The sequence below is a fragment of the Phyllostomus hastatus genome, unplaced genomic scaffold, assembly GCF_019186645.2.
Source record: "Phyllostomus hastatus isolate PE091 unplaced genomic scaffold, TTU_PhHast_1.1 phas_scaffold_182, whole genome shotgun sequence".
Classification (NCBI taxonomy): Eukaryota; Metazoa; Chordata; class Mammalia; order Chiroptera; family Phyllostomidae; genus Phyllostomus; species Phyllostomus hastatus.
Genome location: NW_025334013.1, coordinates 28770221 through 28831168, shown reverse-complemented (window position 1 = coordinate 28831168; position 60948 = coordinate 28770221). Strand labels below are relative to the sequence as shown.

The following is a 60948-nucleotide window of genomic DNA, read 5'->3' as shown; positions in this document are numbered from 1 at the left end:
ATTCTGGCTGCAAGATGTCTTCTAATCTCTTGGCTGCCTTACTACCCCTGCCAGACATAAGCCTGAGACAATGCCTGAAGCCTGAAACAATGCTGGTGGTGGGTCCCATCCTGTGTTGGAAAGGGCGGGTTCTCTAGGGCAATCAAGCCTAAGAAAGAATATGTAAAATCCTGTGAAACCTGCTGTGTTTAGGATGCTCTCAATTAAATGATAAGGGCCCAAGCAAGAAGTGAGTTTATTCCTCAAAGTTTTATGGCTCTTTAGCTATCTGACCCTGACTCAAAATAGGCCCTCAGAGTTCTTTGTATGTTATCTATTGTTTGATCCTTACTGCCTGACAATGATTACTGAGCTTTACCAGTATTCCTCTGCAAAATGAACCTAATAAAAGCCCATTGAGGAAAAGGCTCTTGGCCCTTCTCCTTTGAGACATCCACCACCTTTCCTCCCTAAGTAGACCATGTCTTGGTAGACTTACTGTCATCTGTGGCAGCTGGGGGAGCCCTGTGGGCAGACCCCTCCACAGTAAATGTTTAAATGACTATTAGTATAACATTCTATCAGTCAATGGCAACTCATTAAACTCATATATAAGGTATATAATTATACAACCTACTGTACAGTCATATAGTGATAGAGTAATTATGTTGGATGTGGGATGTGAGGACATTTTAATATGTATCTTATAAAGCACGATGCCCATGGTGGCCTTTAACTGCCCAGTGGCATCTCGGGTGTCAGCCCTGGAGGGTGTGTTCTGTCTGGCACTTCAGATCACTTCATGAGAAGCTCTTCTCCAGCAGGAGAGAAGGGGCCAGGCTCCTGCTGTGTCATCTCACTCCTCAAGGACTTTAGCTCTGAGGACCAGAAAGTTAACAGGAAGAACTTGCATTCTGCCATTCTGAGACAGTGAGGCAGCAGCAGAAACTTTGCATTCCCCTCTTTTGATGTTTCTGGCCAAAGGGCAGGGAGGGCTTCAGCCCAGCCTGGAGGGCAGAAGAAACTTCAGGGTCCATCCTTTGTGAGGAGACAGTACAGCTGGCCCAGGGGGACTGGAGTTACACTTGGAACTTGTCCCAGTGTGTCCCTGCAGAACCCAAGCTGGGGTTTGGCCAAGAAGGAGAGAGCCACAGTGGGGAGAAGCCTCTGAGAGCTGAGCCCAAGAGCCTGGCTTCTGAGACAGGAGGCTGCCCCTGCTCATACTACCCCTCCTCTTGGGTACAGAAGGATGGCAGGAAGTCACAGCCAGAGTTCGGGAGCCTTACTGTACCCCACACTCCCCAGATAAAGTCCCTCCCATCTCCTTTTTACTGGCTGCTCCTGGGGCCACAGTGAGGGCTCAGTACTTTCTCCATGATGACTGGTCTCTCTCTGGGTCCCTGTCCTCCTGTCCTGATCCTGACCCAGCAGGGAGTCCCCTGCAGCACTCACTGGGCTACACAGGCCTCTTTCTTCACTAAGTGGGTGCTCAGGACTTGGTGGGGTCCAGTGCAGCTAAATGTAATGGAGGTCCCCTCTGAGGCCCTAAGAGCTGGAGGCCTTTGCCTGCCCCACAGGGAACCTCCTACCTCAAGGGTCTCCCCACAGCTCTGGAGGGCTGTTCCTTTCCCAGCCTTCCCTTGGCCCAGCCTGGAACCCACTCTCCCTGGCTACCCAGCCTGAGAACTCAGGGACTCCTGGTCTGAGATCCACCTCCCTTCTCAAGTGCCAGGGCCCAAGTCCAACAACTAGGCTCTGTAGGCAACAAGGGTTCCCACTGGTTGTACAATCATCCTCCTCATCTGCAGTGTTGACCTCGTTCCTCCCCTGCTCCAGAACCTTCATTGGTTCCTGTCTACACAGTTCAGTTGCAACTTTTCTGTCCTGCCATCAAAGCCCCCTGAGCTGACTCTGCCCATGTCTCCAGCTTCCTCTCCTGTCTCACCCCTGCACTCTCCTGCAGCCCAGCCACCTGTATATCCCCAGACAGCCCTGACTCCACATGGCCAGGATGCCCTGCAGTCTGCTGTCTGGAAGACTCCTGCTGTCCCACCCTCAGCCACTCCTCCCTGGCACACCCATGCCTGCCAGTTAGCTCCCCCTTCATGAGAGCCCTCCAGGATTGCTCCTCTGTTCCTCTCTGTCTGTGCCATGGTTTCTCTGACCACTGCTTGATTCTACAATGCTCAAAGGTGTCAATGGTGTATCAATGTCACTAATGACTGGAGACAAAAGGATGAACAAAACTTGGTCCTGCCCCTCCGAATGCCCATGCTGGTGGGGGACTGGGAGGGATGGAGATGGATGTAGTTGTGGCTAGTGCATGGGGCAGACTTCACACACAACCATGTAGCCACCTGGAGGAGGGTCCCCCTGACTCCTTCTTTTCTCTGAGTGATGTGGGAAAGAGTTCACAAAGGAGGATGTATTTGAGGTGGCTCCTAAAGAATGAGTTGTCATTTGAGGTGAAGAAAGTGGAGAAGGGTCTCCAAGATAATATATAAGAACTTTAGAATATTTTTCCATTTATTCCCACCTGATATCAATGTTATCATTTTAAATATTTTAACATATCATTCAACTCCATGAAGCATTATTCAAATTTATTTGCAGAGGCAGTGCTCCTTTGCACTTCCCAGGTGCATATTGGCTTTCCTTGCCTTTCAGACCTTCCATCTGCATTTACTTTCCTTCCTCCAAAGTCCTCACTTCAGAAGTGTCTTGTCCTGCTGGTGACAAGTTTTCATAATTTTCTTATTCTGTAAATGTCTTGATTTATCTTCGTTCTTTACAGATATTTTGCTGAGTACAGAATTACATGGAGGACTCCCACTCTGGGGCATAGTCCACAGGGGACCTCATCTGAGTGCACCTACTTCTGGAAGAAAGAGGCAGACTTCTCAGAGGTCAGTCTGTTCAACAAATGGGACCCCAGGACCTTCTGTATGGTCAGCAAAGACAGCTGCAGGGACTTCCCCAGAGGATGGCTTCATCTCCGTTTTGGGGTGTGGTGATGCCACCCCTTGTCACAATGTGTTCCCGAGGCACACAGGTAATGGGGCTAGCTGGTTGACACATGGTAATGGAACCAACACCAAAACTCAGATCCCCTTGATCATGAACTCCATAAAACTGTCTTCCAACCACGCTCGGTGTGGAAGGCTGGACGTGAGCCTCATGGTGGCTTCAGTGAGGAGGGGCAGTTGTCACAAAAACTTACATATGAACTTCTTGGTGAATTTGAGAGACAAGATGATGGCATTCACCTAGTGACATTGTGTGTGACAGAATTAAAGGACTGTGAGGGATGAAACCACTTTCAATAATTTATGGCAGTGCTGTCAACACTAAAACTGCACAGGTTTACAGAGCCTCCTTCCAAGAACCTGGTCCAGGAGTAGAGCTGCACCCTGTGCTTGTGTTAACAGGAGGACCAGTAATTAGGATTCTCTCTGCAAAAGCAGAACAAATTCGTGTAAGACTGTATCCCTGGATGCCACCTCTGACAAGGGAAGTCGGGAGTTAAAGATTTTAGCTGTAGTTATAGTTGATAAGTGTAAGTGATGAATGCATGTGGAAAGCTATTGTCCCAGGAACTCGAATACATGACCTTCACGACTCCAGGAGGTCAGCAAGCAATTCAGCCTTTGTACCCCAGGGGGCCTGCAAGTGGGTCAGGATGGTATGTGAGCCATTGTGTTCCAGGGAAGGAATGTGGTGATCCAGACAAAGAGTTGTTGACCAGCAGATAAGGAAATACTAGGAAAATTGCTGTCAGACTGCAACTCTGAACTGATGAACATTTTCCCAGCCCCCTTAACTCCCCCTTTCTTCTCCTTATAAAAAGGTCAGCTTGAGATGAAATGTTAAGTGGGTTTTTAGAGTACATATCCTAGGGTCTTCTCAGATCTCTGGCATCTGAATAAAGTGCTCATGAAGATCCAATCCTTGCTGTCATCAGTGTGGCTCAGTTGGTTGGTCCTTGTCCTTCAAAGCAAAAGGTTTGGTTTGTGATCAGGGCACATGCCTGGGTGGGTTTGGTCCCAGTTTGGAGTGTGTTTGAGAGGCAACTGATTGATGTTTCTCTTTCACATTGATATTTCTCTCCCTCCTTTCCCCTTTTGTTGAGATTTCAGGCCCCCCCACCACCACTTGTTCAACATATTTGATCTATCTTGATTTTTTTAATACTGATCTCCATCAAACACCATATTTCCTGAATATAAAGCTGTGCTCATAGAAAGAGGAAGAAGAAGAAGAAGATGACGACGACGAAGAAGAAGAAGAAGAAGAAGAAGAAGGGGAAGAAGAAGAAGGTGAAGGAGGAGGAGGAGAAGGAGGAGGAGGAGGAGGGGAAGGGGAGGAGGGAAAGGGGAAGGGGAAGAAGAAGGTGGAGAAGAAGGGAAAGAGGAGGAGGAGGAGAAAGTAGGAGAGGAGAGTGGGATGGGGAGGGAGATGGGGAGGAGAAGAAGGAGGCTGTGCAAAAAGATCTTTTCTCCAGGAAGCTAAAAATAGGAATTACGAAAGAAGTCAGCTTTTGGGCATGACAGAGACCATTGGTGGGTGTTGGACAGAATATGAATTTGAAATCTACATCCATAGAGTCTTAGTGACTTTCAAATGACTTCTAAAATAATCTTATTTTGGCAAAAAAAAATTTACATGAGTTAGCTGGGTTTTTTTAGCACCTTTCCATTGTGGCTTTCCAAACAATGCTGACTGTCATTTGCTCTTTAAAGAAAATCTAAATAAAGTGCCCGCCCATAAAGAGCCAATCCTTGCTGTGATCAGTGTGGCTTGGTTGGTCCTTGTCCTTCAAAGCAAAAGGTTTGATTTGTGATCAGGGCACATGCCTGGGTTGTGGGTTTGGTCCCAGTTTGGAGTGTGTTTGAGAGGCAGAGATCTGAGAAGACGCTAGGATATGTACTCTAAAAACCCACTTAACATTTCATCTCAAGCTGACCTTTTTATAAGGAGAAGAAAGGGGGGGGGAGTTAAGGGGGGCTGGGAAAATGTTCATCAGTTCAGAGTTGCAGTCTGACAGCAATTTTCCTAGTATTTCCTTATCTGCTGGTCAACAACTCTTTGTCTGGATCACCACATTCCTTCCCTGGAACACAATGGCTCACATACCATCCTGACCCACTTGCAGGCCCCTTTAGCCCCTCCTTTGCTACATTTAGAATAGTCTCTTTAACTATACTGTTGTGAAGATTCTCCATGGGGCATCCATCTTGGATTTCTTTTTTATTCATCCTGTTGTGTTTTGTGATTAGGAATAATCTCTTAAGATTATTGAATATAGAAAGGGTGGATATTGTCCAAAAAACATCATCTAAGACTTGCAAAAAGGCAAAAGAGATTTCTTGGTGCCCTCTTGGTATTGACTAGCAGATACTCCAAGGATTATCTGACTTTATAGGGGTGTACTCCTTTAAATGACCTTTCATGGGCTAGGATGTGTTACAGCTCTGCAGGTGTAGCTGTGAAGGTGTAGAAAACTGATAGCTATGCAAACGATTCCTGCCCACAGTAATCCACATGATTCATATTCATTACAATGCAAATGTTCAGTAGAAAACATAAATTTCTGTAAGTCAACTTCTTTCTTGAGCCAATCCTAACATCTTACTGGTTCCTTCATGAGTTAATGAGATCAGTGAAATTTTTGACATCTGTTCACTTAGGAAAAATTGTAAAGAAAACATTCATAAATCCATTTGAATTGCATTTATTACACTGTTATTCTAGTCAGTTCATCACAAGAAATTGGAGAGAATATTCTTCAGCAGTAAAACCAAATCAACATAGATACATGTCAAAATCTATTGTTGAGTTATTGAATGAAGTTACAGAAGAATACATACTGAATAATTCAATTTTAAAAATTATGAAAATTGCCCTGGCTGGCATAGCTCAGTGGATTGAGTGCAGGCTGTGAACCAGGCATTGCAGGTTCCATTCCCAGTCAGGGCACATGCCTAGGTCACAGGCCATGGCCCCCAGCGACTACACGTTGATGTTTCTCTCTCTTTCTCTCTCCCTTCCCTCTCTAAAAATAAATAAATCTTTTTAAAAATTATGAGAATAAACAATAAATTATTTAAGAAGTATATCTTCAAACATTTTAATTAAAGCAATGAAAAATTATGAAACCTGAAATATAGACACTAAAATGTTAACAGTACTTATCTCCAGGTCCACGGTAATGAATGAGTGTCATTTTCTTCTTTTTGTTTGCCTCTGACTTTTGCAGTAAAGAAAGCAAATAATAAACTAAAAAAAGATATAACCTATTCGATGTATGTAACAGACAAAGAATTAATACCCAAAATACATATAACAAACTACAAATCAAGAAAAGGCAAACAATGTCTTATATTACTGAGCACATTATTTGTTATTCACCATGATCAATGCTTTTCATTATTATCTTACTTAATCTTTCCAACAACTCTGCAGTGCATAGTATTTTCTCTCCATTACCAGATGAGAAAACTGCAACACAGAGAAATGATGTAACTTCCTCATCACCACTGAGCTAGTAAAGGGTAGGTAGAGATGGGATTACAACACAGAAGTCTGTCTAAGGATGATAAATAGTGGTGGATGGACACTTGACTATTGTGTGTTCACCAACACACAATACAGTGTACAGGTGATATATTATAGACTTGTACACACACCTGAAACCTGTATAATTTTGTTAACCAGTGTCACCCCCAATAAATTCAAGAACTGAAAAAAAAAGAGCACAGAAGTCTGACTACACTCAAATCACAATACTATCAACAATCTCATGAAAAGATGTTAAATTCACCACCAAGTAGAAAATTACTAATGAAACAAAAAGCAATGTTGCCACTTTCCATCTATGCAACAGATAAATAAGAACATTAAGATGTTTGAGATACATGAACAGCATCAAGTGTTGATGGGAATGAAAGGTGTAGAGGGTAGAACTACTTGGAGGAACAACTTAGGAGTATCTGGCAGATTTAAATACTTTCGTTTTATAATGTGCAAAGTCCACATATCCATCAATCCTGGAAAAATACTTCTATACAGAGAAATGTCCACAGACATCATTGCAGAATTATTTAAATAGTGAAGAATTGGGAATAAATGAATGCTCAATAGCAGATAAGTGAAATGTGGTATATTTAATGCCTGTCAAAGGGAACCCACTGGGCCTATAATTCTCAAGTAGGTAGATGTCAGAAATAGGATGTTGACACCATGCTAGCATTAAAACATTAAATTTATACTAGAGCAATTCTATATATTGTTCATCTGTATGATTGTGTGTGGTAAAAACTGAAAAATACACTGGATAAACTTCAGTTTAATCAGTTTTTGATTCAGGGGAGTTGAGAGTATTCAAAGAACATTTCTATTTTCTCTGTAATGATTTAATCCTTTAAAAGACTAAATACAGCAGAATATTAATAAGTGTTCATTTTGGATGGGAAAATGGAGTCTGTTATATTATTTTCTATAATCTCTATGTGTCTGTCTCTTCTGTGGAGAGAGTGATATATGCATACAGATATGTATATAATGATATACGGGTATATATATAAACACATATATTTTTATTTTATGAAATATATATTTATTTTCTCAAAATCAAAGTGAAATTTAAAATGTAAAACCAGGACATAGCCAGTTTCACAACTTGAGTCCAGACCAGATTAATTATTAGCTATACTGTTATATAGCTATTTCTAAAATTATTGTAGCTTAGACTTTAGAGCATCTAATGCAAAGGGCAATGCTAAATACTATTTGTAAGTGCATGGCTGTCTTTCTGCATAACCTACATACTCTTTATGTCATTTCCATCCCTAAATCCTTTACACTGTGGAAAAGAACAGGTACATGTCAAACATTTGGCTGTGATGACATTGCACTGACATGAACTTACAAAGGAGAAGGAAGAACTCAGGAAAAGCAATAAAGCAATGACCTTGAGCCATATAGCAGGATATAGTTTTTACAGTAAAATTCCTTTGCTTTCATTACTTAAGTGAGTCATTGGGTGGTAGCAGCTGAGAATTCTCCAACCAATGGGGAGACCTTCAGTTTAGGGGTGGCCACACCCTCTCTCACTGGCTCACAACCCCAGGAAGACTCAGGTTGATGCAAACTGATGTGTTTTTATGAAACCACATGAGACCCGTCAAGTCTGTTCAAGACTCATGACAACTCTGAAACATCCTAGGTCACTGAGCTTTCCCTCTGCCACCAAATACCTTCAGAAAGACCCCCTTTACATCCTTGTTCCACAAGCTGTAGATGATGGGGTAGAGGAAGGCAGAGACAACGTTGTAGAACAGGGCTAACTTCTTGTCCCACTCTGGGTCAAACCAGGAGCCAGGCCTCATTTACATGATCATGGCCGGCCCATAGAACACGGTGACCACAGTGACATGGGGAATACAGGTGTAGAAGGACTTGGACCTCCCCTGGGATGAGCAGATCCTCAAGATGGATGCAAAGATGTGGACATAAGAGGCCAGGATGAGGGACAGTGGCACCAAAAGCAGGATGAAACTCAAGACAAAATTCAACTGGTCATTGAAGGAGGTGTCTGCACAGGCCAGCTTCAGGACAGCAGGGACCTCACAGAAGAAGTGGTTTATCTTGTAGGGACCACAATAAGGCAGACACATGGTGAAGAAAGTGTAGATAAGAGCCCCAGCTATGCTGATGAGCCAATAGACTGTGACCATCTTGATACAAATGGCACGGCTCATGAGTAGGGTATAGTGGAGGGGGAAGCAAATGGCCACATACCTGTCGTAGGCCATAATGGCATAGAGGACACACTCAGCAATACCCAGGACCAAGAAAATGAACATCTGGGCTACACAAGCTCCCCAGGAGATCATCCTCCTTGGACACATCATATTAACCAACATCTGGGGCACAGTGGTGGTGACATAGCTCATGTCCACCAAGGAGAGGATGCTGAGGAAGAAGTACATGGGTGTGTGGAGGTGTGAATCCAGGTAGATCAGGGTAATGATGAGTCCATTGCCCAAAAGGGTGAGGGCATTGATTTAGAGGAGGAGGAAGAAAGTGAACAAGGACATTCTGACCTGAGACTCACTGGAGAAGCCAAGGAGAAGGAACTCAGACACAGAGCTGTGGTTCTTGCCAAGGCTCTGCATGGTGATCTGCTTATTGAAGACAAACAGGACTTCCTTGATCTGTCCTTGGCCTTGTGGGAGAGAGGACACAATTGACAGAAGCTGAGTCACACACACAGCACCTTGCACAGAAAGTTGCAAAGATGTGGACAAACCTTTGTTGAGTTGAATGAATATGGAAGGAAGCTAGGGCAGCTCTGGCACTGGGGAGTAAGTCAGGAGATCTGGAGTGACACCTGTAATAGAATATAGGCTATCTGATGGCCCACAGGCCCTTTTCTGGACACTATTCTCACCCAGAGAAGGCAAGGCATCTGGTAGCCATGTTTGTAACAGGGCACCCAGCCAACCCCAGGCCCCTGTCAAATTGTACCAAGATTGTACACTTATCCCAAACACACTCCTGCTGAGGATTTAAAATGGTGACACTGAAAGCCTGTGTGAGTGGGCTGTGGGTTCTTGAGATGTCTCAAGCCAGAACTGGTGCAGTGATAACTCAAAATCCCAGGGGAGCTGAAGCTGTAGAGAAAAAAGGGGAAGGCATTGCATCAATGACAGAGGAGCAGACAGGCTGGGAAGTAGAGAAGAGACCTCACAACCCTGAGCAGCAGAGAGGGTGAATGCTCCCCAACTTACTACCTGCAGCTCTTCCTGAATGTCCCACAGTTGTCACACACCCGGCTATGTGACCTTGGGCAAGTCCCTTCACCACCATTGCCTTCAGTCTCCGGATCCATTACATTGAGGTGAAACATCTGTGGCACAGAGTAATAGTGAGGAGCATATGACATACAGTTTGTCAAGACATTTATATATATATATAATATATTATATATTATATATATTTATATAATATATTATATATTATATATATATTTATATATATATTTATATATATATATAAAGGGGGAAAGTATAAGTGGAATAAGTCTGGAAATCAGAAGAGCAGGGCTCTGGTTCCGACCCTGCCCTGACTTTGCTGTGCACCTTGGGTAACTCTATGGGTAACCCTCTGTGAACTTGACAGCTCCATTTTGAACTGAAGCTGTTGGACTTGACCACTCCAAATGACCCTCCTGCCTCTGCTATTCTTTGATGCCAAGCTGGACTCCTATGATCACACCAGTTGCCATGGGCACCTGGGGAGCTGAGCTATCTGCTGATCAGGATTGTGTTGGTGGGAGACTTGTTTTGGAGATGGAGATGTGAGACCAGAGCATAGGAAAATACAGAGAGTGCAGATTTAGGTCAACACACCTGAGTCTTCCAGCCTTTTTACCTACTCCCCAGTCACTTAGCCTCTCAGAGTCTGGTGTTTGCCATCTGTAATACCTCCTCCATAGTGGAGAGTGTATAAAAAACTGGTGGTTTATGAAAAGTCCTCAGTAGTGGTAGCAATTTGGGCAATGGAAGGATGAGTGGAAGGAAGAGTGGAAGAAAGGGAGAGGAACTATTGTGGCATTTTCTGAGGTTCCAAAGGACACGGTTAAATACATGACTTTGGGGAGTGGTTGCCTCAGGATGATGGCATAGGTCTAGAACATGGAAAAGTTTTCTGAGACTGTATGGACAAAAGAAGGTAGTGTGATATTTTTGTGCTGAGCATTAGAGAACATCAATAGTTGGATGAAGGAGAAAAATGCCCCAGAACAGAAATGCTTGTGAAGGGAAGAGGAGAACTAGGGATGCTCACATTCCTAGACATTAAGAGGAGAGACTTTGAAAAAATCAGTGCTGGTCAGCAGTGCAAATGGCAAACCCTGGCCAGATGATAAGGGCTGCTCATAGCCTCCCATCCACCAGTTCACACCCCCAACCTGCACATTTTCAGTGGCCTCCCTCCCTGGTGCACCCATCAGCAGGTACTGTTTCATCTCTCATGCCCTTCCCATGCCTCCTTAGACTGGAATTGAAGGCATTTCTAACAACTTTTCAAGTCTGTGGGACTCCCCAGGACCTCTGAGACTGTTGAGCCATGATGCTAACAGCACAATCACAGAAAGATCCCAGTCTGGGTATCGGGGCTGGCCTCCCCTCTGAGTGGAAGACCTTCTAAGCTGCCTGACTCTCTCAGTATCTGCCACTCAGTATCTCCACCTCCCTTCTTTTAAGGATTTATCTGCTCAAACACCTTCCATAATTCCTCCACTTCTGCACATCCCAGTGTCTTCAAGGCGTGCAGCTTGGGGTTCCCTCCTTACCCACCTGCCCATTCTTGTAGATGTTATGTGTTACTATCCCAGCCATGTGGTAGGCAGAGGCTGTCTGGTTTAGATCTCTCCATAGGATCTAGTAAAGATCTGCAGATTGCTTGTGGAGCTATGGTCCAGGGCTAGTTTTCTCTGCTGTAGACACCCTTGAAAAAACATTTAAGTCAAAATCTCGCACCAGGAAAATGCCATATTTATACACCCACCCTCCTCTCTCCACCTGCCCTGACCTCACTCTCCCTTCTCAGCCTCTCTAATTCTAGTAGAGAAGAAGGGAGCAGATGCCTCAACAGGGGGCCCTGCAGGTGTGGGAGGCGCTCCTGAGAAATGTATGTGCAATTATGGAAAAGGTGCTGGAGATCCCACTCCTGTTCAGTGACGGCAGATGCACCCTTCTCCCCTCTCCCAGTGAGTGAGAGAGACTAGGGTGGGGGTCCTTTGTCCATTCTTGGGGAGGCCAGGTAAGAAAATTCCCCCAGCCCTTCCCTCAGTTCCACCTACAAATGACCAGCACCCTGTTTTCCTTGAGTCACTTCCTTTACTCCTACGGCAGCATCAGCCTGGTTTCTGGTGGTCTTGGACAATGCAGTGGAAAGCAGCACACCCCTGCTCCTTAGCACAGTGGCCCTGCAGGGGAGATGTGTTCCTCTCCTAAGAGTGGCCCTGGAAGAAGGGTTTTCCAGCGGGCAGACCAGGTATCCTCTTCTGTCAGAATGGGGTTGGAGAGTGGATTTCTAATCCCTAAAAAGCCCTGAGGATTCCCTGTCCATGCTGCTAAATGCAGCACAGTGCCTCTGGGAAGATGAAAGGCATAGCCATGAAATTAATGTCCCCAAGATATTTCAGGCATGGCCCTTAGAGCAAATGAGCTGGGCATCCTTGTGAAGTTTTCATTTGGGGAATGAAGTTTCTTCCCACTGTGACTAGAGGAAGGAGGAGTCCTATGTCTGAGCTGCCATCTCTGTGTGACATAGTGATAATACTAAGATGTACTTCGTTTCCTTTCAAAGCACTTGTGTGTGTATTTGTGTCCTTAAGTATTTTATCCAAAGCTGTACACTGAGTCCGTAAAACTAAGGCCTGACTCTAGATGATATAAATGCTACCAGCACTTACTAGTGGCCTCAGAACTACCATTTATGGAAACCTATTATCCAAGGTCACACACCTCATTGTGGTACAAACGCTGCCAAACCTATCACTACAGCAGTAACTACCTACTATTGAGCAATTACTCATATCAGATGCTATGCCAGGCACTACTCATAATGTAATTAACTTCACAACAAGGTCAGTAAAGAATCTGATGGATCAGGAGGCACAGAGTGTTTCAGAGAATTAAGTGGCTCTTTCATACCACTTAACAATGGATTGTGTCATCTGAATTTGAACCTAGATCTGTTAGGTCACAAATCACTCTACTGTAGCATATCTGTGGCCAAGGTGTAGTATGGTTTATAGGGTGGGGACAATCAGTATAAGGAATGTCTATAAGGCTGGGTGTAGGAGCCATGTGGACAAATGGACAGGTGGGCAGATGTACAGGTATCCTCTGACCCATTTGGAGGACATTCTCCTCAACAAAGTATTACCTTGAGTTCTTCTGGAATTCGAAGAGAGAAAGGCAGGAGACTGGCTCAGCCTCATTAACTCCTGCTGGGCAGAGCTCACAGGGTAGAGCCTGCCTCATGGGTGGGAGGCACTGGCCCACTGAGAGAGACAGTCCAGTCCAGTAAGGAAGAATTTAATCTCTGAAGGTGTGGTCACAAAGGTCAAATTCAGGGTAAGGTGAAGTTCACTGGGAGATTTAAGGCCCATGGGAGAAGTGTTTACCTTGGTAGAGGTCAGTGATAAGAAATCTAGGTCAAGTGATACTTATGGGTCAAAGGGTGTCTGTGTGCAGGAATAGAGCTTGGACCACTAGATGGGCCCTGAGGGGAAGAACTGGATGAGTGCTAGTAACTGAGACAGGTCTTGGAAACAGGAAGTCATCTTAAAGGACAGGTGCTCAAGGCAAAGTCCAAAGAAGTCCTGTTAGTGTAGCAGGAGTATGAAGTTGAATGAGCCAGCAGCAGAGCAGGACTGGGTGCTGTTCCAGAGCATGACACTGTGACTGCTCAGGTCCCTGGAGATGTAGCACATTCACTCAGACAACTCAGATTTTCAGGTGTGACAAGTATAAGCCACAGTGTAGACCCACCTGTGGGGAGACAGTGGGACAGCCAAGAATGGAATTGGCTAGGGTGATCTCATATCCTACTTCTCATGGAACTGTTCTGCTTTGTTCCTGTTGCAGATTAATTAACTCCTGTAATTATTTTAAACACTCCCCTTCACTCTCAAAATGTATCTGAGTTTGAACATTATATGGTCTTCTGGTAATGGGGGCTGTGAGCTGGGTTACTACCTGACCAGGACAGCCCTACCCAGGGCACAGGAAGTAGATGTTGCACAGTCTAATCATGGACTTTGATGTGTTTTCTCTCTTGACCCTCTGTTGGTTCTCTGCATCTTTCCTTTCCCCAGGCTTAGGTTCTGAAACCCTCAAGACACAGAGCCAGTGCTGGTTTGGTAATGCAGAAAAGAAAAACAAGAGGCCAGACAGACTGGTGGTTGAATGCTCATTCTAACTACCTCCTCTCTCTATGACCTCAGCAAATGACTTTCCCTCTCTGAGCCTAATTTTCATACTTAGAACAGAAAACAATGCTTTGAAGGTGAAGAAGGTGTATGTGAGGTGCTTAGCACAGGTCCTGCTGTCTATGGTGGAAGGCGGCTCAATCAATGGTAGGCTCTATACTGACAGGAATAAGTGAGCAGTGTTTAGGGTCAGTCTAGTTCTCCTCTGGGATGGGGAGGGAGAGAGAACACTGTATAGCAGAGACTGGAGTCCCGATGCCTGGATCCACAGTGGAGGGCTCCTTCCCAGCCACACATGTCTCAGGCAAGTGAGAGGGAACATCCTAAAAAAGGTTGGCCCTCTGAATGTGGCATCCTTGGGATCTGAAGCAGAAATTTCATGTTCAGGAGGAAACTGCACATCTATAAATAAATAAAGAGGGTAAGAGAGTGTACTAGGGTTCCCTTTTTCACACATCCTCTCCAACACTTGTGTGTTGATTTGTTTATGATGGCCATTTTGACCCGTGTGAGGTGGTATCTCATTGTGGTTTTAATTTGCATGTCTCTAATGGCTAGTGATGCTGAGCATCTTTTCATATATCTATGGGTCCTCTGTATGTCCTCCTTGGAGAAGTGTCTGTTCAAGTCTTTTGCCCATTTTTTTAATTCAGTGGTTTGTCTTCCTGGAGTGTAGTCATCTGAGTTCTTTACATATTATGGAGATCAAACCCTTGTGCGAGGTATCATTGACAAATATGTTTTTCGGTATAGTTGGTTCTCTTTTCATTTTAATGCTGTTTTCTTTAGCCATGCAGAAGCCTTTTAATTTGATGAGGTCCCATGTGTTGATTATTTCCTTTATGTCCCTTGCCTTAGGGGACATATCAGTGAAGATGTTGCTGGGTGAAATGTCTGAGACTTTCCTGCTGATGTTTTCCTCTAGGATTTCTATGGTATCACAATTTATATTTAAGTCTTTTATCCACCTTAAGTTGGTTTTTGTGTATGGTGTAAGTTGGTGATCCAGGTTCATTTATTTTTTTGCATGTAGCTGTCCATATCTCCCAACACCATTTGTTGAAGGCGCTATTTTTACTCCATTTTATGCTTCTTCTTTCTTTGTCAAATATTAGTTGACTATAGGGACTTGGGTTTTTTTTCTGGGCTCTCCATTCTGTTCCATTGGTCTATGTGTCTCTTTTTATGCCAGTACCAGGCTGTTTTGATTACAGTGGCCTTGTAATACAGTTTGATATCACTTATTGTGATCCCTCCTGCTTTGTTCTTCTTTCTCAAAATTGCTGCAGCTCTTCAGGGTTGTTTATGGCTCCATATAAATTTCTGAAATGTTTCTTTTATATCAGTGCAATATGTCATTGGTACTTTAATAGGGATTGCATTAAATCTATGAATCACTTTGTGTAGTATGGCCATTTTGATGATGTTAATTCTTGCAATCCATGAGCATGATACATGCTTCTATTTGTTTGTGGCTTTTTAAATTTCTTTCTTCAGTGTTGTATAGTTTTCTGAGTACAGGTCTTTTACCTCTTTGGCTAGGTTTATTCCTAGCTACTTTATTTTCCTTGTTGCTATAGCAAATGGGAATTTTTTCCCTGATTTCTGTTTCTGATATTTCATTGTTGGTGTACAAAAATGCTTTTGATTTCTGAGTATTGACTTTGTATCCAGCTGTTTTGCCAAATTCACTTATTAGGTTGAGTAGTTTTTTGGTGGAGCCTATAGGATTTTCTATGTACACTATCACGTCATCTTCAAACAATGACAATTTTACTTCCTTCTTTGCAATTTGGATGCCTTTTATTTCTTTTTCTTGTCCAATGGCTGTGGCTAGGACTTCCAGTACTATGTTGAATAGCAGTGATGAAAACAGGCATCTTTGTCTTGTTCCTGATCTTAGTGGGAAAGCTTTAAGTTTTTTCCCATTGAGTATGATGTTGACTGTAGGTCTCTTGTATACGGCCTTTATTATGCTGAGGAATGCTCCCTCTATTCCCACTTTGCTGAGTGTTTTTATCATAAACATATGCTGTACCTTATCAAATGATTTTCCACATCTATTGATATGATCATGTGATTTTTTCTTTCATTTTGTTTATATGGTGTATTATGTTTATTGATTTGTGAATATTGTTCCATCCTTGCATCCTTGGGAAGAATCCCACTTGACCATGGTGTATGATATTTTTAACATATTGCTGGATGCAGTTTGCCAATATTTTGTTGAGGATTTTAGCATCTATGTTCACTAGCAATATTGGCCTGAAGTTTTCTTTCTTTGTTTTGTCTTTATCTGGTTTTGGGATTAGAATGATGCTGGCTTCATAAAAAGAGTTTGGGAGTCTTCCATCTTCTTGAATTTTTTGGAATCATCTGTGAAGGATGGGGGTTAGCTCTCCCTTCAATGCTTTGTAGAATTCTACTGTGAAACCATATGGTCCAGGGCTTTTGTGTGTCAAGAGCTTTTTGATTACAGCTTCAATTTCATCAGCTGTTATTGGTCTGTTCAGGATTTCTGCTTCTTCTTCATTGAGTTTTGGAAGATTACATTTTTCTAGAAATTTTTGCATTTCACCTAGGGTTTCAAATTTCTTGGCATATAGTTCTTTGTAGTAATTTCTTACAATCCTTTGCATTTATGTGGTATCAGTTGTAATTTCTCCTCTTTCATTTCTGATTGTGTTTATCTGGGTCCTCTCTCTTTTCTTCTTGATGAACCTACTTAAAGGCTTGTTGATTTTGTTTATCTTTTCAAAGAATCAGGTCCTGGATTCATTGATCTTTATAATTGTGCTTTTAGTCTCTATGTCACTGAATTCTGCTCAGATCTTGGTAATTTCCTTCCTTCTACTTGCTCTGGTCTGTCATTGTTGTTGTTCCTTGAGTTCTTGTAGGCATAGAGTTAGGTTGTTTATTTGAAATGTTTCTGTCTTTCTTAGGTAGGCCTGTATTGCTGTGAATTTCCCTCTCAGAACTGACTTCACTGTGTCCCGTAAGTTTAGGGTTGTTGTGAGTTCATTTTCATTTGCTTCCAGAAACTTTTTGATTTCTTCCCTAATCTCATTCTTGACCCATTTATTGGTTAATAGCATGCTATTCAATCTCCATGAGTTTGAGTGTTTTGGGTTTTTTTCCTTGAGGTTGGTTTCTAGTTTCAGTCCCTTGTGGTCAGAGAAAATGCTTGATATGATTTCAATTTTCTTGAATTTGTTGAGGTTTGTTTTGTGTCCTATCATGTGGTCTATCTTTGCAAATGTTCCATGTGCATTTGAAAAGAATGTGTATTTAGCTTCTTTGGGATGAAAGGCTCCACATATGTCAGTTAAGTCCACTTTATCTAGGGCATTGTCCAATGCCACAATACCTTAGTTGATATTTTGTTTGGATATCTTTCCATTTTTCACAGTGTTTTGATAGTAGGTGTTAAAATCCCATACTATAATTGAGTTGCTGTCAATATCTTTCTTGAAGTCCTCTAAGATTTTCTTCATGTGTTTGGGTGCTCCTATGTTAGGTGCATATCTATTTACAATGTTTATGTCTTCTTGATGGATTCTTCCCTTGAGTATTATGAAGTGACCTTCTGGGTCTCTTTTTATGGCTCTATTTTTGAAGTCTATTTTGTGTGATGTCAGTACTGCTACCCTGGCTTTTTTTCCCTGTTCACTAGCTTGGAATATTTGTTTCCAGCCCTTCACTTTCTGTATCTGTAGGTCTTTTGTTTTGAGGTGACTCTCTCATAGGCAGCATATGTGTGGGTTATGTTTTGTTATCCACTCAGCTATTCTGTGTCTTTTGATTGGGGCATTTAATCTTTTTATGTTTAAGGTTATTATTGATAGGTACTTACTCATTGCCATTTTTTCAAACCTCTGTTCCTCTCTCTTTCACTGGTTTTCTTCCTGTTCTTAAAGGAAACCCTTTATCATCTCTTGCAGAGCTGATTTGGAGGAGATATATTCTTTGAGGCTTCTTTTGTCTTAGAAGCTCCTTATTTGGCCTTTCACATTAATTGAGAGCCTTGCTGGATAAAGTAGTCTTGGTTGCAGGCCTCTGGTTCTCATTACTTGAAATACTTCTTGCCATTCCCTTCTGGCTTAGAGTGTTTTCATTGAGAAGTCAACTGCTGGTCTTATCAGGGCTCCCTTGTATGTTACATCCTGTTTCTCCCTTGCTGCCTGTAAGATTCTCTCCTTGTCTTGAACTTTTGCCATTTTAATTTATGATTTGTCTTGCAGTGGGCCTCCTTGGGTTCCTCTTGAATGGGACTCTCTGTGTTTCCTGGATTTGTGTGACTTTTTCTCTCATCAAATTAGGGAAGTTTTCCACCATTACTTTTTCAAACAGGTTTTCCATCCTATGCTCTTCTTTTCTCCTAGTATCCCTATTAAATGGATATTATTACATTTTATGTTGTCCTGCATTTCCCTTAACCTCTCTTCATTCTTTCTGAGCCTCTATTCCTTTTTTGCTCATTCTGGGTGTTTTTCTCTACCTTGTTCTCCAGCTCACTGATCCAATCCTCTGTTTCATCTAGGCTGTTTTTGATTCCTTCTATTGTGTTCTTCACTTCAGAAATTGTATTCTTCATTTCTGCTTGGCTCTTGTTGGCAGTTTCTATTTCCTGTTTCATGTTGATGTAGTTTTCAGTGAGTTCATGTAGTTTCCCTGTAGTTTTTGGTAATTCTCTGTGAGCTCATTGAGCTTCTTTATAACCATTGCTTTGAACTCAATATCTTATAGTTGAATTGCCTCTATTTCATTTAGCATTCTTTCTGAGGCTTCCTCCTTTCCTTTCACGTGGGGACTGTTTCTTTGTGTTCCATTGTTTGCAAGACTCTTCTTGTCAGCCTCTGCTTCTGAAATTGATCTGTTCTGACTCCCTGGGTTCATGGTAAGAACTTCTATGGTAGAAGACCTGCGAGATTCAGTGATGCAGTCTTTTTGATCTCCTGAGGTCGCTGGTCTTGGGCTGTCATTTATGTTGGTTCTCTGTATATCTTAGGGTTTTGATTGTTGTTGGGTCTTTCTTTGGTGGGTCCCTCCCTCCAGCTGGTTTAGTGATGGTCACTCCACCCACCACCTCTTGTATTCTGTTCTGCAGGTGTGGGAAGGTTGTGTTGAAACTGGTTGTTTCCTCTGTACAAGGTTTTGAGGATTCTCTCTTGCTCTTGTTCAGTTGTTTGTTCTGAGGAATTTCTCCATCATTTAGTTGTATTTCCAGATAGGTTCTAGGTTGAGTTAGTGTGGCTTCCACTCCTTTCTTCACCTTCTTTTGTTTTTATCTGTTGGTGGTTCCATTGTTGTTGGGTTTCCTCTTCCAACAGGTATCCTGGTGTTCACAGCTTCCACCTACTCATCTGATTTTTAATATCCTCTACAAATTTTGGTCTCCAATCTTCACATATGCTGGGGCACTGCTCTCTGTTCACTCTGTTCCTCAGAAGATCAGCTAGGTGTTTCCCCTGTGTGCAGGTGGAAGTGGACTTCACTCCCACCTATCTCACTGCCATCTGTCACTTGTATGAGGTGCCATGAGAGGGCAAGATGTCCCAGTGTCCATTTCATGGCATGGTGTAGGGCTCTGGGAGCGCTGGCACCTCGCTCAGATGGCCAGCCATTCTCCCTCAGTTTCTTAAACTGTAAAATTTGGACAATACTGGGAACTTCACATAATTGTTCTGAGGATTAAGGGAGGTGAAGTATTTAAACACATGACACCATGGACATAGCATGTGTTCAAGAAGTAGGAAAAGTCATCACCTTGATCATTATCATCACCACCCTCTGAGGTTAAACAGCTGGGAAGTGGTCCAGGTGTGACTGGAGCCCAGACTGTGTCCCTCTGAAGCCTGTTTTCATCCCAACAGGCTTCTCTGCTTCTCAGCTCAGTTTATGTTCACCTAAGAGTTGCACCTGCTATATTAACCTTTCATATATAGAATTGGATTCAGTTTTTAATTTTTTTTTGAGAACTTTTGCATTTGAGTGCATGAGGGACATGGGTCTACAGTTTCCTTTGCTCGTAATATCTGCATTTTATATGTCAGAGGGGTGCAGGCCTCCCTGAATGAGCTGGGATGTATTCCCTCTGCCTACATTTTTAGGGAAGTTAGTACAGACTTGCAAAGCAGTTCTTCTTCATAGGATTGCTGGAATTCACAAGTCAGTCCATCTAGATCTGGAGGTTTCTCTTTTCAAATATTTTAGTTTTATTATCTTACAGCTGTTCCAATTTTCCCCCTTTGCTCTCCTTTACCCAGCCCACCCCCTAGAGTTTTCTTTGTGAAAAGGTTCTAATTCCACATTCAGTTTGAAAATAAATATATGACTAATCAAATAACCTCTTTCTTTTAAAGCAATGTCTGTTAATGCATTTGAATGTTTTATCTAGTTATCTGATTTTTTGGAATAAAGTTATTTATAAAATCCCTCTATTATCCTTCTGAGAGCCCCACCACCCCCATCATCTGGTGGTTTCCTCACACACATGCACCACCAATCTGTACTCAGTGTGGACCTGAGCAGACCTTCTCCAATGGAACTGAGCAGCCCCCTGAGAGGCCTGGAGAGGGCTCTCTCACTCTGTGAAGTTCTTCTCTCCAGTGTTTTGCTCTGTGCATGTCAGCCCTTTTGGCCTCTGTCAACATGGGCTGCTGAAACAGAATACCATAGACTGGGTGGTTTAAACAACAACCTTTTATTTCACACAGTTTTGGAGGTTGGAAGACTGAGATGAGCATAAAAAGCTTATCAGAATATCAAGTTTTTGAAAAGACAGAAGACTTAATCCATTAGGATTGTCCTGTCTAAAACAGAAAGCCCAACTAACAGTGGTTTAGATATGCAGACATTAATGTTTTTCACATCACAAGTACTCTTGACACAAGCAGCTACTTGGGTCAACTCACAGCTGGATTATTTTGGTAAGAGAACCCCTGTGCTCTCTGCACTGTTCTCCTCACAGTCTCAAAATGGCTTGCTCAATTCCAGCCATGACATCTGTATTCATGCTGAGAGAAAGGGGACTTGGGAAAAGAGGTTGTATCACAGTCACTCTCTCCCTTTGTTAAGAAAATAAATATTTTCATAAAAACTCTTCAGCTGAGGTTTCATTTTGTCTCATGGAACAGGCCCAGATTCCACAACTTGCTTAGCTGGAAGGTATTCTGGGTAAGAGAGACATGGAAGTGTCATTTGGACTCAGATGGTTCAGTATCACTGGCCCCCAAACAAAAGTTGTTGGCAAGAACAGGGTCTTATCATCAAAAAAGTGGGAAGTAAATAGTCACTCAACTAGTATGTGTCACATTAAAATTGTATGTAAAGTATAACATCAGTGAGGTGAGGGAATGCATGACTTTCATTTAGGTATAGAAAAAATTAGAGAGAAATGGAACAAAGTTTGCTTTGTTGTATGGAAGGAACTACAGAGTAACTACATTCTTCTTCCTTCCTTCCTATCTTTACAAATTTTCTCTGATGAACATGGATTACTTCACTTAGACAACATGGCAGGTTCTATCAGGAATTGCCCTGTGTATCAAAGAACCCACAGTAGAATGGCCTCCAGGCTGCAAGTCAGGGTGCTCTGTGTCTCTCAGACTCTACCACCCTGAACTTGAGGTAGAGGCCTCACGAACAACTAGACTCCCAGAAAGGCTGCAGTCCAACTTGAGGGGATCAGAAAAGTTGAGGGGGGCCCATCCCCAGGCTACAGACTTGGGTGGTGCTAGCTTTTCACCACCCCCACCACAAACAGAGTGTGTTGGAGGCACTTTACAGCCAGGCAGATCTAGACTGAAATCTCAGCTGCCTCAGGAGCTGTGTGACCTTGAACAAGTCTTTTTAATCTCTGCACATCAGTCTCACATATAAAGTGGAAATAATGTGGTTCTTCCACAGAGTAGTTGGAGAATTAAATGACTTGATGCCTGTGCTGGGCACATAGAAGGTGCACAATAAATGTTGGTCCCTATTCCCATTTCCTATCTTATCCCTGGAAGAATGTGTATTTAACCAAAGCCCCAGAAGAGCCCACTGCCCTCAAAAGTTATGCTCTTGGGTCTAAATGTGTAAGCCACCACCTCTCCCTCCACAGCAGCTCTATTCTTCCTGCCTGAGAGGCTGACCACCTCTGTTCTGTCCTGTGCTTGATTGTGTACTAGGTTCAGCACTGGTCAGAAGCATAGGCTGTGTGGTCAGGCAAAAGCGTGTTCAGGATCCTAGCTCTGCACAGCCTGCTTAAGGCTCCAAGCTTCCATTTCTATATCTATAAAATAGGGATAAATAACCCAAGTCTCTATGGTCAATTAATATTTGACAAAGTGGGGAGAAGCATAAAATGGATTAAAAATAGCCTCTTCAACAAATGGTGTTGGGAGATCTAGATAGCTACTTGCAGCAAAATGAAACTCGACTACCAACTTACACCATGCACAAGAACCAACTTAAGGTGGATAAAAGACTTAAATATAAGTCATGATACCATAAAAGTCCTAGAGGAAAACATCAGCAGGAAAATCTCAGACATTCCACACAGCAATATCTTCAGTGATATGTCCCCTAAAGCAAGGGACATAAAGGAAATAATCAACACATTGGACCTCATCAAATTAAAAGGTTTCTGCATGGCTAAAGAAAACAACATTAAAATGAAAAAAGCAACCGCTATATGGGAAAACATATTTGCCAATGATACCTTGTACAAGGGTTTGATCTCCATAATATATAAAGAACTCACATGATCCACTACAGGAAGACAAACAACCCACTTAAAAAATGGGCAAAAGACTTGAACAGACACTTCTCCAAGGAGGACATACAGAGGGCCCAGAGACATATGAAAAGGTGCTCAGCATGACTAGCCATCAGAGAGATGCAGTTTAAAACCACAAAAAGACACCAGGTCATACCAGTGAGAATGGTCATCATAAACAAATCAACACACAAGAGTTAGAGACTATGTGGAGAAAATAGAACCCTAGTGCACTGTTGGTGGGAATGCAGACTGGTGCAACCACTGTGGAAACAGTATGGAATTTCCTCAGAAAACTAAAAATAGAACTACCTTTTGACTTGGCAATTGTACTACTGGGACTATATCCTAAGGACCCTGAAACACCAATCCAAAAGAACCTATTCACCCCAATGTTTATAGCAGCACGATTTATGATAGCCAAGTGCTGGAAGCAACCTAATTGCTCATCAGTAAATAAATGGATCAAAAATCTACAGGGCATTTTATGCAATGGAAATCTATGCAGCAGAGAGAAAGAAGGAGCGCCTATCCTTTGTGACAGTGTGGATGGAACTGGAGAGCATGATGCTAAGTGAAATAAGCCAGGCGGTAAAGGACAAATACCATATGATCTCACCTTTAATTGGAACCTAATCAACAAAAGAAAAAAGCAAGCAGAATATAACCAGAGACATTGAAATTAAGGACAATCTGGCAGTAATCAGAGAGGAGGTGGGAGGGGATAATGGTGGGAAGAGAGGAAGGGTTTTCAGGAACATCTATAAAGGACACATGATCAAAACCAAGAGGGATGGAAGCAAAAGAGGGAAGTGGGTTTAGCTGGGATGGCGGGTGGAGTGGTGGGGAGGGAGTAAACGTGGACAACTGTAATTGAACAATAGAATAATTATTAAACAATAAAATGAAATAGGGATAATAATGCTATAAGGATTTAGTATAAATATTTGGTCTATAATGATTATTCAAAATAAAACAAACAAGTCCAATAGTAAGTATTGTTATGACATGGGGAAACCAGCCCCATTTTATAGTGAGGAAGCTGAGGCTCTGGGAAGCTGTGACTTCACCAGGTTGCAGTGACTGTGTGTCTGTCTTATGACACGTGGCTGGGTCCCCTGTGCACAGTTGCTTCCCCAGAGGTTGCTCTTGCTGAACAAAGGGTGGGGCTTTCCCTCTGCTGCTAGGAGGAGGTGCCTGCTGGGGCTGCAGCCTGGCATTAAAGATACTGGATGAGGGGGGTCCAGCCTGGGCAAGATGGATGGGAGCAGGGCATGAGGGCTTATCAGGAAGAGACTCGGCGACTCAGATAACCCCACATACTCTCATGAGGAAAAGTAGGCAGGTGATGGCTAGTGCTTTGTAACACAGCCTGGGGATTCTGGGGGAGAGAAGAGAGTGTGGTTAGAGATGGAAGGGTAAAGACGCAGATATGGGGCAGAAGATTGCTTGAGGGTATACCATTAGTATCAGAAGAGATCTGTACTTGCTTTTGTTAGCTTAGTACAAGAAATGCTGGAAAGGGAAGACCAGGTTTGAGTGCAGGGCTGGGGCAGGTTCCTAGTCTGAAGCAGCCTCTGTCTACAGGGCTTAGAGAGCTTGTACTTTCAGGCATCCATGTAAAGTGTGCTCTGGTAGGAGTGGGTGAGTAAAGGTGGCAGCTTCCCAGCCCACCCACCAGGTGCCTCTGAGGGCTAACAGCTGCTCAGTGGAGGTCAGCTCCAGGCTCCTCTCGGACCCGAGGATTCTGTCTTCAGTTTCCAGCCCTTTCCAGGCTAGTGGCACTCTTTCCTGCCTCTCTGGTCCTCTGTGTCTCCTTGTCTGCCCATCTGTGTATGTTGATTCTTCCTGCTGTGACTCTGTGTCTCTATTCTGCCCAGTCTGTGTCTCTGGTCTCTGTTCTAGTGCATCTTTGCTGCTCATAGATGGGGATCTGCCACTTCAGACTCTGGTTACACATGCTCTGTCTTTCTCTCAGGATCTCCAGATCCTCTGGATTTTTGTGGCTCACCTCATCAACCCCCAGCCCGGCAGTCCTCAGGGCCTCAGAGGAGGGTAGCCCTGGATACCCTCATGCCCAGAGCCAGAGCTCTCTCCTCTTCATGGGCAGCACTGAGGGTTCCAGGGGCTGTGGGACAAGGCAGAGGGGGACATGGGGAAGAGCTAGCTCTGGCAGCACCTGCCTGGTCTTTGACCCTCCCCTCATGCAGCTTGCTGGGAAGAAGAAGGCCATAGTGCAGAGGGCAGGGGGAACATGAGGCTTCAGGGAAGGTAAGCATATGCCAGTGTCTCTCTGAATAGAATGGGCACCAGCAGACTGGCATCACTGTCCCCTTGCACCTGCTTGATCAAGTTGCCTGCCCCGGCTCCATTCACATTGGATTTTGGCCATGATTTCAGATTCTCCTTCTCCTGCTCTTTCATTTCAGATTATACCCTGGAGGAGGCAGGAAATGAGAGAGAAAGTGAGCAAGTAAGTGGTGGGGGAAGAAGGAGGACCTGTTTTCAGGCAGGCCAGTCCAACCACATTCTTTTCATGGATGCTCAGTGTCACCTGGTGGTTATGAGCACAGGCTCTGCAGTTGGCTGTGGGTGTGTCCCTGGGCAGGTTGTGTCACTGCTTTCCTTATCTGTAAAATGGGCACAGCAGTAATGCCCACCTCATGGTGGCTCTGTGCAGGGTGCATGTTCAGCCTGCAGGCATTCTTGTACAGCTTCCCCTGTCTCCTCTGACAGGTGTCTGTTCTGATTGGAAGGTGCCCACAATTATTGTTCAGTCTTTCAACTATCACCCCAGTTATGGGAATCAAATAAAATAATGCATATAAAGCACATGTCATTGTGCTTGGCCAGAGTAAGCTGTTACAGCAATATAATATGTTAAATTATTAAAGTAATTATATTATTAGATAGAATTATATAATATTATTATGGAATTGATGAATTTCTGTATTATTGAAAATAATATTTTCTATTATTACTTATCAGCTTGGATAGGAGTAGAAAGAAATGCTAGAGAGACTCACTGTACTTGGTGCCAACTCTCTGAATCCTCTTCCCTCAACCAGCTTGTGCCCTGATTTCTCCAGGGGCCTCCAGATCTCCAGACACATGTAATTTTCTCCAGATATTTGAGGAACAGGAAGCAAAATTGCAGGGAGACAGACAATGTCTATACTCCTTTCTTTCTCCTTTCTCCTGGCCTGTAGCTCATTGAGTAAGCATTTGTTGGGTCTTACTGTGTGCCAGGCTCTATATAAAGTAATGGGAAATAATAAAATTGTGTATGCTGAAACCATGCTACTCGGGGGGAATGTGTTGGACCTGTGTCCAACATTAACAATCCAAGTTAATGTGGGCCTGCTGTCTTGAGCTAAGACAAAGTCCAAGGAGCTGACCAGCTGGTAGCCTAGAGTCTGGGTCCCAGTCTCAACTCTGCGATGAACTCCCATGGTGACCCAGGATCCATCTTCTTCCTACATCTCCTCTCTGTATGTGGCCCCTTGGGTCAGTATAATGCTTTCTGTATCAGCCCTTGCATTAGCCAAAGATTTCTCTAAAGTGTCTGACCTGCCCTGGAGTCTGATGACCAAAACTGGGTCTGGCTTTAAGGAGCTAAGTCAGGGTATTGTTCTAACTCTCTTAGACTTTTCCCTTTAGGTAAAAGAGATGTTACAGGATTGCAGTGGCCCCATCCAATTTTTGTTTTAGAAAGTGTGCTCAGCAAACCAGTGCATAAAATGGGCAGAGCAAGGATCCAGCTGGAAGACTGACATGAAATCCAAATGAGGGAGAGATATCAGTGTCTGACTAAACAGTGGCAGTGGAATTGGAAGGGGATGGAGAAGGGTGTGAGAGGCACTGTGGGGGTGGTGGCAATGGAACCTGGGGACAGATAGGAAGTAGGGAAATGAGAAAAGAGATGAGGAAATTTTCCCAAGTTTCTGACTGGCATGACTGCCTGATCTTAGAGATGCCATCAATTTCTGCCAACCCAAGATTTTTTGCTCTCATGATTTCCCTTTCCCTTTTGAGAATCAAGGCTAGAAAACATTTAGGTAAATTGTGGATTCAGATTGGTTGAGTTCTGGTTAGATATGGTTTTGCTGTTCATGGGAAACCTTACTGCAGCTGCAGAATGAGTGAGATTCAATTTCTTCCACATATTTCCTGAGCCTCAGCTTCTCCATCCATGAGATGGAGACAATGTCCACCCTGTACTTCTCACAGAGCCCTCACAAGACTCAGTGAGAGAATGAATGTCAAGGTACCTTGTAGAGTACTGGCCAAAAGTTGATTTCCATATTTTTTAGGCCAAATGGAGACACAGAGGCCAGGCTCACCATGGTGGGTAATGAGGTTGCCCATTGTTTTCCTTCACATGTGGTCTCTCTGGTTTCTAGCCCTGAGAGTCAGGAAATTTCTTCCTAGTAAAGAATGTTTTACTCTCAGAAGTGTTGGGGGAAGGATGATAGGGACCCAGGAGTTCAGGGAGCCCAAGTTTCTCACTAGAGGTCCTGGTTGCAGAACAGCATCCTTGGACACATGTTGCTGCTTTATAGAGAGTTTGTTCCACTTGCCCTCAGCCTTCACATGTGGTTCATTCAGGTTACATATCCATTAACACCAGACTCGTAAAGAGCAAGCCCATCCATTGGCTGTATGTAAAAAAATGAAAAGTTACAAGTGGCAGCATGTTTTCTGATCCTTGACCCCCAGGTAGGAGACTCTCACATCTTTGAAATTATTCTTCTCAAGAAGAATGTGACTTGCAAGGTAGGTGATTGTATTTCTGTTCTATGGGTGAGGAATCTGAGGTCTGAAAAGTGTGCTAATAGCACAAGGTGATATAGCAGGTGAAACCAGAGCCAGGACTCCAGCAGAACCTACTTTCTCCAAACCCCATGCCCTTCTATGCTGCCATGTGCTTCCTCTCCCTTCAAGACCACCTGGCCCAAACACCACTTTACTTTATGCAGAAATGAAGGTCAGCCTAGGGAGACAATGCAACCTACAAAGGCCCTTTGGTGAAAAGTAGGAATTTACTAAAAACGGTTATCTGCCAGCTAGCTGAAAGTTGTGGGGTAATCTCTGAGAAGGTTCTAGACAAATACCTGGCATAGACGAGGTTCAAAGTGTGTTTAGTCCTTTGGCCAAAGTCAAGAAATCATCTGGTGTATTAAATGTAAATACATGTTTGCCTAGCCAACTGACTCACTTGGTTGGAGCATTGTCCCATGCACCAAAAGGTCCTGCATTCTCTGCCCATTAGGGCACATTCCTAGGTTGCAGGTTTGATCCCCAGTTCAGGGCATGTATGGGAGGCAACCAATCGATGTTTTTCACCAAAATGTTTCTCTGTCTCTCTCTCTCTCTCTTTCAAATCAAGAAATATACCCTCATGTGAAGGTTAAAAAATAATAAGTAAATATAGGCACGAATTCTTGTGAAGATTCATTCGTGCTGTTGCAAAGGAGAACAAGCAGACTGCAGAACAAGTAGGTTGGGTCACAAAAATTGGTGCCAGGAGGAGAAATAATACTGACAGCATCAAGATCACTGCCATTCCCTAAGTACCCATGATGCAAATGACATCTCTCCAGTAAGGCTGTCCTCTCCCTATTTTCTAGAAGAAAGAAACCTCGGGGAGCTTCATTTGAGAAAGAGCTAAAGGTCAGTAAGAGGTTAAAAGAGTAAATGAATTGCTGGGATGAGCAACAGAATGTGGGCATCTGAAAGAGTGAAAACTGTGAGCATCATATATGATGTGGTATTTCCCAGGATCTTAACTGGCATACTTTGGACCCGAATCTCAGTCCTGTGTATAGAAAACCACTCAGAAATCCAATTGACATTTATTAGGCATCTACCACATGTTAGACCTTCTGTGTCATGCTTTTCATGCCAAAACATCACCCAGTCTTTGCAGCAAACTTGTAACAAAGTGACAAATATTCTCATTTTGTATTTGAGGAAGTAGTCTCCCAGGGTTAGACAGCCAGGTAAAGGACTAGCTCTACGTCATTTACGCAGTCAATTATAAAGCCAAGACTCAGAACTCAGCATTCCTTCTAACACACCATGATGTGTGATGGGGTGGGTGGGTGGTCAGAGAGCTGTCCTGAGCTGGGTTACATTGAGAGTAAAATTAGAGTGGAAACATAAACTGATGTCTTCAACAGGAAGAAGGAGCTTCTCTCACTAAAATTTGCCAAACTTCATAGAGTATGTACACCAATATTTACCTCTAAACACTTGGTGGTTTGACTCAGAAGAGGATGCTAAGGCAAAGTGGAGATCAGCCAGTCCAGTGCTTTTATTTCACAGCTGGGGAAACTGAGGCTGAGATGGGTAATTACTTCTGGGTCAGAGGCACAAACTGGACCACATGTGAAAGCCCCTTCCTCCTCCTAAAATCCCTGGGAGTGGTGGCAGTACACAAGAGAAGGTGAAATGGGCTTTCATGTTGAGGGGGAGCATGGTGTTTCATCATAACTGGACACTGACCACCACCACAACCCCATCAGTAACCCTCACTCTGTTGCATAGTTTAGCTAGTCCTCTGTCAGAATTGGTGTCTTTCTTTCTTTTTTTTTAATTTCATTTTAATCATTGTTCAAATACAGTTTTCTCCTTTTTACTCCCAATCCAGCCCCCACTCCAACCCCTCCTTTCTTTTTCACTTAGAAGTGGAACACAATGCAAGAGCTTAACCAGTCTCATGTGACTGAATTCATCCTTCTGGGCTTCTCCTTCAGTCCCAGGACCATGCCTCTGCTCTTCTCAGCCTTCCTGATGATCTATCTGTTGACTCTTCTGGGCAACAGCACAATCAGTATCCTCATCTGCCTGGACTCGCACCTGCACACACCCATGTACTTCTTTATTGGCATCCTTTCCCTGTTGGATCTGTGCTACACCACTACAACTGTGCCCCAGATGTTGGCACATATGGCCAGCCAGAAGAAGACCATCTCTTTTGCCCACTGTGTGGCCCAAATGTACATTTTCTTGGTGCTAGGCATCACTGAGTCCTGGCTTTTTGCCATCATGTCTATAGACAGGTATGTGGCCATTTGCCACCCACTTAGGTACAAGGTCATCATGAGCCCAATGTTGTGTGGGGTAATGGTCATTTTCTGTGGACTCTGGGGTGTCATCTCTGCTCTTCTCTACACTGTGTTTGCCATGGGTCTGCCCTACTGTGGCCCCAACAAGATCAACCACTTCTTCTGTGAAGTCCCAGCAATCTTAAAACTTGCTTGTGCAGACACCTCAGTCAATGACCGAGTAGACTTCATTCTTGGCTTTATTTCTGGACTGGTTCCACTTTTCCTTATCCTTGTTGTTTATGTGAACATCTTAGTTGCCATCTTGAGGATCCGTTCAGCCCAGGGGCGATTGAAAGCCTTCTCCACATGTGCCTCCCATATCACTGTGGTCACCATGTTTTTTGTGCCAGTCTTGGTCATGTACATGAAGCCTGGCTCTGAGGCCTCCCCAGAGGAAGACAAAAAGTTGGCCCTGTTCTACAATGTCATCTCTGCTTTCCTCAACCCCATCATCTATAGCCTCCGAAATAAAGATGTGAAGGGGGCATTCCTCAAGGTGACAGGCTGGGGCAGAGCCCCAGAATGAGGCCCTGGGAGGATAGTGGGGGACAGAGAAACAAGACTCATGATGCACACTCAATGCACCAACACTCATTCACATACTCAGTAGCACCAGTACATACCTCCTTCACTCAGCTCTAATCTTGACACCATACTGGTCCTTGGGGACAGCCCATGATTTGGCTGACAGAAGAATACCATGAAATGTCTTCTAGGCACATCAGTCTTCCAGTTCCCTTTTGTTCTAGAATCTTTGTAGTTAACAAAAGAAGGGACATTTTTGTCCACTTAGTAGTTAACAAAAGAAGAGCCATTAAAATAATTTACTGAGGCACAGGGAATAGGTGTTGGGGTATGCTCTGTGTCTGAATCTTGAGAAAGGTTCATTACCATCTTATAATGGCATACATGGTATTAGCAATCACCAATGGCAAATGTTCATTGATGCTTACTGTATGGCAGGTCGAATGCTAGTTCCCGTGGATGCAGGCATGGATAACTCAAGTCCCAGTGTAGTGGGTGAGAGATGAGAACTAAGAAAAGGATGCCTAAGATACTAAGCATGCTTCTGGAAGCACACTGAAGGAGTGATGGGGTGGTTGGCCTGGCTTCACAGATGAGTCCATATTTCTGCTGGGTGTTGGAATATGAGTGTAAATTTGGTAAATGTCCTAAAACTGGAAGTATAAGGCCAAAGTATTTAAGGTTCTTAATACATAAAGCCAGATTCTTTTGCAGAAAAAAAAAGATCAATTTATGCATTCACCAGCAATGTGTGAAAGTCCATGTTTTATTGTCTTCCAGTCAACTCTGATTTCATTGTGTAAAAACTATCCAGTTTCAAAGGTGATATGTGGTATCTCACTGGTGTTCTATTTTGCATTTCTTTGGTGCCTGCTGTGGTGGGATTTCCCATATGCTTGCTGATAACTTGCATTTCTTCTGTCAACTGTTCCTATCTGTTCCCATTATTCTGGGGTGTTTGTGTTTTTCTTACCTATTCGTGACAGCTTTCTATGTTGATTATATTATTTGGATGCTTATAAGCATGTTGAAGTTATAGACCCTGTTTTATTATCTGCTTTTCACTTTGGCTCCATTATTCATACAGCACAACAGCTCCTGGACAGTGGAGTAGAATAGTGTCTTTGAGGACATTGTGCACCTGCAGCCATGGGCTCTCATGGAGGGCACAGACCTTCACATTCAATAGATCTGGCCAGCACAGCTTATTACTTTTGTGCAAGGAGTTTCACAGGCATGTGCATCAGCAAAGGACCAGGAAAGAAGAACCCGAGGGGGCTGCATGTTAGCTTATGGGAAATGTCCCAGAGTATCGTGGTGATTGCTTTGTTGGATGCTGAAGTTCCTGCAACAACAAGCAAAGGTAAAACCCAGTAAAGATGGGTGATCCAGTACCATGACCCTGAGATTGGTAAGGCCTGGAAGAACACAGTTTACATTTGTAAATGTTCTATGAGGAATAAGCACAGTTTCATGACAGGTCCCTCCAAGCTAAATTTTGCCTCTGGGGGTAATAATATGGCCACTCTCCTGTCTAATTTCCCTCACTCTTAAGTGGACAGAGTTCCTTTTCCTTGAGATCACCCAAGACAGCCTGTAGTTTTCCAAGGTGGATTTTATTAGAAACAAGAGGGAAAGGGGAAAGAAATGCAAACAAACATAAACAAGTGGTACTAAAATAGTATTTTTCCCTTTCTAAGATAATTTCAATTGAGCTCACATGCTCTAACTGGCACAGTTTGGAGATGGGTAGACACAGGAGGACTGCATGGGTTTTGGAAACAGAACTTGGAGTCTTGAAATTTTGGAGTTATACATTGTCAGATTTTTAAATATCCATGAACCTCTCTGTCAAAGACAGACATCTGAAGGAACTCAGAACCAATTAGCTCACCCCCACCTTACCCAGACACACATGGCTCCCTGTGGTTCCTCAAACTAGTGGAATTCTCCTTGAAACTTACTTTCATAACCACTAGTACAAGTATCTCATTTTATCAAAGCCCAGCGAGGGGAGGCAACTGGCTTAAGGTCACACAGCAGGAGTGTCTGATGTAGGGTGAATTCCCAAGTGACTTGAACTCCTAGTCCAGGTCCTTGCACTACCTAGTGCTGCACTTAAAGATGAACTATGAGCCAGAAGATGGGACTTAGGGACAGAGGGAACCTTGTGCTGCAAACTACATCTGTTCCCAGCTCCCGAGGTGGAAATCCTTAAACAAGGACCTGGTGTGAGAGGCTGCCCAGTCCTCATCTCCAGCTTGTGCCCCCAGGCTGAGGCAGAGGAGGCAGGGAAGATGTGAGTGGCAGGTCTCTGGCTCCAGGACTCCTTGGAGTCTGATGAGTCTGTGCTTTGTCCAGAGAGGAGCCTTGGGACTGGTTGGCATTCATGCTTTCCTTGGCCGCCTTTCTGAGTGTCTTGGGTCAGTTACTTGTCCTCTCTGAGTCTTAGGTTTCAACTCTGTCACAGTCAGGTTTGATGATGACCTGTAACCAAGGAGAAGACAGAAATGGATTGTGTGAACCCACGGTCCTGGTAGGGGTGAGCCTCTAGTCCTAAATCCAGTCAGGTTTAGGACTGGGGGTGTCAGTGTTGGTGCCCTGGCAGAATGTGTTGTAGACCAGATAACAATCATTTGCTTTTTCACTTGGACCCTTGTGTTTATCTTCTCTTCTCATTTCTACTGTCCTTCAGGCTAGGAGATGAGAGACTCAAGACACTTTTGAATTTTTCTTTTATCATTTACTGCCATGACTCTGAGCAGGAATTTTTTTCTTTTGTTTGTTTGTTTTTTTTTGTTTTTGTTTTGTGTGTGCAAAAAGCAGGTGGAGGGGTGAGGAGGCTGCTTGGAATATGTGATTGTCAGGTTCTGAAGATCATGCCTTCTCCTCCCCGTTTCTCCAGCCCTTTTTCTCTGTTTCTCAGACACACACCCCCTCCCTAGGCAGTACCTGCACAGACCTGCAGGGGCTAAGAGTGACCCAGAGAAACTGGTAAAAATAGAAAGCAACAAGGGCAGGAAGAATGAGGACAAAAGACAGGCCTGATAGGGGGGAGAGACACACACAAACACAAGCCACAGGAGGCAGAGAGAGGCAGACTCTGTGGGCACAGACAAGAAAGAGGGAAAGACAGAGGCTGGGAGCTCAACAGACATGGACAGGAGAAGCAGGGAACTCAGACAGAGGGAAAAGGTGGAATAATGTTTATTCCTCTCCTCGTGGAAGAGTAGGAAGGAGTCATGGAGTCGTGGGTGGTGAGCCAGGGCTGTGGGAGGGAAACATGGGAGGGCTGGGAAAGGTGACTGGACCAGCAATGAACTGTCAGAGACCAGACAGAGAAAGAGAGGCAGAGGCCATCAGGCAGGGAATGTGTGTGTGTGTCTTGAGGGGGGCAAGGGAGGGATGGGAGGCAAGTCCAGTGTCCTGGGCCAGCAAAGAGCTGGAAGATAGGCCAAGAGCAAAAAGACGGGTGATGGCAGACAAGGTAAGGTAGTCAGAGAGCTCTGGTGGAGGCAGAGGGAGTGGGAAGGTGAGGAGGCATAGGCAGGGAACCAGGTTCAAGGAGAGCACCAGAGAAACACAGCAAAAGGGAAAGCCTTGTGGATCAAAGAAATGGCAATGGGCTGAGGAGAGAGAAATGGGTATGGTTACACAGGAACCTGCCACAGGCAAATCCAGAGGCAAAAGGAGCAATAAATAGAAGGCAAGCGGGACAGAGGCAAAGAGTGAGCTGAGACCCACTCAGAGGAGGCAGAGACTGAAAAAGCAGGCAAGATTGGGAGAAAAACTTGGAGGCAGAGAAACAGAAGCAGAAAGGGACAAATGGAGATGAATGGAAAGCAAGACAAAAGGGAGGCAGAGACAGAGAGAGAACAGACTCAGAGGAAGAGAAAGCCATGGATGGACACAGAGAAAGAGAGGCAGAGACAGGCAGCCCTGTACACAGTCACACAGACATGGGGAAAGAGACAGAGGCAGAGAGAGATTGGGAGGAGGAAGGGAAGGAGAGAGGGAAAGAGGAGGGAGAGAGAGGGGGAGAGAGAGAGAGACTGAGAGACAGACATGCAGACCAGTAGTGGGAACTGCAAAGCCAGCAGGGCTCCACCTGCAGCTCCTGCAAGACGTACATGGAAGGCAGGCAGTAGCCTCAGTTTCTCCCCAGAATGGGGGCTGTTGGTGTCCTGAGCTTATAACCCTGCAGGGAAGGAGGTTTTGGGCAGTCTCCCACAGACTTAGGAGGCCGGTCCCAGGGCCCTAGCCAGAAGAAGCTTTTCAAGTCACCTCTGGCCCAGGGAGGAAACAGCAGGCTCCCACTGTGGCAGCTGATTCTCCAAGGATGCTCAGGCCATGCCCTTGTGAAGGCCCAGGCTGGGCTTGGCGGGAAGACTCAGCTGGGGGTGAAGTCCCAATCTTGTGGGGGAGGTGGTGCTGGGGCTATAACTGGGCCCTGAGGGCAGGTTTTTTCCTCATCTGCTCTTCATTCTCCAGGAAGACACTGAAGCACCCTGGGAGGCATAGGGTGTTGAAGGCCATGAAATTGTCCTTCCTCCTTGCCAGGTGGCATGCCCAGGGCTCTTTCAATAGTTAGAAATTCTAGGCAAAATATTTTGGGTGTTGAGCTTTCTGGGTTGACAGACATGTTGGAGACATAAAGAAAAGATTGTGGGCTCAAAAATATCAATTCCACAAATTAAAATCTAATAAATTGTTGGGAACAGCCCTGCCTGGTGTCAGAAGCTGTAACTCCCCCCCACCCCCATGGCTAAGGATGAGTGAGCGACCTTTGGACTGTAAGCCACTAAGGAGACAAGGCTTATCTCCCTGGCAGGGGTGCCACTTCTGCTCCTTTTTCTCCACCCTGCCTGGCTCCCAATGCTTAATCAGTTAGCCAATGACAGGTAAGATTCCCCAAAGGGGAAACAACCTAAGACAGGCACAATCGCATGGAAGCTCCAGGGAAGGACTTGGGGGGCTATAGCAAAAGGGGTGATGGACCCTCGCCCTTTGGCTATGACATAGCCTGAATCCTCATTCTGGCTGCAAGATGTCTTCTAATCTCTTGGCTGCCTTACTACCCCTGCCAGACATAAGCCTGAGACAATGCCTGAAGCCTGAAACAATGCTGGTGGTGGGTCCCATCCTGTGTTGGAAAGGGCGGGTTCTCTAGGGCAATCAAGCCTAAGAAAGAATATGTAAAATCCTGTGAAACCTGCTGTGTTTAGGATGCTCTCAATTAAATGATAAGGGCCCAAGCAAGAAGTGAGTTTATTCCTCAAAGTTTTATGGCTCTTTAGCTATCTGACCCTGACTCAAAATAGGCCCTCAGAGTTCTTTGTATGTTATCTATTGTTTGATCCTTACTGCCTGACAATGATTACTGAGCTTTACCAGTATTCCTCTGCAAAATGAACCTAATAAAAGCCCATTGAGGAAAAGGCTCTTGGCCCTTCTCCTTTGAGACATCCACCACCTTTCCTCCCTAAGTAGACCATGTCTTGGTAGACTTACTGTCATCTGTGGCAGCTGGGGGGAGCCCTGTGGGCAGACCCCTCCACAGTAAATGTTTAAATGACTATTACTATAACATTCTATCAGTCAATGGCAACTCATTAAACTCATATATAAGGTATATAATTATACAACCTACTGTACAGTCATATAGTGATAGAGTAATTATGTTGGATGTGGGATGTGAGGACATTTTAATATGTATCTTATAAAGCATGATGCCCATGGTGGCCTTTAACTGCCCAGTGGCATCTCGGGTGTCAGCCCTGGAGGGTGTGTTCTGTCTGGCACTTCAGATCACCTGATGAGAAGCTCTTCTCCAGCAGGAGAAAAGGGGCCAGGCTCCTGCTGTGTCATCTCACTCCCCAAGGACTTTAGCTCTGAGGACCTAAAAGTTAACAGGAAGAACTTGCATTCTGCCATTCTGAGACAGTGAGGCAGCAGCAGAAACTTTGCATTCCCCTTTCTTGATGTTTCTGGCCAAAGGGCAGGGAGGGCTTCAGCCCAGCCTGGAGGGCAGAAGAAACTTCAGGGTCCATCCTTTGTGAGGAGACAGTACAGCTGGCCCAGGGGGACTGGAGTTACACTTGGAACTTGTCCCAGTGTTTCCCTGCAGGACCAGGCTGGGGGTTGGCCAAGAAGGAGAGAGCCACAGTGGGGAGAGGCCTCTGAGAGCTGAGCCCAAGAGCCTGGCTTCTGAGACAGGAGGCCGCCCCTGCTTATACTACCCTCCTCTTGGGTACAGAAGGATGGCAGGAAGTCACAGCCAGAGTTCTGGAGCCTTACTGTACCCCACACTCCACAGATAAAGTCCCTCTCATCTCCTTTTTACTGGCTGCTCCTGTGGCCACAGTGAGGGCTCAATACTTTCTCCATGATGACTGGTCTCTGGGTCCCTGTCCTCCTGTCCTGATCCTGACCCAGCAGGGAGTCCCCTGCAGCACTCACTGGGCTACACAGGCCTCTTTCTTTACTAAGTGGGAACTCAGGACTTCATGGGGTCTACTGCAGCTACATCTGATGGAGGTCCCCTCTGAGACCCTCAAAGCTGGAGGCTTTTGCCTGCCCCACAGGGAACCTCCTACCTCAAGGGTCTCCTCACAGCTCTGGAGGGCTGTTCCTTTCCCAGCCTTCCCTTGGCCCAGCCTGGAACCCACTCTCCCTGGCTGCCCAGCCTGAAAACTCAGGGACTCCTGGTCTGAGATCCACCTCCCTTCTCAAGTGCCAGGGCCCAAGTCCAACAACTAGGCTCTGTAGGCAACAAGGGTTCCCACTGGTTGTACAATCGTCCTCCTCATCTGCAGTGCTGACCTCATTCCTCCCCTGCTCCAGAACCTTCATTGGTTCCTGTCTACACAGTTCAGTTGCAACTTTTCTGTCCTGCCATCAAAGCCCCCTGAGCTGACTCTGCCCATGTCTCCAGCTTCCTCTCCTGTCTCACCCTTGCACTCTCCTGCAGCCCAGCCACCTGTATATCCCCAGACAGCCCTGACTCCACATGGCCAGGATGCCCTGCCAGTCTGCTCTCTGGGAGACTCCTGCTGTCCCACCCTCAGCCACTCCTCCCTGGCACACCCTTGCCTGCCAGTTAGCTCCCCCCTCATAAGAGCCCTCCAGGATTGCTCCTCTGTTCCTCTCTGTCTGTGCCATGGTTTCTCTGACCTACTGCTTGATTCTACAATGCTCAAAGGTATCAATGGTGTATCAATATCACTAATGACTGGAGACAAAAGGATGAACAAAACTTGGTCCTGCCCCTCCCAATGCCCATGCTGGTGGGGGACTGGGAGGGATGGAGATGGATGTAGTTGTGGCTAGTGCATGGGGCAGGGTTCACACACAACTATGTAGCCACCTGGAGGAGGGTCCCCCTGACTCCTTCTTTTCTCTGAGGGATGTGGGAAAGGGTTCACAGAGGAGGCAATGTTTGAGGTGGCTCCTAAAGGATGAGTTGTCATTTGAGGTGAAGAAAGTGGAAAAGGGTCTCCAAGATAATATATAAGAACTTTAGAATATTTTTCCTTTTATTCCCACCTGATATCAATGTTATCATTTTAAATATTTTAACATATCATTCAACTCCATGAAACATTATTCAAATTGATTTGCAGAGGCAGTGCTCCTTTGCACTTCCCAGGTCCATATTGGCTTTCCTTGCCTTTCAGACCTTCCATCTGCATTTACTTTCCTTCCTCCAAAGTCCTCACTTCAGAAGTGTCTTGTCCTGCTGGTGACAAGTTTTCATAATTTTCTTATTCTGTAAATGTCTTGATTTATCTTCGTTCTTTACAGATATTTTGCTGAGTACAGAATTACATGGAGGACTCCCTCCCTGGGGCATAGTCCACAAGGGACCTCATCTGAGTGCACCTACTTCTGGAAGAAAGAGGCAGACTTCTCAGAGGTCAGTATGTTCAACAAATGGAGCCCCAGGACCTTCTGTATGTTCAGCACAGACAGCTGCAGCGACTTCCCCAGAGGATGGCTTCATCTCCGTTTTGGGGTGTGGTGATGCCACCCCTTGTCACATATTGTTCCCGAGGCACACAGGTAATGGGGCTAGCTGGTTGACACATGGTAATGGAACCAACACCAAAACTCAAATCCCCTTGATCATGAACTCCATAAAACTGTCTTCCAACCACGCTCGGTGTGGAAGGCTGCACGTGTGCCTCATGGTGGCTTCAGTGAGGACGGGCAGTTGTCACAAAAACTTACATATGAACTTCTTGGTGAATTTGAGAGACAAGATTATGGCATTCACCTAGTGCCATTCTGTGTGACAGAATTAAAGGACTGTGAGGGATGAAACCACTTTCAATAATTTATGGCAGTGCTGTCAACATTAAAACTGCACAGGTTTACAGAGCCTCCTTCCAAGAACCTGGCCCAGGAGAAGAGCTGCACCCTGTGCTTGTGTTAACAGGAGGACCAGTGATTAGGATTCTCTCTGCAAAAGCAGAACAAATTCGTGTAAGACTGTATCCCTGGATGCCACCTCTGACAAGGGAAGTCGGGAGTTAAAGATTTCAGCTGTAGTTATAGTTGATAAGTGTAAGTGATGAATGCATGTGGAAAGCTATTGTCCCAGGAACACGAACACATGACCTCCATGACTCCAGGAGGTCAGCAAGCAATTCAGCCTTTGTACTTCAGGGGGCCTGCAAGTGGGTCAGGATGGTATGTGAGCCATTGTGTTCCAGGGAAGGAATGTGGTGATCCAGACAAAGAGTTGTTGACCAGCAGATAAGGAAATACTAGGAAAATTGCTGTCAGACTGCAACTCTGAACTGATGAACATTTTCCCAGCCCCCTTAACTCCCCCTTTCTTCTCCTTATAAAAAGGTCAGCTTGAGATGAAATGTTAAGTAGGTTTTTAGAGTACATATCCTAGGATCTTCTCAGATCTCTGGCATCTGAATAAAGTGCCCATAAAGATCCAATCCTTGCTGTGATCAGTGTGGCTTGGTTGGTCCTTGTCCTTCAAAGCAAAAGGTTTGATTTGTGATCAGGGCACATGCCTGGGTTGTGGGTTTGGTCCCCGTTTGGAGTGTGTTTGAGAGGCAACTGATTGATGTTTCTCTTTCACATTGATATTTCTCTCCCTCCTTTCCCCTTTTGTTGAGATTTCAGGCCCCCCCACCACCACGTGTTCAACATATTTGATCTATCTTGATTTTTCAAATACTGATCTCCTTCAAACACCATATTTCCTGAATATAAAGCTGTGCTCATAGAAAGAGGAAGAAAGAAGAAGAAGAAGAAGAAGAAGAAGAAGAAGAAGAAGAAGAAGAAGAAGAAGAGGAAGAAGAAGAAGAAGAAGAAGAAGAAGAAGAAGAAGAAGAAGAAGAGGAAGAGGAAGAAGGAGGAGGAGGAGGAGAAGGAGGAGAGGGAGGAGGAGGGGGAGGAGGAGGGGGAGGAGGAGGGGGAGGAGGAGGGGGAGGAGGAGGAGGAAGAGAAGAAGGAGGAGAAGGGGAAGAAGGAGGAGAAGGGGAAGAAGAAGGTGGAGAAGAAGGGAAAGAGGAGGAGGAGGAGAAAGTAGGAGAGGAGAGTGGGATGGGGAGGGAGATGGGGAGGAGAAGGAGGCTATGCAAAAAGATCTTTTCTCCAGGAAGCTAAAAATAGGTATTACGAAAGAAGTCAGCTTTTGGGCATGACAGAGACCATTCGTGGGTGTTGGACAGAATATGAATTTGAAATCTACATCCATAGGGTCTTAATGACTTTCAAATGACTTCTAAAATAATCTTATTTTGGCAAAAAAAAATTTACATGAGTTAGCTGGGTTTTTTTAGCACCTTTCCATTGTGGCTTTCCAAACAATGCTGACTATCATTAGCTCTTTAAAGAAAATCTAAATAAAGTGCCCATAAAGAGCCAATCCTTGTTGTGATCAGTGTGACTTGGTTGGTCTTTGTCCTTCAAAGCAAAAGGTTTGATTTGTGATCAGGGCACATGCCTGGGTTGTGGGTTTGGTCCCAGTTTGGAGTGTGTTTGAGAGGCAGAGATCTGAGAAGACGCTAGGATATGTACTCTAAAAACCCACTTAACATTTCATCTCAAGCTGACCTTTTTATAAGGAGAAGAAAGGGGGAGTTAAGGGGGCTGGGAAAATGTTCATCAGTTCAGAGTTGCAGTCTGACAGCAATTTTCCTAGTATTTCCTTATCTGCTGGTCAACAACTCTTTGTCTGGATCACCACATTCCTTCCCTGGAACACAATGGCTCACATACCATCCTGACCCACTTGCAGGCCCCTTTAGCCCCTCCTTTGCTACATTTAGAATAGTCTCTTTAACTATACTGTTGTGAAGATTCTCCATGGGGCAAACATCTGTGGATTTCTTTTTTATTCATCCTGTTGTGTTTTGTGATTAGGAATAATCTCTTAAGATTATTGAATATATAAAGGGTGGATGTTGTCCAAAAAACATCATCTAAGACTTGCAAAAAGGCAAAAGAGATTTCTTGGTGCCCTCTTGGTATTGACTAGCAGATGCTCCAAGGATTATCTGACTTTATAGGGGTGTACTCCTTTAAATGACCTTTCATGGACTAGGATGTGTTACAGCTCTGCAGGTGTAGCTGTGAAGGTGTAGAAAATTGATAGCTATGCAAACGATTCCTGCCCACAGTAATGCACATGATTACTATTCATTACAATGCAAATGTTCAGTAGAAAACATAAATTTCTGTAAGTCAAATTCTTTCTTGAGCCAATCCTAACATCTTACTGGTTCCTTCATGAGTTAATGAGATCAGTGAAATTTTTGACATCTGTTCACTTAGGAGAAATTGTAAAGAAAAAATTCATAAATTCATTTGAATTGCATTTATTATACTGTTATTCTAGTCAGTTCATCACAAGAAATTGGAGAGAATATTCTTCAGCAGTAAAACCAAATCAACATAGATACATGTCAAAATCTATTGTTGAGTTATTGAATGAAGTTACAGAAGAATACATACTGAATAATTCAATTTTAAAAATTATGAAAATTGCCCTGGCTGGCATAGCTCAGTGAATTGAGCGCAGGCTGTGAACCAAGCATCGCAGGTTCCATTCCCGGTCAGGGCACATGCCTAGGTCACAGGCCATGGCCCCCAGTGACTACACATTGATGTTTCTCTCTCTCTCTCTCTTTCTCTCTCCCTTCCCTCTCTAAAAATAAATAAATCTTTTTAAAAATTATGAGAATAAACAATAAATTATTTAAGAAGTATATCTTCAAACATTTTAATTAAAGCAATGAAAAAATTATGAAACCTAAAATATAGACACTAAAATGTTAACAGTACTTATCTCCAGGTCCACGGTAATGAATGAGTGTCATTTTCTTCTTTTTGTTTGCCTCTGACTTTTGCAGTAAAGAAAGCAAATAATAAACTAAAAAAAGATATAACATATTCGATGTATGTAACAGACAAAGAATTAATACCCAAAATACATATAACAAACTACAAATCAAGAAAAGGCAAACAATGTCTTATATTACTGAGCACATTATTTGTTATTCACCATGATCAATGCTTTTCATTATTATCTTACTTAATCTTTCCAACAACTCTGCAGTGCATAGTATTTTCTCTCCATTACCAGATGAGAAAACGGCAACACAGAGAAATGATGCAACTTGCTCATCACCACTGAGCTAGTAAAGGGTAGGTAGAGATGGGATTACAACACAGAAGTCTGTCTAAGGATGATAAATAGTGGTGGATGGACACTTGACTATTGTATGTTCACCAACACACAATACAGTGTACAGGTGATATATTATAGACTTGTACACACACCTGAAACCTGTACAATTTTGTTAACCAGTGTCACCCCCAATAAATTCAAGAACTGAAAAAAAAGAGCACAGAAGTCTGACTACACTCAAATCACAATACTATCAACAATCTCATGAAAAGATGTTAAATTCACCACCAAGTAGGAAATTACTAATAAAACAAAAAGCAATGTTGCCACTTTCCATCTATGCAACAGATAAATAACATTAAGATGTTTGAGATACATGAACAACATCAAGTTTTGATGGGAATGAAAGGTGTAGAGGGTAGAACTACTTGGAGGAACAACTTAGGAGTATCTGGCAGATTTAAATACTGTGGTTTTATAATATGCAAAGTCCACATATCCATAAATCCTGGAAAATACTTCTATACAGAGAAATGTCCAAAGACGTCATTGCAGAATTATTTAAATAGCGAAGAATTGGGAATAAATGAATGCTCAATAGCAGATAAGTGAAATGTGGTGTATTTAATGCCTGTCAAAGGGAACCCACTGGGCCTATAATTCTCAAGTAGGTAGATGTCAGAAATAGGATGTTGACACCATGCTAGCATTAAAACATTAAATTTATACTAGAGCAATTCGATATATTGTTCATCTGTATGATTGTGTGTAGTAAAAACTGAAAAATACACTGAATAAACTTCAGTTTAATCAGTGATTGATTCAGGGGAGTAGAGAATATTCAAAGAACATTTCAATTTTCTCTGTAATGATTTAATCCTTTAAAAAGACTAAATACAGCAGAATATTACTAAGTGTTCATTTTGGATGGGAAAATGGAGTCTTTGTTATATTATTTTCTATAATCTCTATGTGTCTGTCTCTTCTGTGGAGAGAGTGATATATGCATACAGATAAATATACAATGATATATGGGTATATATATAAACACATATATTTTTATTTTATGAAATATATATTTATTTTCTCAAAATCAAAGTGAAATTTAAAATGTAAAACCAGGACATAGCCAGTTTCACTTGAGTCCAGACCAGATTAATTATTAGCTATACTGTTATATAGCTATTTCTAAAATTATTGTAGCTTAGACTTTAGAGCATCTAATGCAAAGGGCAATGCTAAATACTATTTGTAAGTGCATGGCTGTCTTTCTGCATGACCTAGATACTCTTTATGTGATTTGCATCCCTAAATCCTTTACACTGTGGAAAAGAACAGGTACATGTCAAACATTTGGCTGTGATGATATTGCACTGACATGAACTTACAAAGGAGAAGGAAGAACCCAGGAAAAGCAATAAAGCAATGACCTTGAGCCATATAGCAGGATATAGTTTTTACAGTAAAATTCCTTTGCTTTCATTACTTAAGTGAGTCATTGGGTGGTAGCAGCTGACAATTCTCCAACCAATGGGGAGACCTTCAGTTTAGGGGTGGCCACACCCTCTCTTACTGGCTCACAACCCCAGGAAGACTCAGGTTGATGCGAACTGATGTGTTTTTATGAAACCACATGAGACCCGTCAAGTCTGTTCAGGACTCAGGACAACTCTGAAACATCCTGGGTCACTGAGCTTTCCCTCTCTCACCAAATACCTTCAGAAAGGCCCCCTTTACATCCTTGTTCCAGAGGATATGGATGATGGGGTTGAGGAAGGCAGAGACAACGTTGTAGAACAGGGCTAACTTCTTGTCCCGCTCTGGGTCAAACCAGGAGCCAGGCCTCATGTACATGATCATGCATGGTCCATAGAACATGGTGACCACAGTGACATGGGAAATACAGGTGGGGAAAGGCTAGAACCTCCCCTGGGATGAGCGGATCCTCAAGATGGAGGCAAAGATGCGGACATAAGAGGCCAGGATGAGGGACAGTGGCACCAAAAGAAGGATGAAACCCAAGATGAAATCCAACTGGTCATTGAAGGAGGTGTCTGCACAGGCCAGCTTCAGGACAGCAGGGACCTCACAGAAGAAGTGGTTTATCTTGTAGGGAGCACAATAAGGCAGACGCGTGGTGAAGACAGTGTAGATAAGAGCCCCAGCTATGCTGATGAGCCAACAGACTGTGACCATCTTGATACAAATGGCATGGCTCATGAGTAGGGTATAGTGGAGGGGGAAGCAAATGGCCACATACCTGTCGTAGGCCATAATGGCATAGAGGACACACTCAGCAATGCCCAGGACCAAGAAAATGAACATCTGGGCTACACAAGCTCCCCAGGAGATCATCCTCCTTGGACACACCATATTAACCAACACCTGGGGCACAGTGGTGGTGACATAGCTCATGTACACCAAGGAGAGGATGCTGAGGAAGAAGTACATGGGTGTGTGGAGGTGTGAATCCAGGTAGATCAGGGTAATGATGAGTCCATTGCCCAAAAGGGTGAGGGCATTGATTTAGAGGAGGAGGAAGAAAGTGAACAAGGACATTCTGACCTGAGACTCACTGGAGAAGCCAAGGAGAAGGAACTCAGACACAGAGCTGTGGTTCTCCTTGCCAAGGCTCTGCATGGTGATCTGCTTATTGAAGACAAACAGGACTTCCTTGATCTGTCCTTGGCCTTGTGGGAGAGAGGACACAATTGACAGAAGCTGAGTCACACACACAGCACCTTGCACAGAAAGTTGCAAAGATGTGGACAAACCTTTGTTGAGTTGAATGAATATGGAAGGAAGCTAGGGCAGCTCTGGCACTGGGGAGTAAGTCAGGAGATCTGGAGTGACACCTGTAATAGAATATAGGCTATCTGACGGCCCACAGGCCCTTCTCTGGATGCTACCCTCACCCAGAGAAGGCAAGGCATCTGGTAGCCATGTTTGTAACAGGGCACCCAGCCAACCCCAGGCCCTTGTCAAATTGTACCAAGATTGTACACTTATCCCAAACACATTCCTGCTGAGGATTTAAAATGGTGACACTGAAAGCCTGTGTCAGTGGGCTGTGGGTTCTTGAGATGTCTCAAGCCAGAACTGGTGCAGTGATAACTCAAAATCCCAGGGGAGCTGAAGCTGTAGAGAAAAAAGGGGAAGGCATTGCATCAATGACAGAGGAGCAGACAGGCTGGGAAGCAGAAAAGAGACCTCACAACCCTGAGCAGCAGAGAGGGTGAATGCTCCCCAACTTACTACCTGCAGCTCTTCCTGAATGTCCCACAGTTGTCACTTACCCGGCTATGTGACCTTGGGCAAGTCCCTTCACCTCCATTGCCTTCAGTCTCCCGATCCATTACATTGAGGTGAAACATCTGTGGCACAGAGTAATATTGAGGAGCATATGACATACTGTTTGTCAAGACATATATATAGATATATAAAGGGGGAAAGTATAAGTGGAATAAGTCTGGAAATCAGAAGAGCAGGGCTCTGGTTCTGACCCTGCCCTGACTTTGCTGTGCATCTTGGGTAACTCTATGGGTAACCCTCTGTGAACTTGACAGCTCCATTTTGAAGTGAAGCTGTTGGACTTGACCACTCCAAATGACCCTCCTGCCTCTGCTATTCTTTGATGCCAAGCTGGACTCCTATGATCACACCAGTTGCCATGGGCACCTGGGGAGCTGAGCTGCCTGCTGAACAGGATTGTGTTGGTGGGAGACTTGTTTTGGAGATGGAGACGTGAGACCAGAGCATAGGAAAATACAGAGAGTGCAGATTTAGGTCAACACACCTGAGTCTTCCAGCCTTTTACCTACTCCCCAGTCACTTAGCCTCTCAGAGTCTGGTGTTTGCCATCTGTAATACCTCTTCCATAGTGGAGAGTGCATGAAAAACAGGTGGTTTATCAAAAGTCCTCAGTAAGTGGTAGCAATTTGGGTAATGGAAGGATGAGTGGAAGGAAGAATGAAAGAAAGGGAGATGGGTATCGTGGCATTTTCTGAGGTTCCAGAGGACACGGTTAAATACATGACTTTGGGGAGTTTTTGCTTCAGGATGATGGCAAAGGTCTAGAACATGGAAAAGTTGCCTGAGGTTTTATGGACAAAAGAGGGCAGTGTGATCTTTCTGAGCTGAGCTTCAGAGAACATCAATAATTGGATGAAGGAGAAAAATGTCCCAGATCAGAAATGCTTGTGAAGGGAAGAAGAGAACTAGGGATGCTCAGATTCTTAGACATTGAGAGGAGAGACTCTGAAAAAATCAGTGCTGGTAAGCAGTGCAAATGGCAAACCCTGACCAGGATGATAAGGGCTGCTCACAGCCTCCCATCCACCAGTTCACATCCCCAATCTGCACTTTTTCAGTGGCCTCCCTCCCTGGTGCACCCATCAGCTGGTACTGTTTCATCTCTCATGCCCTTCCCATGCCTCCTTAGACTGGAATTGAAGGCATTTCTAACAACTTTGCAAGTCTGTGGGACTCCCCAGGACCTCTGATATTGCTGAGCCATGATGCTAACAGCACAATCACAGAAAGATCCCAGTCTGGGTATCGGGGCTGGTCCTCCCCTCTGAGTGGAAGACCTTCTAAGCTGCCTGACTCTCTCAGTATCTGCCACTCAGTATCTCCACCTCCCTTCCCTTAAGGATTTATCTGCTCAAACACCTTCCATAATCCCTCTGCTTCTGCACATCCCAGTGTCTTCAAGGTGTGCAGCTTGGGGTTCCCTCCTTATCCACCTGCCCAGTCTTGTAGATGTTATGTGTTACTATCCCAGCCATGTGGTAGGCAGAGGCTGTCTGGTTTAGATCTTTCTATAGGATCTAGTAAAGATCTGCAGATTGCTTGTGGAGCTATGGTCCAGGGCTAGTTTTCTCTGCTTTAGACACCCTTGAAAAAACATTTAAGTCAAAACCTTGCACCAGGAAAATGCCATATTCATACATCCACCCTCCTCTCTCCACCTGCCCTGACCTCACTCTCCCTTCTCAGCCTCTCTAATTCTAGTAGAGAAGAAGGGAGCAGATGCCTCAACAGGGGCCCTGCAGGGGTGGGTGGGCGCTCCTGAGAAGGGTGTGTACAAGTCTGGAAAGGGTGCTGGAGATCCAAGTTTTGTTCAGTGAGGGCAGATGCACCCTTCTCCCTTCTCCAGTGAGTGGGAGAGAGTAATGTGGGGGTTCTTCGTCCATTCTTGGGGAGGCCAGGGAAGAAAACTCCCCCAGCCCTTCCCTCAGTTCCACCTACAAATGACCAGCACCCTGCTCTCCTTGACTCACCTCCTTTAGTTCTGCAGCAGCATCAGCCTGGTTTCTGGTGGTCTTGGACAATGCAGTGGAAAGCAGCATACCCCTGCTCCTTAGCACAGTGGCCCTGCAGGGGAGATGTGTTCCTCTCCTAAGAGTGGCCCTGGAAGAAGGCCCTCCAAGAAGCAACATCTTCAGTGATATGTCCCCTAAAGCAAGGGACATAAAGGAAATAATCAACACATGGGACCTCATCAAATTAAAAGGCTTCTGCATGGCTAAAGAAAACACCATTAAAATGAAAAGAGAACCAACTATATGGGAAAACTTATTTGCCAATGATACCTTGCACAAAGGTTTGATCTCCATAATATATAAAGAACTCACATGACTCCACTCCAGCAAGACAAACAACCCAATTAAAGAATGGGCAAAAGACTTGAACAGACACTTCTCCAAGGAGGACATACACAGGGCCCAGAGACATATGAAAAGATGCTCAGCATCACTGGCCTTCAGAGAGATGCAATTTAAAACCACAAGGAGACACCACTTCATACCAGTGAGAATGGCCATCATAAACAAATCAACACTCAAGAGTTAGAGAAGATGTGGAGACAAGGGAACCTTAGTGCACTGTGGGTGGGAATGCAGACTGGTGTAGCCACTGTGGAAACTGTATGGAATTTCCTCAGAAAACTAAGAATGGAACTGCCATTTGACCCGGCAATTGCACTGCTGAGATTATATCCTAAGGACCCTGAAACACCAATCCAAAAGAACCTATGCACCCCAATGTTCACAGCAGCACAATCTATGATAGCCAAGTGCTGGAAGCAACCTAAGTGTCCATAAGGATATTAATGGATCAAAAAACTACAGGGAATTTTATGCAATGGAAGTCTATGCAGCAGAGAGAAAAAAGGACCTCCTATCCTTTGTGACAGCATGGATAGAACTGGAGAGCATTATGCTAAGTAAAATAAGCCAGGGGGTGAAGGACAAATGCCATATGATCTCACCTTTAACTGGAACCTAATTAACAAAAGACAAAAGCAAGCAGAATATAACCAGAGACATTGAAATTAAGGACAATCTGGCAGTAACCAGAGAGGAGGTGGGAGGGGATAATGGTGGGAAGAGAGGAAGGGTTTTCAGGAATATCTATAAAGGACACATGATCAAAACCAAGAGGGATGGAAGCAAAAGAGGGAGGTGGGTTTGGCTGGAATGGTGGGGGGAGTGGAGGGAAATAAACACAAGACAACTGTAATTGAACAATAAAATAATTATAAAAGACAAAATAAAACAGGGATAATAATGCTAAAAGGATTTAGTATAAATATCTGGTCTATAATGACTACTCAAAAAAACCCAACAAGCCCAATGATAAGTATTGCTATGACATGGGGAACACAGCCCCCTTTTACAGTGAGGCACCTGAAGCTCCAGGAAGCTAAGTGACTTCACCAGGTTGCAGTGACTATTTGTCTGTCTGATGACACGTGGCTGGGTCCCTGTGCACAGTTGCTTCCCCAGAGGTTGCTCTTGCTGAGCAAAGGGCAGGGCTGTGCCTCTGCTGTCAGGGGGTTCTGGTATTAAAGATACTGGATAAGAGGGGTGGTCCAGCCTGGGCAAGATGGATGAGAGCATGGCAGGAGGGCTTCTCAGGAGGAGACTTGGTGACTCAGATAAACCCAGACCCTCATGAGGAAAAGTAGGGCAGGTGAGAGCTACTGCTTTGTAATACAGCCTGGAGATTCTGGGGGAAAGAAGAGAGTGTGGTTAGAGATGAAAAGGTGGAGAGGCAGACATAGAACAGAGGGTTGCTTTAGAGGGCACACCATTGGTGTCAGAAGGGACAAGTACTTGTTTTTTTTAGTTCAGTACAAGAAAGGCTGAGAGGAGAATACCAGGGTTGGGTGCAGGGCTGGAGCTGGCTCCTACTCTGAAGCAGCCTCTGTCTGTGGCACTAGGGAGCTTGCACTTTCAGGTGTCCATGTAAAGTGTGCTTCGGCAGGAGTGGGTGAGTGAAGGTGGCAGCTGTCCCAGCCCACCCACCAGGGACCCTTGAGGGCCAACACCTGGTCCCTGTGGCCAGGCTCCAGGCTCCTCTCTGACCTGAGAATTCTGTCTTCAGTTTCTGGCTCTTCCCAGGCTAGTGGCACTCTTTCCTGCCTCTCTGGTCCTCTGTGCCTCCTTGTCTGCCCATCTGTGTGTATTGATTCTTCCTGCTGTGACTCTGTGTCTCTATTCTGCCCAGTCTGTGTCTCTGGTCTGTACTCTAGTGCATCTTTGCTGCCCATAGATGGAGATCTGCCACCTCAGACCCTGGTTACACCTGCTCTGTCTTCCTCTCTCAGGATCTCCAGATCCCCCAGATTTTTGTGGCTCCCCAGCCACAAATTGACCCCCCAACCTGGCAGACCCCTGGGCCTCAGGGGAGGGTACCCCTGGGTACCCTCATGCCCAGAGCCAGAGCTCACTCTTCTTCATTGGCAGCTCTGAGGGTTCCAGGGGCTGTGGGACAAGTAGGAGGAGGACATGGGGAAGAGCCAGCTCTGGCAGCATCCGCCTGGCTTCTGACTCTTCCCTCATGCAACTTGCTGGGAAGGAGGCCATAGTGCAGAGGGCAGAGGGGAACATGAGGCCTCATGGAGGGTCAGCAAATGACAGTATCTCTCTGCATAGAGTGGGCACCAGCAGACTGGCATCACTTGCACCTTGCACCTGCTTGGTCAAGTTGCCTGCCCCAGCTCCATTCACATTGGATTTTGGCCATGATTTCTGATTCTCCTTTTCCTGCTCTTTCATTTCAGATTCTACCCTGGAGGAGGCAGGAAATGAGAGGGCAAGTGAGCAAATAAGTGGTGGGGGAAGAAGGAGGACCTGTTTTCAGGCAGGCCAGTCCAACCATATTCTTGTCATGGATGCTCAGTGTCACCTGGTGGTTATGAGCACAGGCTTTGCAGTTGGGTGTGGGTGTGTCCCTGGGCAGGTTATGTCACTGCTTTCCTTATCTGTAAAATGGGTACAGCAGTAATGCCCACCTCATGGTTACTCTGTGCAGGGCGCAGTTTAGCCTGCTGGTGTTCTTGTACCGCTTCCCCTGTCTCCTCTGACAGGTGTCTGTTCTGATTGGAAGGTGCCCACAATTATTGTTCAATCTTTCGACTGCCACCCCAGTTATTGGGATAAAATAAAATAATGCATGTAAAGCACATGTCCTTTGTGCTTGGCACAGAGGAAATTGTTGCAACAATATCATACACTAAATCATTAAAGTAATTATATTACTAGATAGAATGATATAATTTATTATGAAATTGTTGAATTTCTGTATTATTGAAAATAATATTTTCTATTATTACTTATCAGCTTGGATAGGAGTAGAAAGAAATGCTAGAGAGACTCACTGTACTTGGTGCCAACTCTCTGAATCCTCCTCCCTCAACCAGCTTGTGCCCTGATTTCTCCAGGGGCCTCCAGATCTCCAGACACATGTAATTTTCTCCAGATAGTTGAGGAACAGGAAGCAAAAGTGTAGGGAGACAGACAATGTTTATCCTCTTTTCTTTCTCCTTTCTCCTTTCTCTTGGTCTGTAGCTCATTCAGTGAATATTCATTGGGTCTTACTGTGTGCCAGGCTCTGTATTAAGTAATGGGAAACAATAACATTATGTATGCTGAAGCCGAGCCGTTCAGTGGGGATGTGTTGGACCTGTGGAATTTCCAAGTTAACGTGGGCCTGCTGCCTTGAGCTAAGACAGAGTCCAAGGAGCTGACCAGCTGGTAGCCTAGAGTCTGGGTCCCAGTCTCAAATCTAGGATGAACTCCCATGGTGACCTGGGAAACATCTTCCTACATCTCCTCTCTTTACATGGCCCCTTGGGCCACTATAATGCTTTCTGTATCAGCCCTTGCAGCAGCCAAAGATTTCTCTAAAGTGTTTGACCTGCCCTGGAGTCTGATGACCAAAACTGGGTCTGGCTTTAAGGAGCAAAGCCAGGGATTTGGTCTAACACTCTTAGCCTTTTCCCTTTAGGTAAGGGAGACATTGCAGGATTGCAGCAGTGGCCCCATCCAATTTTGTTTTAGAAAGGGTGCTCTGCAAACCAGTGCATAAAATGGGCGGAGAAAAGATCCAGCTGGAGGACTGACATGAAATCCAAATGAGGGAGAGATACCGGTGTCTGAACTAGACAGTGGCAGTGGAGTTGGAAGGGGATGGAGAAGGGTGTGAGAGGCACTGTGGGGGTGGTGGCAATGGAACCTGGGGACAGATAGGATATAGGGGAATGAGAAAGGAGATGAGGAAATTTTCCCAAGTTTCTGATTGGCATGACTGCCTGATCTTAGAGATGCCATCAATTTCTGCCAACACAAGATTCTTTGCCCTCGTGATTTCCCTTTCTCTTTTGAGAATCAAGGCTAGAAAACATTTAGGTAAATTGTGGATTCAGATTGGTTGAGTTCTGGTTAGATATTGTTTTGCTGCTCACGGGAAACCTTACTGCAGTTGCAGAATGAGTGAGATTCTATCTCTCCCACATTTTCTCTGAGCCTCAGTTTCTCCATCTATGATGAAGACAATGACCCCCAACCTACACTTCTCACAGAGCCCTCACAAGATTCAGTGAGGGAATTAATGTCAAGGTATATTCTAGGGTACAGGCCAAAAGTTGATTTCCATATTTTTAGCCCAAATGGAGACACAGAGGCCAGGCTCACCATGGTGGGTAATGAGGTTGCCCATTGTTTTCCTTCACACGTGGTCTCTCTGGTTTCTAGCCCTGAGAGTCAGGAAATTTCTTCCTAGTGAAGAATGTTTTACTCTCAGAAGTGTTGGGGGAAGGATGATAGGGACCCAGGAGTTCAAGGAGCCCAAGTTTCTCACTAGAGGTCCTGGTTGCAGAACAGCATCCTTGGACACATGTTGCTGCTTTATAGAGAGTTTGTTCCACTTGCCCTCAGCCTTCACATGTGGTTCATTCAGGTTAAATATCCATTAACACCAGACTCGTAAAGAGCAAGCCCATTCATTGGCTGTATGTAAAAAAATGAAAAGTTACAAGTGGCAGCATGTTTTCTGATCCTTGACCCCCAGGTAGGAGATTCTCACATCTTTGAAATTATTCTTCTCAAGAAGAATGTGACTTGCAAGGTAGGTGATTGTATTTCCGTTCTATGGGTGAGGAATCTGAGGTCTGAAAAGTGTGCTAATAGCAAAAGGTGACATAGCAGGTGAAACCAGAGCCAGGACTCCAGCAGAACCTACTTTCTCCAAACCCCATGCCCTTCCATGCTGCCGTGTGCTTCCTCTCCCTTCAAGACCACCTGGCCCAAACACCACTGTACTTTATGCAGAAATGAAGGTGAGCCTAGGGAGACAATGCAACCTACAAAGGCCCTTTGGTGAAAAGTAGGAATTTACTAAAAACGGTTATCTGCCAGCTAGCTGAAAGTTGTGGGGTAATCTCTGAGAAGGCCCTAGACAAATACCTGGCATAGACGAGGTTCAAAGTGTGTTTAGTCCTTTGACCAAAAAAGAAATCATCTGGTGTATTAAATGTAAACACATGTTTGCCTGGCCAACTGACTCACTTGGTTGGAACATTGTCCCATGCACCAAAATGTCCCAGGTTCAGTTCCCAGTCAGGACACATACCTAGGTTGCAGGTTTGATCCCCAGCTCAGGGCATGTATGGGAGGCAACCAATCAATGTTTTTCACCTCAGTGTCTCTCTCTCTCTCTCTCTCTCTCTCTCTCTCTCTCTCTCTCTCTCTCTCATGAGTAAATATATCCTCATGTGAAGATTAAAAAAATAATAAGTAAATATAGGCATGGATTCTTGTGAAGACTCATTCATGCTGTTCCAAAGGAGAACAAGCAGACTGCAAAACAAGTAGTTTGGGTCAGAGGAGAAATAATACTGACAGCATCAAGATCACTCCCATTCCCTAAGTACCCATGATGCACATGACATCTCTCCAGTAAGGCTGTCTTCTACTTATTTTTCAGGAAGAAGGAAGCCTCAGGGACCTTCAGTTGAAAAGAGCTAAAGGTCAGTAAGAGGTTAAAAGTGTAAATGAATTGCTGGGATGAGCAACAGAATGTGGCCTCTGGAAGAGTGAAAACTATGAACACCATATATGATGTGGTATTTCCCAGGACCCGAATCTCAGTCCTGTGTATGGAGAACCACTCAGAAATCCAACTGACATTTATTAGGCATCTACCACATGTTAGACCTTCTGTGTCATGCTTTTCATGCCAAAACATCACCCAATTTTTGCAGCAAACTTATAATAAAGTGACAATTATTCTCATTGTGTACTTGAGGAAGAAGTCTCCAAGGGTTAGACAGCCAGGTAAAGGGCTAGCTCTACGTTATTTACTCAGTCAATTATAGAGCCAAGACTCAGAACTCAGCATTCCTTCTAACACACCATGATGTGTGATGGGGTGGGTGGGTGGTCAGAGAGCTGTCCTGAGCTGGGGTACATTAAGGGTAAAATTAGAGTAGAAACATAAATCGATGTCTTCAATAGGAAGAAGAAGCTTCTCTCACTAAAATTTGCCAAACTTCATAGAGTATGTACACCAATATTTACCTCTAAACACTTGGTGGTTTGACTCAGAAGAGGATGCTAAGGCAAAGTGGAGATCAGCTAGTCCAGTGCTTTTATTTCACAGCTGGGGAAACTGAGGCTGAGATGGGTAATTACTGGTGGGTCAGAGGCAAAACCTGGACCACATGTGAAAGCCCCTTCTTCCTCCTAAAATCCCTGGGAGTGGTGGCAGTACACAAGAGCAGGTGAAATGGGCTTTCATGTTGAGGGGGAGCATGGTGTTTCATCATAACTGGACACTGACCACCACCACAACCCCATCAGTAACCCTCACTCTGTTGCATAGTTTAGCTAGTCCTCTGTCAGAATTGATGTCTTTCTTTTTCATTTAGAAGTGGAACACAATGCAAGAGCCTAACCAGTCCTACGTGACTGAATTCATCCTTCTGGGCTTCTCCTTCAGTCCCAGGACCATGCCTCTGCTCTTCTCAGCCTTCTTGATGATCTATCTGTTGACTATTCTGGGCAACAGCACAATCAGTATCCTCATCTGCCTGGATTCGCGCCTCCACACACCCATGTACTTCTTTATTGGCATCCTTTCCCTGTTGGATCTGTGCTACACCACTACAACTGTGCCCCAGATGTTGGCACATATGACCAGCCAGAAGAAGACCATCTCTTTTGCCCGCTGTGTGGCCCAAATGTACATTTTCTTGGTGCTAGGTATTACTGAGTCCTGGCTTTTTGCTGTCATGTCTATAGACAGGTATGTGGCCATTTGCCACCCACTTAGGTACAAGGTCATCATGAGCCCTCTGTTGTGTGGGGTAATGGTCTTTTTCTGTGGACTCTGGGGTGTCATCTCTGCTCTTCTCTACACTGTGTTTTCCATGTGTCTGCCCTACTGTGGCCCCAACAAGATCAACCACTTCTTCTGTGAAGTCCCAGCAATCTTAAAACTTGCTTGTGCAGACACCTCAGTCAATGACCGAGTAGACTTCATTCTTGGCTTTATTTCCGTCCTGGTTCCACTTTTCCTTATCCTTGTCATTTATGTCAACATCTTAGTTGCTATCTTAAGGATCCGTTCAGCCCAGGGGCGACTGAAAGCCTTCTCCACATGTGCCTCCCATATCACTGTGGTCACCATGTTTTGTGTGCCAGTATTGCTCATGTACATGAGGCCTGGCTCTGAGGCCTCCCCAGAGGAAGACAAAAAGTTGGCCCTGTTCTACAATGTCATCTCTGCTTTCCTCAACCCCATCATCTATAGCCTCCGAAATAAAGATGTGAAGGGGGCATTCCTCAAGGTGACAGGCTGGGGCAGAGCCCCAGAATGAGGCCCTGGGAGGATACTGGGGGACAGAGAAACAAGACTCATGATTCACACTCAATGCACCAACACTCATTCACATAACTCAGTATCACTAATACACACCTCCCTCGCTCAGCTCCAATCTCAGCACTACACTGGCCCTTGGGAGACAGCCCATGATTTGGCTGACAGAAGAATACCATGAAATGTCTTCTAGGCACATCAGTCTTCCAGTTCCCTTTTGTTCTAGAATCTTTGTAGTTAACAAAAGAAGGGACATTTTTGTCCACTTAGTAGTTAACAAAAGAAGAGCCATTAAGATATTTTATTGAGACACAGGGAATGGGTTTTGGGGTATGTTCTGTGTCTGAATCTTGAGAAAGGTTCATTACCATCTTATAATGGCATACATGGTATTAGCAATCACCAATGGCAAATGTTCATTGATGCTTTCTGTATGGCAGGCTGAATGCTAGGTCCTTTGGATGCAGGCATGGATAACCCAAGTCCCAGTGTAGTGGGTAAGAGATGAGTACAAAGACAAGGATGCCTAAGATACTAAGCATGCTGCTGAAAGCACACTGAAGGAGTGATGGGGTGGTTGGCCTGGCTTCACAGATGAGTCCATATTTCTGCTGGCTGTTGGAATAATGAGTATAAGTTTGATAATTGGAGAAAATGGCAGAGAGCGGAGGTGAGGTGTGGAAGGATTTCAGACAGAGGAAATGGATGTTGAAAGCCAAGGGCCCTGGAGATTCCTTAGACTGAGCCGGATGACTGGGACACAGACCCAGGCAGGGGAGTGGGATTTGACAGGTAGGGTGTGGCACACTGTTAAAGAGAATAGGGTTTCCCCCTCTAGACAATTATTTTCCAGCAAGTGTTACAAATTCCAGTTTTTTGAAACATTTTGTGATGAAAACATTCCTTGTCCAGAAACACCAATCTCTTCATGTTTCTCAGAAAACAGTAGTATATTAAAGACTCTGAGAAGTCCAAGAGTAATAAGCAAATACATAAATGAACAAGTAGAAACAAGGAAAATACCTATGCTAATTCTGTTTAACACAATATTTACCAAAACTTGTTGGAACACAGAACCCTGTCTTCCTTCAATATTAATTAATGGAAGAAAGTAATATTTTCTAAAAATGTATTTTAAGAAGGGCAATGGCATGCATGAATGGATTTGAGGGGAGAAATAAAAATATGAAGTGGCTAAAGTATACCTCAAATATCACTTCTCTCAGTTAGTCATTCTTAATATCTTTGCACATGGTTTATCCCTAAGTACCATTTGACATATTGATATCATGTATTAATACTGTTCTACAGGCTTTCACATGACCTCTATGTCTCTTGCACACTTACATTTTCTATAATTTTATTGCACTGTGCTTCAGTTTGTGTACTTCCTTTTGACCTGATTTCCAGCTTACTAAGTTTTCATTCAGTTGTGTTTAATCTACTGTGAAATCCAGAAATAAATGATTAATTTTAATTATTATACATTTGGCTCTAAAATGTGAATTTTATTCTTTTTTAGTTTCCAAGTCTCCATCTTATTATTTATTGCAGTTATCTTAAAGTCCATGTCTGATAGCTCCAATATCTGGATTTTCTATAGGTCCATTTTATTGCCTCTTTTTTCTCTTAATTTTGAGTAAATTTTTATTTTTTGTTTGCCTAGTAATTTTTTTAATTCCAGACACTGTGTATACAAAACTTGGAGAGATAATTTGAGGTTCTAGATAAGTCTGGATTCCTTTAAGTAGATTTACTTTTGCCAGAAGGCAGACAGTTTAAGCAGATCTCATCACCTCTTGGGTCTCAACTCCAAATACCATCACATTGGGGATTTAGGTTTCAACATATGAATGGGGGGTTGGAGGGCAGGAAACAAATAAGCAATCCACAGTAGATTGATTCTTAGGAGGAGAATATTTTCATTGTCTCAGTGCCTAATTTCTTCCACAAAGCAAGTAGAACATTAAAAAATGATTCATTCTACATTTTAAAAGGTCATTATGAAGCACACAGACAGTAGAAAGAACCAGTTAACAGATCAAGTTTATGGTGCAAACAAGAGATGACAGTTTTAGCTGGATTAGAGAAGAAAATGCAGACATCAGAGATTAGAGAGGGCTAGAGATTTCCAGGGCTGAGCTCCTAGAAACCTTCACATCAGGTTTTCCTAGTTGAGAAAATTTAATAAATTCTGACAATCTAGAAAGGCTTCTTTAAGGACACTTGCAAGCAACCCGTGCTGTGTTCTAGGAGTCTCGGGCATGCACCACTTGCACCCCATGCACAGGGAGCCTCATTGTGGCATGCTGGTAGCTGGGATCATGGTCCCAGAACTCAGTGGCCATCCCTCCTGGGTTTTCCAAATCCCTTTCAGTAACAATTATGATAGCTATAACAACATTAGCTAATATTCATGGAGCTGCTATTATATTCCATGCCCTGTGCTAAAAGCTTTGTATAATTAACTCAAAACTCACTTAATTCTCACAACAGCCTTATGAAAGAGATTGAATTATTAGTCTTATTAGGAAACTGAAGTTCAGAACAATGAAGGACTTATTTAAGATGATATGACCCTGGCTGACGTAGCTCAGTGGATTGAGCTCAGGCTGCAAACCAAAGCATCACAGGTTCAAATCCCAGTCAGGGCACATGCCTGGGTTGCGGGCCAGGTCCCCAGTGGGGGCCATGTGAGAGGCAACCACACATTGATGTTTCTCTCTCTCTCTTTCTCCCTCCCTTCCCCTCTCTAATAATAAATAAATAAATAAATAATAAAAATCTTAAAAAAAGATAATATGGAAGGTATGTGGAAATTATTTGTAGAAATTCTTTATTATTATGGATAAAAGTCTTTTGTTATATTTTTATATTTTTGAACATTTTATGTCAGACTTGTCTTTTCATTTTTAATTGTGTTTTTGATGAGTAAAATTTTAAAATTCTGATGGAATCCAATTTGTTAACTTTTTATTTTGTGAAAAAGTATGTTATAGATTAAATTTCTATAATACACATAGGGTTATTCAGATTATTTATTCTCATGTCTATTTTGGTATATTGTATTTTTCAAGGAATATGTTCATCTTATCTGTTGAATTTATTGGCATAAATTTGGTCATAATATACCTTCATTATTCTTTTAAAATCTGTAATACTTATATGATATCTCCTATTTCCTCCTGATATTGATAATCTGTGTTTTCTCTCATTTTTCTTCATCAACCAGCTGGAGATTTGCCAATTTTACCAAACCTTTCAAAGATTAGCTTTGGTTTCACTGATTTTTCTTTATTGTTTGTCCATTTCCATCTAGTTGATTTTTTAGTTTACTTAGGTGAAAATACTTTAAAATGACCTTTCTTTTCCCCAAATACAAGTACTTAAAGCTATAAATTTCCTCCTAAGCACTGCCTTAGCTACATTCAAATGGTTTAATATGTTATCAGTTAAAAATATTTTTATTTCCTTTATGATTTCCTCTTTAATATATGTGTTATTTAGAAATGTGTTGTTTAACTTCTGATACTTGGAGCTTTTCCAGATTTCCTTTTTTGTTGATTCTGAATTTAATTGTATTGTACCCAAATGACATGCTCTGAGATTTCAGTCTTTTGAAGTTTTTTGGCTCAGTATACAGCCTATACTGGTGAACATTCCATATGCACTTGAAATGATGCTGTTATTGCCTATAATAATTAATAAACACCAATTAAATCAAGAAGATTGACATTGCTGTTCAGATCTTTCTTTTAATCATCTTTGTTAATTATCCTATCAAATATTATGAGAAGAGTGTTTAGTTGCCACTATGATTGGAATTGTCCAGTTTCCACTTTAATTCTCTCAGTTTTTGCTTCATGTATTAGGCACATGTACAATTATATTATATACATCAGATGTGTGTGTTTCATTGCATGGAAATCTCATTTCACTAATACTTAAAATAATATAGATAGGACTCAGGGCCAAAAGCAGTGGCACAGAAAAGAAAACCTATGAAAAATATGATTTGGGAGATGACTGAAATAAAAATAAAATTGTCTAAAGACTGCTTCAATTTGATATTTGGGATTTTCCCCAGCCTATTACAAAAATTAATATCAAGACCTAAGAATGATTTGTTGTTTGGGCAGAGATATAACATCAAATGCCTTCAATTGGTGGGAGAGCTTTCTGATGTAGTATGATTTGCTTTTTTAAAAATATAAATTAAAGGTTTATTACAAAATGCAAAGTGTTAGTTTCTCATTGTCAGTGGTTCAAGGAAACAATGCCATGAGCCCTGGGTGAGGCTAGGAATGAAAAGCTAGGCTCAGTGCCCTGGCTGCTGTGGCTCAGTGGGTTGAGCACTACTCTGCAAACCGAGGGGTCGCCTGTTCAATTCCCAGTCAGGGCACATGCCTGGGTTGTGGGCCAGGTCCCTCTTGGGGATGCTCAAGAGGCAACCAATCTATATTTCTCACACACTCATGTTTTTCTCCCTCTTCTTCTCCCTCCTTTCTCCTGTCTCTAAGAGTAAATAGACAAAGTATTTGAAAAGAAAAGAAAAGCTAGGTTCAGGAGTGCACTGACAGGCACTGGTTCACAATCTCCAGCAAGCTGGTGTTCTCCAGAGGAGCTGCCACCTGCTCCTTGTCTGCAAGTTGCTGGTTCACTGCATACTCTGAGGCAAGGATCCCTGGTATAATGTGCATGTCCATCTTGAAGCACTGGGGAAGAGATCACAGAAGCTTGACTTTGATGTACAGGCCAATAAGTGTAGCCATGCTACAGAGAGGAATGGTGGGTGTGAAGGCCACGGCCACTGTACTCTCCAGGTCACTCACCTGAACCCAAATTTGCTCTGCTACATTCAAGTCTTCAAGCATCAGTGGCTGCTCGGGGTCACTGATGGAGCAAGTCAGATCAAAGATCTTGCACATCTGGATATAAATAAAAATTACTCACTAAAGAGTAACTGAAGTCTTGGAGACAGAGTGGGGATTTCTAGATTGATGTCCAACACCAAAGAAAAAGAATATGTGTAATGAGGGTGAGGAGATATACATGGAAATTCTAAAGTCCTATGCCATTAAGCAAAGTATATTTCAATTTCATTTAAATATTGGGATTTAGTATAGTAAATATTAGTTCTTTATAATGTTAAAATGAATGAACATACATTTGTATTCAACTGCTTGAAAGATATTTCAACTTACTATCTCAGAGGCTCAAACTTAACATGTCCAAAAGGAAACTTATCACCTTTCACTTCAAATCTTTTTCCTTCATAAGTGTTCCATTTCATTAAATGGTACTACCATTCATCCAACAGACCAAAGCAACTAATGCTCCACATCCAATTAGTTACCACAAAGCCCCATTAATTATCTTCAATCTGTCCCCTTTTTCCCATCCCCATTATACCTAACCAATACCTAGTGATCTCTTACTTGGATTTTTAAAGACTCCAACTGGCTTTCTTCCTTCCAGTCTTATGAGCCAAACTGACTACCAATCTTTCAAAAACACTGAAATGACCATCCAATGGTATGCTGTTAAATATTTAACAATCAGCTTTTGGGAAAATAAAAGGCCCTGATTCATTGTACTTTGCCAATGTCTTTGGTGTAAATACTCCCACCATGACTGGTTTCAAGTTCTGATGTGATATCACTGAACACAGAGATGGAAAGAGATAAGCACAATTGGCTCTCATAAGTCAGCTCCAAAATGCCACTAAACCATGAATAATAAATTT

At 43.8% G+C, this 60948-nt stretch overlaps 2 protein-coding genes and 4 pseudogenes across 2 annotated transcripts; 4 read left to right on the top strand and 2 right to left on the bottom strand.

Moving 5' to 3' along the window:
- Positions 1-695: 695 nt before the first annotated feature.
- LOC123832086 lies at positions 696-3505 on the top strand (annotated as a pseudogene).
- Positions 3506-8204: 4699 nt separating this feature from the next.
- LOC123832195 lies at positions 8205-9155 on the bottom strand (annotated as a pseudogene).
- A 20289-nt stretch (positions 9156-29444) lies between these two features.
- Positions 29445-30383, top strand: LOC123832189 (olfactory receptor 2G3-like). Its single transcript, XM_045859747.1, has one exon. It carries the CDS (start codon positions 29445-29447, stop codon positions 30381-30383), a length of 939 nt encoding a protein of 312 aa, XP_045715703.1.
- Positions 30384-33857: 3474 nt separating this feature from the next.
- On the top strand, positions 33858-38917 carry LOC123832085 (annotated as a pseudogene).
- Positions 38918-43724: 4807 nt separating this feature from the next.
- LOC123832199 lies at positions 43725-44678 on the bottom strand (annotated as a pseudogene).
- A 9586-nt stretch (positions 44679-54264) lies between these two features.
- Positions 54265-55203, top strand: LOC123832188 (olfactory receptor 2A12-like). Its single transcript, XM_045859746.1, has one exon. It carries the CDS (start codon positions 54265-54267, stop codon positions 55201-55203), a length of 939 nt encoding a protein of 312 aa, XP_045715702.1.
- The last annotated feature ends 5745 nt before the right edge of the window (positions 55204-60948 follow it).

Excerpts from the sequence above, each read along its gene's own strand:
- LOC123832189 (XM_045859747.1), top strand. The coding sequence starts at position 29,445 with ATGCAAGAGCTTAACCAGTCTCATGTGACTGAATTCATCCTTCTGGGC.
- LOC123832188 (XM_045859746.1), top strand. The coding sequence starts at position 54,265 with ATGCAAGAGCCTAACCAGTCCTACGTGACTGAATTCATCCTTCTGGGC.